The 72,089-nt window shown below is 33.3% G+C and overlaps 1 protein-coding gene and 1 long non-coding RNA gene across 3 annotated transcripts; one reads left to right on the top strand and one right to left on the bottom strand.

Moving 5' to 3' along the window:
- Nucleotides 1-12,789: 12,789 nt before the first annotated feature.
- LOC127713991 (uncharacterized) lies at nt 12,790-29,931 on the bottom strand. The gene is made up of 4 exons (XM_052219941.1): nt 29,916-29,931; nt 29,416-29,532; nt 14,854-14,958; nt 12,790-12,980 (listed from the first exon to the last, which is right to left on the bottom strand). The coding sequence occupies exons 1-4, from the start codon at nt 29,929-29,931 to the stop codon at nt 12,790-12,792; spliced, it is 429 nt and encodes a 142-aa protein (XP_052075901.1).
- Nucleotides 29,932-32,157: 2,226 nt separating this feature from the next.
- On the top strand, nt 32,158-39,234 carry LOC127715723 (uncharacterized). Of its 2 annotated transcripts, XR_007988571.1 has the most exons (4): nt 32,158-32,794; nt 34,587-34,723; nt 36,760-36,874; nt 38,667-39,234. It is a non-coding gene; the product is annotated as an uncharacterized LOC127715723 (long non-coding RNA). The 2 variants fall into 2 exon arrangements; XR_007988570.1 differs by lacking the exon at nt 38,667-39,234 and having other exon boundaries at nt 36,760-37,043.
- Nucleotides 39,235-72,089: the final 32,855 nt, after the last annotated feature.

Genomic DNA, 72,089 nt, shown 5'->3' with positions numbered 1-72,089 from the left:
ACAAGAGGTGGGATCAATTTCCCCTAAATATAGTTCACACCATGACCTTTTTCCGTACGTCCTGCAGGTTTTCCCTACAGACATGAATGTGTACTTTTAGTTTGAAACAATATTTTTGTGTATATTTTCGTCTAATTCGGACCAATTTCACACAATGACCGCTTTTTTATGTTTCCGGCATTTTTCCCTAATACACTCAGATGTAATTGTAGGTGTCTTGTTAGTTTTTCGTCTAAAATTAAGGTAGTAAAATTTCCCCTGAATATATTAAAATAAAATACAAAAAAATGTTTTTAAACCTAAAAGTACACATTTGAATATTTGAATCTCTAGGGGACCTCGTGTACATTTAAACATATTTTAGTAATTCCAGACGAAAAACACCTATACACAAAACATGTTGTTAAAATCTAAAAAGTACACATTTGAATCTAAAGCGAAAAATCAGGACATAAAATACCGATCATGGAGTAAAATATATTCAGGGGAAACTGGTCCTACCTCTTAATATTTAGTGTGTGGAACTTTTTCGCTCTCTACTCTATTTTTCCTAACCGAAAAATGGTTCGATATAAATAAATAAAAAGATGTGGTATGATTGCCAATGAGACAACTCTCCACAAGAGACCAAATGAGACAGAAATAAACAACTATAAACTATAGGCTAGGTCACTGTACGGCCTTCGACAATGAGTAAAACCCATACCACATAGTCAGCTATAAAAGGCCCCGTAATGACAAATGTAAAACAATTCAAACAAGAAAACTAACGGCCTGATTTATGTAAAAAAATAATGAACGTAATACAATACTAGTATGATATACAGCAACAAACGACAACCACTGAATATCAGGCTTCTGACTCTGGACATGCACATACATAATGTGGTGGGGTTAAACTACACGAAGGCACCCACACTCCCCTAACCTGTGACATTGATGTAACAGTATAACATAAGTACACACAATAAAATTCAGTTGTAAAGGGCTTAACTCATTAGATGGATACAAAGCAGAAATACATCTAAAAATAACAGAGTTGACGTGGCAAGGTACTTATACATCCCCACAACAACAAAACACCAAGTACAGATGTGAGAGTACTCGCAGTTACTGACAGCTAGTTCAAACCTAATAACAACTAATAAACAAAAATCCAGTTTTCTTCAACTTTCACAAAAATCTCTACTTATTATCTATTTGGGTGGAAATGCCAACCCACTGATAACCATTTTTATTTCACTGAAATATAACAAGTTAGTTATAACTTGTGTGGGACTTTTATATATAGACTCTTGCATTAGGGTATGGATGAGGGATCCTCAGTGTATGTACTCTGTAAACTTTTATGCCATTTTTCTCTATTCTTATTTATTGTTTGCCAATTATTCTCTATTCTTATATTTCAGTACCCCATTACTCTCTATTATTTTTGCTTGTTTTTCTCTAATTTTTTTTTCGGTCCTTTATTGCACTCTCTCTTCTGTAAACCACATCCAGATCTCGTTCAGAGGAAGCTGGCTTTGCCTCTTTGTAGTCAATTAGTAAATCATTCATTTACAAATTTACTGATTCAAGCCCTCAAAGCTTACTTAAGAATTTCATTTAATAGTTCGAATATTAATGGGTGCCATCGTCATACATTTTTTTTATTGTGGGTTAGATCTGTTGATCGTAGTTTGTGACAATGATTATTGAGATGATGGTACCCTCGGGGACTGATAATCCACCCGCAGCAGTATCGGCCATGCGCAATAAAATAATGAAAAAAACACTATACAAATTGTATGCGTTCTAAGCGCATTGAATTATACGTAGTTGTAACCATGGTAACTGGTGCTGTAGTAGTTAACGGTGCCATAATCGTTTGCATTATTGGTGCCATTATCATTGGCAAAAGTGCTATTAGAACTGAAAAGGGTTAAATCTAAAGTTACGTTTTAAATTATATTTGTTATACAAACAACATCGAGATAATACTACGGTGCTATAGAAATCAAACTTGAAGCAGAACAGAAAACCCAATTGCAAAATGTCGAAAACACAAACATTGATCGGGAACATTACCACTTAGTAAATATCAAACAAACCAAACAGCATCAACAATCGGAGTTAGCTCAGAAACTGTGAAAGAGTAAACGGAATCTACATACCCTTCCGAAGCACCTGAGATCATCCCCAGTTTTTGGTGGGGTTCGTGTTGCTCAGTCTTTAGTTTTCTATGTTATGTTTGTGTACTATAGTGTGTCTGTTGGTATATTTCTTTTTAAGCCATTGCGTTATCAGTTTATTTTTGAATTATGAGTTTGAATGTCCTTTGGTATTTTTTGCCTCTCTTCTACTACTTGAACCAAGAGTGCATTCTTTTTTTGCACACTAGTACAATTATTAAAGAAATTGAAAATCTAGTCCAAAAGTCAGCGTCTAATAAGAACAACCAACACACTATTTCAGTATAATTTCCAATTTATAAAACTAATCATGACGAAGTTACATTATTTGGACCCTACTACCAGGAGAATAGACCATTTTCATATAACCGACTTTTGACTCTGGAGTACATAATATTTACTTTGTGGTAGGACACTCTGGTAATCGGTCAAGTAAGAGAATCTAAAAGAGGTAAAATCTAGCTTACAATCGGTGCAATTTTGGGGATGAACTGTTTTCCAATGATTTTGTCATGTATAGAAAATATTACACAGTTAATTTTCCTCCAAATTGCACCAATCGTAAGCTTGTTTTTACTTATTTTAGTTGCTCTTACTTAACTGAGTACCATAATGTCCTACCACAGAGAAGGTGACCTGTCGAAAAATATATACCCCTGAGTCAAAAGTCGGTAATATGAAAATAGTCTATTAGCAAATCGATCCAGGTAAATATCAATTTGTTCTCTATCCCTATCAAATTATGAGGTTCTGTATCGGGGGTCCTTCATTTCTGTATTCTTTAATTTTTAAGGCCATTTTTTCTCTATTCTTTATAAATTTTGCCTGTTATTTTCTATTCTTTATATTTTAGCACCTCATCATTCTCTATTGTTTACTCTTTTGGTCCATTTTTCTCTATTCGTTATATGTTTTGCCTATTTTTCTCTATTCTGTAAGCTCCCATCAACACCCTCAATTATGTAATCATATAAAATCTCAAATAATTCCAGAACTCTGTACATGTACATGTGAATTCATTACTATTCGTGGGGTAGCAATTATCGTGGATTTCATGGTTACAGATTAAGCATGGATTTAACTGTTTAGCCAAGTGACAATTTTCTATTGAGTGCATGCAGATTTTTGCAAAACCGCGAAATTGAATATCAACGAAGACATGTTTTTCCTTCATCCACGAAAATTCTTATCTACGAAAATAAATAAATCTACATAATTATGTTTCATATAAGAAGTAATTGGAGATTTCCATGCAGCATAGAAATGATATATCTTATAATATTTTAGAAACTTACCAATCAGAAATAAGAAGTTTGGTTGCGCTGTTTCATTTTGAAGTAAGATAATTGTGGGACTTTCAGTTCTGGTTCGAACTCCCGGAACACGATACGGATAAAAGTATGGAATTGGTACAAGTCTAGTGGGAGTTCTGGGATTTAAGTCGATATTTTCTTTACTACGAGAGTAACCTTCTCCATCTGTCGTCATGACAACCACAACATAAAAGATCACTAAAGTAAACGCAACCTTAAATTGAAAAAAAACGAAAATATTTTAACAACAGAAAAATAACATTTGTTTAACTTTTGATTTTTTTTCTTCAACTTTTGGAAGCTTCCGAAACACAATTTTCATACTTATTGTGAACAAAATAGTTTAAGTTAAAAAAAATACTCTTTTTTTAGCGTTTTTTTATCTTTATCTTTTTATTTTTATCATGAGTATCTTCGTAAGATAAAGTTACCTAAACTGGCCATATATTTCGTAGACAAAATAGTAGATGTATTATAAATCAAGAGCAGTAATTTCTAGTAAACATGAGCAAGAAGATAATTAACTACAGTAACTAAATTATCATGTATTTTAATATGACGTCCTTGTTTTGCTTTGTAAACAAAGCCGTGTTCTAATTTGCTCAAAATATGTTTGACAAATGCGCACAAAGTAACTGCTAACATTCTCGTTACTTTCATCTTTGTCCTAATAAAATATATATATTTTAGCTGCTTACATTAAATTGTATTATATATTTGATTAAAACAACATATATTTACCCTGCTATTAGTTTTAAACGTATTAAATATAAAAATGCAATGCACATACTCGATGGGGAGGAAACGAGCACAGCCAAACTTTTCTAAGGTATTTTCGTACGCTTCGACCTATACAAATACCGTGTTTGTCCTTTTAGAATCGACATAATTCCTTTTATGTCTTGCAATTTATTTGACCGCACTAAAACTGAAGAAGTGCAACCATCGATGTAAAGGTTTAACACGATCCGATTCCATTTAAAACAAATTTACCTTTGGTACAAAAGTGACAATAAATTTCCGCGAATAACAAAAAGCATGCTTGGCAACAGATGAAAATGAATCGTTAATCTGCAAAAAATTCTCCTGCTGACGTAATCAACGATTCTAGTACAAAACAAGATTTCTACTCCTATCACATACTAGTAACATGTTCTCGTCCTGATATGAATTTTATATTTGTCACTGATCTTCAAACACACATCCATTGAACCCTTCGAATCTGTTGTATATCACTTGTATAGAATTAGCTTGATTAAAAGCACCTAGTTGCATTCCGTTGACGCTGATTTTGGTGAAATACCACGTGTAAATATCATGATTCATAGTTAAAGTTATCTCTATTGTATTACATTTCAGAAGTTGTAGAATTTTAATCTTTTAAACAACTGTACACTTAAAGGTCAGCAATCGGCCATCTTCGTGTGAATCCGCTACTCTCCTTCTATCCGTTAGATGGCTGAACGAAATAGACCGAGTATGTTTCATCTGAATAAATTTGGTGTCTTCATAAACAATTCAATGTGTCGCACACCAGATAAACCTTACCTTGGATTTAACTTCCATAATAAACATGGTGTCTTCATAAACAATTCAATGTGTCGCAAACCAGATAAACCTTACCTTAAATTCCATAATAAACATGGTGTCTTCATAAATTATTCAATTTGTCGCAAACCAGACAAACCTTACCTTGGATTTAAATTCCATTATTCTACAACCTTTGAACCTATTTAAGTTTTCCTTATATATTTGAATTAAGTCAGGGAATTGAATCCTGTTAATTAGATGGATGCCAAATTGAAAGTGACAAATGCATAATTCATGTAATCTTGCTAATATGCATCGTCTTAAACGGATATTAGTAACTGGTACATTTTCCTTTAAGCCATTTTGGTGTAATTCATTCATGTACCAAAGGTTACTTTTCAAAGCAAGTATCACCTCACTGTGCACTTCTACGGTTATATTCAAACAAGGATGAGGGTCCAAATGGGAATATCTTCAATATTTTTGGTATTTTTTATTATTTTTATTTTTAAGCAATTCTTTACCTTTTATTCTAAAATGTTTTGATTCTGAAATATTCTTTAATAAGATCGATTATTATTGTAAATACAGAAATGTTACGATTTTGTTATTCTGTTTATAAATCATTTCTGTAATCAATATTTGTATACAATATTCTTTACTTTAACATAATCTTTTTTATATATTTTAGCACTCCGTAATTCTCTACTCTTCTATGATCTCTTTCTGTCCATTTATCTCTATTCTTTATTTATGGTTATATGCCGATCTAGACCCTTAAACGTCAATTCAAGTACAAAACAACTAAAACAATCATTTGATGTGTAGTAATATTTCAACTTCGACAGAAGGTATAATATACGGACTGACTTTAAAAACGCAACACTAGATACTTTTTTTTAGTTTTCGTGTTCAAAACAGCAATACTTATGAAATAAATATACAAACTTAAATTTCATTCATTACGTCATTGTCATTATTGAAAGCCATACGATAACCAATTGTTTACACACACATCATTTGGACTTTGGTGAATAGTTGCTGCATTTGGCAATAGACTATCTTCATATTACCGACTTTTGACTCCGGATTATATTATTTTTCGACAGGTTACCCACTATGAGGTCAGACCTCCTGGTACTCGGTCAAGTAAGAGCAACCAAAAGAAGTAAAATCAAACATATAATCGGTGCAATTTTGGGGGAAAGTTTACTGTTTTCCGGTGATTTTGTAGCGTATAGAAAACATAAGACAGAAAATTCCCCCCTCCCCCCAAAAAAAATTTCTCGGTTATAAGCTTGATTTTACTACTTTAAGTTGCTCTTACTTGACCGAGTACCAGGATGTCCTATCACAGAGATGGTAACCTGTCGATAAAATATAAACTCCGGAGTCAAAATGAAAATGGTCTATTATAACACATATCCGGCCTTATGTTTGTACATGTATTAACCCCGCCAAGCCAGGAGCTTGTTTTCCAGTGATTGTTGTCAGAGTGTTGTTGTTAGCTATAATCATTACCGTTTAATATCATTAGCTTCAACTAGACTCGTTCGTTTATTCTACTCGTTTAAATTATTCCACATTTTGTCATGTTGACGGCCATTTTAAGCTTAATATGCTGACTGTTGAAAGACGTTCGGTGACCTATAGTTGCTTAAACCGACGTCATTTGGACTCTGGTAGATAGTTTTCTCAATCATAAAATATCTCCTTATTCTTATATGAAGATTTTTGAATTACTGCATTTTTGTGTAAGTTTTTACTAGGCGGTTTCTCTCCCTTCAAACATCCGGGTATCTGAGTAACCAGATAAAGGATGGGAAACGAGTCAAGTTTTCTTCAGTTTTCTTTTAACCTGTGTCGTCATTAAAGAACTATCGGAAAGCGGACATAAAACAAAGAAAAACCTATCATGACTTGCTGTGACGTCAAGCAAAAAGGAAATGATACTTCTTATCAGTTATTTTACCGTTTCTACACGGAACAAATGTTAAACGTTGGTATCCATTTAAAAGATGCAACAACATCTGATTGAAAAATTTAATAACACTTTTAGATATTTAGATGATATATTGGCTCTCAATAATGACGACTTCAGTACACTAAAGAGATTTATCCTGCTGAACTGACTTTAAATAAAGCTAATACTAACAATGAACACTTTCCTTTCCTGGATCTTGATATCTATATCTTTAACGGGAAGCTTAATACCAAAATTTATGATAAAAGAGATGATTTTTCATTTCCTTTTGTTGATTATCCATTTTTAGATGGTGACGTTCCTTTGTCACCATCGTATGGTGTTAATATATCTCAACTTGTTCGATTCGCTCGTGTATGTAACAACGTATTTGATTTCAACGAAAGAAATCTCTGTATTACTGAAAAATTATTACACCAGGGTTTTCGATATCACAAACTAGTCAAAACATTTACTAAATTTTATCATCGGTACAATGACATCATTCGTAAATATAAATCAACATGCAGACATCTTATACGTTCGGGTATTTCACATCCAATATTTTATGGTAATATTCTTTACAAAGCACAAAAATGTCGGCATTCACCTCAAAAGCTAACCAAACCTTTAAACAGACTTATTCGGAAAGGATATAGTTACGATACTGTTGTCAAGTCATTAAGGATTGCATATTTTGGTATTAATATTGATTCACTCATAGGGTCTTTGCATCGGAAATAAACACATTTATTCTAAAACCAGTTATTGGCATGATACGGGTTATGTTCTTCTCATATATTTTTTGAAGATATGATACTTAACCCCTTACGAGAGGGATTGTACTTGATTTTAATATGATGAAGACATGAACTTTCAATCAGTTTAATTGAGGTCTGGAGCTGGCATGTCAGTAACTGCTAGTAGTCCTTTGTTCATTTATGTATCATTGTCATTTTGCTTAGTTTCTTTTGTTACCTATTCTGACATCGGACTCGGACTTCTTTTGAACTGAGTTTTACTGTGTGTATTGCTATGTGTTTCTTTATTCTACATTGGCTAGAGGTATATGGGGAGGGTTGAGATATCACAAAACATGTTTAACCCCGCCGCATTTTTGCGCCTGTCCCAAGTCAGGATCCTCTGGCCTTTGTTAGTCTTGTATGTTTTTTTTAATTTTAGTTCATTTATATGTTTTGGAGTTTAGTGTGACGTCCATTTTCACTGAACTAGTACACAATTTTATTTAGGGGCCAGCTGAGGACCACCTCCAGGTGCGGGATTTTCTCGCTGCGTTGAAGACCCATTGGTGGCCTTCGGCTGTTGTCTGCTCTTTAGTCGGGTTGTTGCCTCTTTGACATATTCCCCATTTCCATTATCAATTTTACTTCCTCATTGGAATTATTTATTACAAGTTTCAATAGAAAACAACGTAAAAATGTTATAACACTTTAAAAGTTGTCACTTACCACCGCAGTTCCGCATATATGATCCCAATCTAATACTAGTAGTATGAAGAATTGGGCCGATATATAAAAAAAAGACATGCTAAAGATCTTTGAACTCCTTTTTTATTCATAGTGGTATTAAGGTGGTACCCAACACCTTGACTAATATTAATTTGGCTCGTATAATTTTCATAAAATTTTGACAAAATGTTTACTTTGACCCTTTGACAACAATATAAAAATTTCAAAAAATTTGAACCTACCACTTAATCAGAAAAATTTCATTAGTTATATAGCAGTTTGACAAACACTAATTTTGATCATTGAGAAGCTTAATATTTCCTTAACAATACAACATGATTAAAACGTTTAGCTGATTTTTACAGAGTTATCTCCCTGTAGTGTTAGGTACCACCTTAAGTTTTTGAGAACTGCTTTATACATGGAAGTTAGTGTAAACAATATTTTATTATGAATTATACAATTACAATATATATTTACATTCACAAAAGGATTCAGAAACAAGCAACAAGTGCTTATGTCAATCTGTCTCCTTGTTAAATTAGATACAATACACACAAATAAATCAAAAATACATGCTCTGTTACATAATAAAAATAATGATAATGTCAGTTGAGTTACGTAACATAATGAACTGAAAAAGAAAAGAAAAATGAAACTGTTAAGATGAAATGAAAAGGTATATTGTGTGAATTGTTAGTTTGTAAACCTTTTAGATTTAATAATGAACCTTTGTACCATGAGAAATAAACTAATGTTTTCTTCATTTGAAATCATATTTGAGCCGTTTAATAGTAATTCGGTGTCCATTGGTACTTTTAATTGTAGGCTTCCAAATGATATTATCAATTCTTGTCTTACGTCCGAATATAATGGGCAAAATAATAAAAAATGTGAATTAGTTTCCAAGTGGAAGTTCAACCTTTAATTTTGAGTGATACTGTCACAAAATCTTTGTTGTGCAACTTTGTCCTTTCATCTTATTTATTATAACCCAAATTGATCATGATCGAACTTCAAGCTCAAATGTGTTTGTGTGTAGAATAATCAGAATCCCATTTGCCAAAAGTCCGACGCTAAACGGCATAGCTTAGAAGCTTGACCAGCGGATAACATACAAACAGAACTTAAATACAACCATTGCATCTTCAAACATCTATTTTCCTGGTAATGGTCGTTGGTTCTGTTTGGCCACTCCGGCTTCCTAAACCAATAAAAAACTTACCACAGCGATATAGCTAATAGTGCTGAAAGAAGTGTTAAACACCAATATTTACTCAGAAATCTATATATTTTATATTGTGACATCTTGACTGAGTGTAGATTCTTATGGTGGGCGTTCCATACATTGCAGGAGACGCTTACTTCTCTACGCATCCGGAGTTCACACGATTCCTTCCGGTTTTTTTTTTTTTTGGTTTGTTACCTTGCTTGTCTTCTGAATCGATTGCCTACACGTATGTTAGATGCAAGAAAAAGAAAAAAAAATATTCCATTGAAACTCGTTCAAATATTTTAGCATTTTCTAGAAATATCATATTTTTTTTCTTTTTTTATAAGATTTATTCTGTCGGGACTTTTTACAGCACCTATATACGGTATTGGTTTGCACATTGTTGAAGTCTAAATGGTGATCTGATGTTGCTTACATCTACGTCATTTTGTATATGGCGGATAGTTGTAATATTGGCGACGATACGACATCTTGCATTCAATCAGTATCCATGGTTACGTAAAATGTGTCAAACAGCATATCATTTTGTTTTGAAAAAATTCGTAGATTTGTTATTGGAGATTTGATGATTTTCGGACAAATTTAAGATCGTTTTTCGCCGATTTGTATGTGCTTTCTATACAAATGTTCACCTTTTTTTGAAAGAATTCAGTCTGTAGTATTTTAGAAAATAAATGAGATACATTAATTATTCTTTCGATATTAACTTATCGTTCAACGAGCCAATGATGTCAAATTTTACAAAAATCTGTGGGCATAGCCCTGGTACTGTACCATGACCTAAACTAAAACCATGACACCGAATTTCTATTTTGAAAAAGTGGTGACGTTTTCAGATTTTTATAAGCAATTGTATGATTAAACCACTAGTGTGGTGCAACGCAATGAAAAGGAAGATTTTTTTTTGAGTGACTTGTAAGAAACGCTTCTCGATTTGACGATGTTACGCTAAAATGCGTACCGTTTATAATTACTTGCCATTTGTACATTTGTGAATTTCACGTAATCTTTCATATTCGGATATGTATACGGGATATATAATAAAGATGTTTGGGTGATTTATAAACTTGTTACTTATCTTATACAGTTAGATAAGATTATAAATTGATAGTATATAAATAAAGGAACTGAAAAAGCAGAAAAAAATGTAGGGTCCGTGTGATTGTTTTAGAGATATAAGCCATTGAAAATTTGGCGGGAAATAATTCTCTCTAGACTTTTCTTACAATTAACAGTGGCACCCTTTTTCTTTCAAAAACTATGAAAAAATAACAAGGATTTTATAGGATTTTCAAATATGGCTTTTTAAACTATTAGTAATAAAATTATAAAAAGAAAAGTAGGGGTTAGCGGGGAAGTTTTTTTAATGACACTACATGGATAAAAATAGAGGATTCCAAATATCTGGCAAAAATTCAAAAACAAGAGGAGCGAACATCCTTAATCTATATATACTAACAGTATAGTCTTTAATGTAAAAAGAGCGTATGAAAGTAACTATATATCATATAGAAATATCTGAAAACTTGAAAATACTGAACCTCAATATATTTGATCCAAAATTTCATTTGCGCTAGAAAAAAATAGTTCACCGTTTCAGAATCTAGAGGCCTTGTGATAAAATTTTTTTATTCTGGTATTCCCAAATTAGCATAATTTGGGGGAAAAAGGTTCGTTGCCGGAGTTTTGTAAATTTGGAAAACATTCGTACAATTTAACTGCTGTAACAATTAAAAAATTTCATCACCAAAGACGAAATAAAAAGATAAATAAACAAGTTGATTGTCTTCAAACTTTACATGTATGTATCCAAAATGTTAATGACAAAGTTAACAAGTATAATATGTACCTCAGTTGTCGAAGTGTTTCTTTCGTGATATACCATTAAAACTTAAGTTAAATACAAACTATCATGGTTAGTAAATTATTAATAATATATGTATCAATTTAGTGAATGTCTGTTTTTTACAGTTTAAGTATAAAGTTCATCGAATACATTTTTTATATTTTCCGATTATAAATAACTCCATTTTATGGCATATTATCCGGAATCAACCATGCACAAGATTGCATCAAATGATATGCGTAATCAGAGACATTACAATGTAATTATGTCACTGGCATAGTTTAAAACCTGTCAATTAGAACATTTATCAACGAAGATAAAACAAAAAATATCTCTACATTTTACAACTAAAAATGCATCAATTAACGAAACAAATAGATACAGTATAATGAAAATACACGAGGGTCTGAATGGGGTCCTTCATTTTTTTATTTCTTAAACCTTTTAAAGCGTTTTTCTCTATCCTTAATTTTGACCATTATTCTCTATTCTTTATTTTTTTGCCCTTCATTCTGCATTTTGCCCATCATTCCGTCTATTCTGTAAACCCCATTTAGACCCTCGTACATGTTTTAAAGCTTCTCTGGAAGACTACCATAGATCAAGTTTGCATATGATAATATTGATGGTTTCAACTGCATATCATTACGCTGCATATAAATAAAAAGAGGCGAGGGGTTTACGTCAATGAGACACAAACCAAACGACAAAAAAAAAAAGACCCAAACATATCATATCGTACTATGATCTATGATTGACAGTTGGGAACAGACCAATGGAAAGCGCTTACATGTTGTCTTGATTATGCTGACAACAATAATATACTATAATATGGTACTCAATGACATATATATACCGTCCCTTTGTATAGCACGTGAGTTGTAACTTCAGGTCAAATGTCAGGGTTATCCTTGAAGTTCTAGTACATTTTTTCAGTTCCAAAATTAATACTATTTATTGCCTATTATCCATGAATGATACACATTTATTAAGAAAATTCGAAAACTGAGTAACAGTCGATAATAAATCTCGTGAGAACTATAACAGGTTCAACGAGACTACATTGTTGAAAGAACAAAGACATTATTACTGCGTTGTATCTTTCTCAGCGACTACATCATTTCAAAGGTAACAGATAGTATATAAGTAATGCCTTTACGCGGAAAATGAAGGAATCCGAAAATCGTTAGATGAAAAATTGAAAATGACGGTTACGTTTGATCTTGTGACTGGAAGTTACTAGTATCCACACAGATTTCAAAGTTACTCATCCTCGCCACAGATACACATGGCAATACAAGTAGTTAGACACATAACTAACAACAGTCCGAGCCCGATATAAGAAATGGTTATTATCCAGAATGAAAAGTAATACAGCGTTGGATTGCAGTAATTATCCAAAGTGGAGTTACTGCTTTGCCAGTCATCGTAAGTTCTATACACCCATACACTACCTAAAAAACAAAAGTAACACACTTTTCATTCAATTGACGATAAGGTTACATGCGAACTCGATTTTAGGCCAAAAATAAAATTGAAATTGTCAAATGTTGCCTACCTACCCACTTAAAAAGCTGCCTATCTGAAAAATGGTATGACACAAATTGTTCACTACAGGGAGATAACTCTGTAAAAATCAGCCGAACGTTTTAATCACGTTCTACTGTTAAGGAAATGTTACGCTTCTCAATGATCAAAATTTGTTTCTGTCAAACTGCTATATAGCCAATGAAATTTTTCCGATAAAATGTGTGGTTCAAGTTTTTTGATTTTTTTATATTTTTGTCAAAGGGTCAAAGTTAATATTTTGTCAAAATTTTATGAAAATTAAACGAGTCAAACTTAAATGAGTCAAGGTGTTTGGTACCACCTTAAAACAAAATTCTAAGTTGTTTTCGTGCTCTAACATTGTTTTCTTGTTTCAAACATGTAACTTATGCTGTTGGCCAAAACAAATTAAATCCCTACCTACCTACCCAACCTTACAAGGCAACGTTAGGCAACATCAAACAAATAATTTGTTAAGGGTGGCCTTACATAATGCTTTCGCGAAGTTAGGCGAGCAAAACCCGAATTTAAAGAAGTCATGTTATATTTGTAAGTGCAACAGTCTCTGTAAACACTTTTTGGCTGTTTACCATCTGAGAGTGGCTCTTTTTACACTGCAGTAACAGTTTAAATTAGACTAATTTACTGGTAGAGGCCGGTAAACACAATAGCATGATCAAACATGCAGCTTTCTCGATCTTAATCAATTTCATATATGAAAAACTTTTAAAAAGGAAAGCATGACTGCACTTGATATTTGCACATAGTGGACTAGTCAATATAAACAAAGCGAGTCAGCTCTCTCCTCTTACCTGATAATATAGTTTTTTCAACATGTCACTCTTAACTGTAGCTCATGTACACAATAACTTTGCTGTCTCACAGCTGGAATCTTCTGGCCCTGTGTTCTGTTTTTTTGTTTATTGTTTGCTTTCGTTTTATTTATTTGCTTAGCTTTTGTCTTTATGACAGTTAAAGCAAAATTTGCTTTTCTTTTCTTTTTAGATTGCTTGCTTTGATTTATGCATGTTTGCTTAGCTATTAATTTATATTATGCATGTGTTTTTATTTGTATGTGTAGTTTGTCAAATGTGCTTATAATTTGTTATTTGTTTTTAAATATCAAGTCGGTTAAGAGCTCTACAGAGCTCATGTTTACCTTGTTGAATTGTACATATCATGCCCGACTATAAATAAAATTTACCTACTTACTTACTTACTTACTTAACCAAATTCGTACAGCAAGAATTACATCAATATGTATATAGAATACAAGTTGTGTTTATACTAACATCTTTTAATTGAGTTGCAAATAAGAATACAGAATACAACATACAAAGCAAAGCATATATAATATCCAACATAGAATTTGCGTGCAATATTTCAAACATTGCACTTGTGCAATCAAGTTTAAAAATGAAGATATGAACGTTAGTATTGCTAGTTGTCCTTGTCATTTGAAAAGTTTTAGTCTATTAATTATAGGTTTATTGTACAGAGAATGGTGAATATTATCTATCTTTGCTATAGACAATAATTTATATATCAGAACACTACTCATACATGAGAGTCTCTAAGGCGGGTCCTTCATTTCAGTATTCTTTATTTTCTTAGGTCATTTTTATGTATTTTTTGCACATTATTCTCTATTCTTTATATTTTAGCACCCCATTATTCTCTATTCTTTTTTTTTTTGTTGTCCTATTTTTCTCTATTCTTTCTTTATTTTGCCCTTATTCTCTATTCTATAAACCCCATCCAGACCCTTAAACATCATACCTGCAATGAACCAAGCTATCACAAAACAGTTGATAATTAGTTGTTCAGGTCCAACTCCTAGCTTTTTCTCTTTATCTCCTAGCTCCTTCTTTTTATTGAACAGTCCTCTGATCAGCATAATTATGTATGTTACAATGTAAAACGCTCCTGCTACAATCAGGTATATAGGGATCATTTTTTCTGCCGGACAGTCATGTAATTAGATTGCTCCTATAAAATGGTAAAATTAAAGAAGAATATATCAAACAATGCTAAATGGATTTATGCATGCTGATGCCTTATGGTAATAGAATTTATCTTTTGACATTATTGATTAGTTCAGACTGTCAACGTATATTTGTTCCTAATAATATTTGTTCCTTAGGGAAACAATATTATAATAATATTTGTTCTGCGGAAATTCTGTCATGGAATACTTTTTCCATCTGTATTATATTTGTTCCACTGATATTAGGAACTTATCCTATATGTTGATGAGTATAACAAATGTTCCTATTATGCTGAAGTTTGGTTTACACCGGATTGATTATTATCTAAATCAAAACAGGTTTTTAAATTCTGATTATATGATTATTATGTAAATTGAAAAGTGTTAATGAGTTAGATATATTCACCTGTACACAACACCTGAATGTATAAACATGGAGGCTGATGAGTACGAGAAAATATTTATGTTCATAAATGATGGTACTTATGTTAAAGGTAAGTAAATATGTTAACAAGTTCAGCTGTGAAATATAAATGTTAATTCTAATGAGACAAATATCATTTATATGTAAAATATGCATGCCAGTAATTGTGGATAATTTGAAATGATTATTTAATGTCTACAACATTAGGAACAATTATTTTTGGGTCGGAAAAGATATTATATAATACTTTTTCCAATCGGAATACATATTACATAATACTTTTTCCAATTGGAATGAATATTACATAATACTTTTTCCAATAAGAATAAATATTACATAATACTTTTTACAATCGGAATAGATATTACAATATATTTTTTCCATTCGGAATAGATATTACATGATATTTATTCCTTTTACAATATATATTACATAATACTTTTTCCTTTTGGAATAGATATTACATAATACTTTTACCATACCATAATAACACTTTGAAAAGGGTTTAACTTGCAAAAAAAAAAAGAATAGATGGTAAGGACCGTACATAATTAGTGACTTACCGAAACTAGGCACTATCACCCTTATTGATAGCAACGACAAATTGATTGGGAAATACCGACAAAATAATATCAAGAGGTACATCCCTCCTGAGCAAAATAGTACAATGAATGAGAAATCTGACAACGAAGAAGTACATGGAGATGACATTAATGACATAAATGATGAAAACAATAATATTGAAAATGATATGGGTGACTCTATAGTTATAACACAATCATCATATGATGAAAATAACATGATTAATGAGAATACATTTGATATAGGCATTGAAGATTTGTTTATGCCATCACCTTCACCCACAAAGGAAAAGGATACTGATGATAAACAAATAGATACTGATGAAATGAAAGAATCCGGCCGTGTATGCAGACCAAAGAGAAAAGTTATGAATAGGAGAAATAGTATTTATGAATATTTCCCTGGCTGTGCTTAAAAAATCAAAATAACTCCAATTTGTTTGCTTGTAAAATATGCATCAATTTCGGACAGATTTGTATATATATGTTATTAAAGCAATTTCCCCGTAATTTATGATTACTTTCATTTTAATGAATGATATGTCAAATGGTCAAAATGATAAAAGTAAAAATGTTATACCAGTCATACGATAAAATTTCCACCATAATATTTATTCCAAAGATAATTTATTATGTAATAAAACTTCCTATTGGAATTTATTTTATGTGATAAAAATTCCGAGGCATCGGTCCTTTTATTATGCTTATGGAATAAATATCACATAATATTAATTCCAATTGGAACTTTTGTTACATAATAAATTATCTTTGGAATAAATATTATGGCGGAACTTATATTCTGTGACAAGACGTCTCATCTTTAAAGTTAAACTGTATAGGAGATTGTGCACCGTTATGTTTGGTCATTAACTTCGGACACTGAGACTGTTCACCGTAACGTCCGGTTTTACGTCATTAACCTCGACACTAAGACAGCGCACACTAATGATGGTATGGAGGGAGGGTCCTTCATTTCTGTATTCTTTTTTTTTTTTTTTTGCCCATTATTCTCTATATTTTATGTTTTTTCTCCAATTTCTCTATTCTTTATGTGACAGAGTATATTTTTACATATTTCATTTATTAGTATTTTACATTTTATTACATGCCAGATATTATACTTTATTCATTCACTCTGATCATTTGATCTTTTGATTTATAGTTTATTATCTCTTCACACTTTAAATTGTATGAAAGTTCTAGTCAGTCATACTTCATTGAGCAAAGTTGTAATTGTATCTACCCGTCCAACTCATTAGTAAATTAATTGTCACACCTTGTTTACCTTTATGGTCAGTTCTTATTGGTCATTCTAGACACACCTCAGATTTTGGAAAAGAAGTAATGGTGGTTAATTCTTGAAAATTGGAGACATACATATTTAATATTTACTTCTTATTTAAACCGTATATAGTGATGAAACTTATTTAGAGACATTCTATTTAGTGCTCGTTAGTACTCACTGAAGTTTCCATACTTTGGAATCACTGTAGTTATTGGAAATTACATTCTTTATATCTGGTAAGTAGATTTTATGTTCTTTGTGGTGTATGAAAGGCGTATGCAGTGCATGCTATACAATTCTGCCCGTTTATAGGTAAGTATGCCCATAGACCTTAGATATGATAGTAGTAAGATAGTTTATGTATTAATCTGAGAATATATGATTTGAATCTGTAGTTTGGATGTAGAAAGGGAGATTTACGAATGATTTTGAAAGTGACCTTGACCTTTCAGTTATGGATCTATGACGTCACATTGACAATTGCGTTAATATTGCCATATATGGTAATTTTGTGTAATAGCTTGATTTTATTATATCAGTCTTTAATATGTTGTATTTTGTATAAGGGATCATTATTTTCCTAGATCCTAGTATTTACTATTGTGTATTATTTTCAGGACACATAGATTATGATGTTCCTATAACATACTGGTTGTACTGTAGATGTTAGATATATATAACCTGGTTCCACAGATTGGTAAGGGTCATATTATATTGTACCTATATGTCAGTTAACTTGAGTTCGATAATAGATATTAAACATTACACACAGTAGTGCATACGAACTTAATAGCTAGAATACTATAATGAACAGTTAATAACCTTCGTATGGTAAAGGTTTTATGAATGACACTCGTTTATGAAGTACGATACATTCGACTTGTTTATAATACGCTTGGTTGATTATAATGATATACTATTTGATAAGACTTATCAAAAGCATGTATTTGTATTTAGTAATATATAATTGCAAGTTTGTTGTCACTGCATTCTTGATACTCAGTATAGTTTATTGTATATGGAATAGAATATTTCATACGATCTTGTAACATTGTTAATTACACCAGTATACTATTTGTATGATTCTAGTATAAGACTTTAATAAGACTGTGATATTGATAAATGTGATAATTATATGCTATTGTTATTGCAGGGTTATTTTCCCTATGTTTACTTGTATAATAAAGTGATGTCAAAGAACCCTAGACTTGTCGTTTATGGAACCCCCGTAAAACAAGGCTATTATAATGGCTCCCAACGAGGAGGAGCACAAGCAACGAACAGCTTTCACTGTAGGACCACTTGGTTTCTTCGAATTCAACCGATTACCATTTGGGTTAGCGAATTCACCAGCTACATATCAGAGATTGATGGAAGAATACCTTGGTGACTTACATGCAAGAATTTGTTTCATCTATTTAGACGATCTAATCATCTTTTCAAAAACCTTAGACGAACATCTAGATCGCCTCGAGAGAGTTTTCCAGCGTCTCCGAGAAGTTGGCCTAAAGTTATCTCCGAAAAAGTGTTCTTTCTTCCAACGAAAGGTGAAATACATTGGTCACATCGTATCAGAGAAAGGAGTTGAGCCAGACCCAGATAAGATCGACAAAGTCACTAATTGGCCAAGACCAACAACACCCGAAGAAGTCCGCCAATTCCTAGGCTTCGTTGGCTACTACAGGAAGTTCATCAAAGACTTTTCAAAGATTGCACGCACTTTGACGGATTTGATGCCTACAACAGGAAAAAAGATTAAAGGAAAGAAACCGAAGAAAGACCACAAGCAACAACCATGGCAATGGAATAGAGAACAGGAGAAAGCCTTCCAACAGTTGAAAAGTCATCTTGCATCACCGCCAATACTAAGCTTTCCCGACTCCGAACATCCATTTGAGCTGCACACCGACGCTTGTATTAATGGACTTGGAGCTGTTCTTTATCAGACACAGGAAGGAAAACAGCGAGTGTTAGCTTATGCCAGCAGAGGCTTGTCAAAATCAGAGAGAAACTACCCAGTACACAAACAAGAATTCCTGGCGTTAAAATGGGCCGTCACAGAGAAATTTAAGGATTACCTATATGGCCAGAAGTTTACAGTTTATACAGATAATAACCCTCTGACGTACGCACTTACCACAGCGGAGTTAGATGCCACAGGACATCGTTGGCTTGCAGCATTAGCATCTTTCGATTTCAACATCGTTTATCGACCAGGCAAAAAACAACGCGGATGCTGATGGACTGTCACGTCTTCCTGGTATTCACACCAAACCAGATAACATCTCAGAGGAATCTGTCAAGGCTATATGCAGCTTATTACAACCTGTTGCATATGTAGAGTCTTTATCACACCAACTAGATGCTTTAGACAACGTACCTGATATGCTCAAAGAACATCAAATCAACATCAGAGATGAGCAGATGAACGACTCTACAATAAGATACTGGATAGTCAAAGTCAGTAAGAAGATGAAACCCAGAAAGCATGATGTACCGTCGTCATCATTCCACAACATGCTGTATAAAAATTTTGACAAGCTGAAGATCAAGCGTGGTATACTATACAGAACAACTACTGACAACGACACTACCAAAGATCAACTTGTACTGCCAGCGTCTCAGATCTCAACAGTACTCAGATCACTGCACAACAAAATGGGACACCAGGGAAGAGACAGGACAACATCATTAGTCAAAGAGCGCTTCTTCTGGTATGGTATGACTAGAGATATTGAGCAGTGGATCCAGAAATGTCCAAGATGTATATGGCGTAAGACTCCAACCAACGACAGAGCTCTATTGACCAGTATCAGAACTACTCAACCCATGGAGATAGTATGTATGGACTTTTTGAAGTTAGAAAGTTTCCAAGGGCGGATACCAGTACGTATTGGTGATTACAGATCATTTTACCCGATACGCACAGGCCATTCCAACGAAAAACATGACAGCCCGAACCACTGCTGAAGCTTTCTTCAAGAACTACGTGGTACATTATGGACTTCCAGAAAGAATACACAGCGACCAAGGTGCTAACTTTGAGAGCCGTCTAGTCAAAGAGTTTTGTGATATTACCGGCATCAGGAAGTCACGGACAACGCCATATCACCCACAAGGCAACGGACAATGCGAAAGATTCAACAGGACACTCATCAACATGCTTGGAACTCTCGAGAAAGATAAGAAAGCAGACTGGAAGTCTTACATTGGTCCTATTGTCCATGCCTACAACTCGACCAAGCATAACACTACAGGCTTCACACCGTTCCAGCTGATGTTTGGTCGACAGCCGAAGCTACCAGTAGATTTGACTTTCGGGATTGACAGTGATAGAGAACCGAAAAGTATGACGAAGTATGTTGAAGATCTGAGACAGAAATTAAAGAAATCTTACCAACTTGCATCATCAGCTGCAGAAAAATCACAGGGTAGACAGAAGCAAGCTTATGACATCAGAGTTAAAAGAGCCATTTTACATAAAGATGATCGAGTACTTGTGAAGATTCTTGCCTTCGATGGAACCCACAAGTTACAGGATAAATGGGAAGAAGATCCACATGTAATCCTCGATCAGCCCAATACAGAACTACCTGTCTATGTAGTTAGGAAAGAGAATGGTCATGGAAGAAAACGAACGCTTCACAGGAACCATCTACTACCCATTGGAAGCATCAACGAGGAACTTAAGGAAGAGAACACAACTCACCAAATGCCAGTTCCTTTGCCAAGAAGAAGTAAAAGAAAACCAGCATCACCAAAGAAGAAACCTGCTCCAGTAGAAGTTTCAACAGACTCCAACAGAGAGAGTGAGGATGAATCAATGGTATATGTCGTGGTTGAAGAGCCTCAGCAAGATGTTCAACAAGATATTCAGCCGGATGACTTTATCCAAGCAGATGATGAAACAGCATCGGTTGAGGAGGAGGCTACTGTTCCTGGTAACGCTGATGACGATCAGGACCGCACCGAGGAGCAATCTGAATTAGAGGAGGACGCTTCTTTGCCTGAGGAATCAGGAGGTTCAGAGCACGAAACATCACTAGAAGATCAAGTACATGATTTGGCAACAGATGCTTTACATGATGTAACAGATGATGATAGCACGGAATATGAGAACATTGATGATGAAGAAGAAAAAGATGATGACACACCAGAACCACAACAAAGACGATCTACCAGAACCAAGACATCAACAGCTACAACCAAGTACAAGGATTGTGTTGTACCACCAGTCTCCAAGAGTGCACAACCGGAATAGATGGTACGTGCTGACTACCTTAGGACTGCAGCATCCTCTGGAATGTTTATCAACATTGCTGATGACGTTTCCAGAGCGATTTTGAAGCTGATCACCAAGACAGACGATTAGATGATATATTGTATTTCAGTTTTGTCAAGTATTAGACGAGGACGTCTTTTCCTCACACAGGGGGAAGATCATTGTTGTATATTTTTGTTTATTGTCACCATGATTTCAGTTATGTCTTGGAAGACATTCTCGCAGCAGGGGAGAATGTGACAGAGTATATTTTTACATATTTCATTTATTAGTATTTTACATTTTATTACATGCCAGATATTATACTTTATTCATTCACTCTGATCATTTGATCTTTTGATTTATAGTTTATTATCTCTTCACACTTTAAATTGTATGAAAGTTCTAGTCAGTCATACTTCATTGAGCAAAGTTGTAATTGTATCTACCCGTCCAACTCATTAGTAAATTAATTGTCACACCTTGTTTACCTTTATGGTCAGTTCTTATTGGTCATTCTAGACACACCTCAGATTTTGGAAAAGAAGTAATGGTGGTTAATTCTTGAAAATTGGAGACATACATATTTAATATTTACTTCTTATTTAAACCGTATATAGTGATGAAACTTATTTAGAGGCATTCTATTTAGTGCTCGTTAGTACTCACTGAAGTTTCCATACTTTGGAATCACTGTAGTTATTGGAAATTACATTCTTTATATCTGGTAAGTAGATTTTATGTTCTTTGTGGTGTATGAAAGGCGTATGCAGTGCATGCTATACAATTCTGCCAGTTTATAGGTAAGTATGCCCATAGACCTTAGATATGATAGGAGTAAGATAGTTTATGAATTAATCTGAGAATATATGATTTGAATCTGTAGTTTGGATGTAGAAAGGGAGATTACGAATGATTTTGAAAGTGATCTTGACCTTTCAGTTATGGATCTATGACGTCACATTGACAATTGCGTAAATATGGCCATATATGGTAATTTTGTGTAATAGCTTGATTTTATTATATCAGTCTTTAATATGTTGTATTTAGTATAAGGGATCATTATTTTCCTAGATCCTAGTATTTACTATTGTGTATTATTTTCAGGACATATAGATTATGATGTTCCTATAACATACTGGTTGTACTGTAGATGTTAGATATATATAACCTGGTTCCACAGATTGGTAAGGGTCATATTATATTGTACCTATATGTCAGTTAACTTGAGTTCGATAATAGATATTAAACATTACACACAGTAGTGCATACGAACTTAATAGCTAGAATACTATAGTGAACAGTTAATAGCCTCCGTATGGTAAAGGTTTTATGAATGACACTCGTTTATGAAGTACGATACATTCGACTTGTTTATAATACGCTTGGTTGATTATAATGATATACTATTTGATAAGACTTATCAAAAGCATGTATTTGTATTTAGTAATATATAATTGCAAGTTTGTTGTCACTGCATTCTTGATACTCAGTATAGTTTATTGTATATGGAATAGAATATTTCATACGATCTTGTAACATTGTTAATTACACCAGTATACTATTTGTATGATTCTAGTATAAGACTTTAATAAGACTGTGATATTGATAAATGTGATAATTATATGCTATTGTTATTGCAGGGTTATTTTCCCTATGTTTACTTGTATAATAAAGTGATGTCAAAGAACCCTAGACTTGTCGTTTATGGAACCCCCGTAAAACAAGGCTATTTCCATTCTCAATTTTATTTTTTACAGAGTTTGTCTTTAGTGCCGTGTAGAGACAGTAGAGTGCCTCCCCGTGCTTCAGGTTTATGCTCTTATAATATACTAGATTATGGAGTGTGTGTCCGAGCGAGAACTTCTCTAGTTCATTACTTTAGGAATATTTATCAAAAAGTAGTATTTCAATATTCAGCCCCATTCTACTATTTAGTCAGACGTCAGTCGCTACCCTGATATACCCTTTCTTTTTCGGGTAATTAATACGGATAGCGTTTGACATCTTTAGCCGAACAGATTTGTCATTTTTACATAATTTAATTCATTGTATGCTGGTTCATATTCTGGACGCCAGTCTTTGCTCCTTTCTAATATAATTCACAAATAAAAAACAAATATGAAGCTTAGAAATGGAAAAATATTAAATACTAAACTCGTTCAAAGGGTATCTACACGTCTCAATCTTCAAAATCGCTTATCTAAAAATACTACCATCGCTAACATTTTTAACAATAAAAATCGTGGTTACCCTTCTATCGATAAGTGTCATGCCAAAAAATGACTTACATGTCCCCGTCTTTCCACCAACAACACGGTAAGGTCCACGTTTAATGGTCGCACATTTTCTTTAAATTTTGAAACTGATATAACTTGAAAAACAAACAGTATTATTTATTTACTCACATGAAACAAACCGGGATGCGGTATTCAGTACGTAGGTGAAACTGGACGATATTTATCTAAACGCACTCAAGAACATCTGTATCGTTTTAAAAGACCCAATAAACTCAAAAGTATCATTTATCAACACCTTAAGAAGCACAATCATCCTATTAAATATTTAGCAGTTCAACCTTTAGAAGTAGTAAATAAGCAGCCTGGTGAATCTCATTCAAAGTTTGTACGATCACGGAAAATAATTGAATTAAATTGGATTAAAAAATTACAGACAGTCTACCCTCTCGGTCTTAATGATAATATCATGGGAATTGGTAATATATCAAGAACCGATTCTGTTAACATTTTGGATATAGTTTCTAAAACTGTTCGTAAAAACCGTTCTCATGGTCGTAGAAAAAATCGCAATCAAAGAAAATTTCGGACCAATCATACCAATATTTCGGACCTAATTTCTATTTCAAAAAACAACGGCAGACATTATCTGTTAACAAAGCTCTGTTCATTACCGGTTAATAAGTTAAATAAAATTTTAGAGGATTGCAACACAATTTCATATAGCAGTCCTAAGTATGAAATCGTTCAAATTATAATGGCATATTGTTATTCTAAACTGTTTCCCAAAATTGATCGCCCTGAAGATCATAAAAAACAGTTTATTAAAATAAAGTATGTTAATAAAGGTTTTGATTTTGTAAATATTGCCGGTATTTTTAACGACCATTCTGTTAAAGAACAAATTCCGGGATATTTTGATAATACTGAGCTCCCTCTTATTTGTTATATTTACAAGAAATCTACCCAGAAATTTGTGTTTAATTATAGCCAATTGTGTAAAGATGTTAATATCAGTGAAAATACACCTACTTCATGTAATTGCAGTAATTCCGAATACATTTATGGACCCATTTCCCATGTTATAACAGGAGATCTTAACATTGTTCAAGACCGAGAGTTAAAATCATTCCTCAGTAAAGGACCTAAATATCGTCCCCCGTCAATTATTAATTGGAATGAGTGTCGTAATATCATCCACGACTCACTCCATACTTACTGTTTGAAATGGATAAAACGGGAAAAAGCTGACAAAAAATCTTTGGACTCTTTTTTTAATTCAGTAATGAACATAGTTGATATACGTATTCAACATTTTAAAGAACATTTTACTCTTAACAATAACCACAATAAACCTATTTCTCGTATCAAACATAAACTAAAAGAACTAGCCAAGGAATTTGTTTTTGTCCCGGCCGATAAAGCTGCTAATAATATTATTATTGTTTGACGTAAATTTTACATTGAGGTTCTTAAAAAAGAAATCACCAATTCACCAACATTCCAACTGACTCCATTTTCAGAAAACGACATCTGTAACAAACATAAACTTTTAGCTACCGCTTTACAAGCAGAACCAAGTACAATGAAAGTCCCAACTATGTATTGGCTTCCGAAGCTACACAAAACACCTTACAAATATAGATTTATTTCGTCTTCAAGCCATTGTTCCACTACTAAATTGTCTATTCTTCTTACCAGTACACTTGGTACAATCAAAAACCTGATAATAAATTATTCAAATAAGGCCTTCGAAAATAGTGGAATTAATTACTTTTGGAGTGTCAAGAACTCGTTGGAAGTACTTGATAAATTACATGCATATATTGGTGATTTTGAATCTGTTCAAAGTTTAGATTTTTCTACCCTATATACCACATTGCCTCACATTCTCATTAAGAAAAAATTCACACACCTAATTAAATGGGCATTTAAAAAGTCAGAATGTAAATATATATGTTCAAACTCTTTTAGGTCATTTTTTAGTAGCAATAAACAAAAAAACTATGCCAATTGGACATGCTTTGATACTATATATGCCCTTGAATTTTTACTAGATAACATTTTTGTTCGCTTTGGAGATTCCGTATATCGTCAGGTTATCAGAATTCCAATGGGGACTAACTGTGCACCACTTATTGCGGACCTTTTTTTGTATTGCTATGAGTTACAATTTATGACAAAAATCAGCAAAGACCCATCGAAACAACATCTGATACACAAATTTAATAATACTTTTAGATATTTGGATGATATTTTGGCTCTCAATAATGACGACTTCAGTATGTATACTAAAGAAATTTATCCTGTTGAACTTACTTTAAATAAAGCTTATACTAACAATGACCACTGCCCTTTCCTCGATCTTGATATCTATATCATTAATGGAAAGCTTAATACTAAAATATATGATAAAAGAGATGATTTTTCATTTCCTATCGTTAATTGTCCATTTTTAGATGGTGACGTTCCTTTACGGTGTTTATATATCTCAACTTGTACGATTCGCTCGTGTATGTAACAATGTTTTAGATTTTAACGAGAGAAATTTATGTATTACTGAAAAATTATTACACCAGGGTTTTCGATATCACAAACTAGTCAAAACATTTACTAAATTTTATCATCGGTATAAGGACATCATTCGTAAATATAGTTCAACATGCAGACTTCCTATACGTTCAGGTATTTCACATCCAATTTTTTATGGAAATATTCTTTATAAAGCACAAAAATGTCAGTATTCACCTCTGAAGCTAACAAAACCTTTAAATAGACTTATTAAGAAGGGATATAGTTACGATACATATTTTGGCGTTAATATTGATTCACTTATAGGGTCTTTGCATCGGCACTAAACACATTTATTCAAAAACCAGTTGTTGGCATGACACGGGTTATGTTCTTCTCATATATGTTATGATGGTATGATACTAAACCCCTAACGGGAAGGATTGTGCCTGATATTCATATGATGAAGACATAATCTTTCAATCAGTTTAATTGAAGTCTGGAGCTGGCATGTCAGTTAACTGCTAGTAGTCTGTTGTTATTTATGTATTATTGTCATTTTGTTTATTTTCTTTGGTTACATCTTCTGACATCAGACTCGGACTTCTCTTGAACTGAATTTTAATGTGCGTATTGTTATGCGTTTACTTTTCTACATTGGCTAGAGGTATAGGGGGAGGGTTGAGATCTCATAAACATGTTTAACCCCGCCGCATTTTTGCGCCTGTCCCAAGTCAGGAGCCTCTAGCCTTTGTTAGTCTTGTATTATTTTTAATTTTAGTTTCTTGTGTACAATTTGGAGTTTAGTTTGGCGTTCATTATCACTGAACTAGTATATATATTTGTTTAGGGGCCAGCTGAAGGACGCCTCCGGGTGCGGGAATTTCTCGCTGCATTGAAGACCTGTTGGTGACCTTCTGCTGTTGTCTGTTCTATGGTCGGGTTGTTGTCTCTTTGACACATTCCCCATTTCCGTTCTCAATTTTATTATATTTATATTTTTAGCTCATGATTCTGTAAATCCCATCCAAACCCTCATTAATGTTAGACCATGCGCCATATATAAGGATGATGAGACTACATGTACGCACAGTAGTTTTTGACCATGTGGAATTTAAATTCATTCAATAAAAAGTATTTAATCTTTCCTCTTTCAAAGGTATATGTTCATCCAACAGCGCTAACCATTAATATATAGTCAGGAGCCTGTAATTCAGTGATTATCGTTTGCTGCTGTATATCATATTTGTTTATCATTTATTGTTTTGTCATAAATCAGGTCTTCAGTTTTCTCGTTTGGATTATTCTACAAATGTCATTTCAGGGCATTTTCCTATGTGGAATGGGTTTAGCTCATTGTTTAAGGACTTACGGTGACCAAAATACAAAGTTTTGATACAGTATAATTGTTACTTTAATGATTTATGTTGGCATACAGTTAAATAAATGATTTGTATGCCATCGACATCACCGGAGGGGGCATTAAGTGTTACCCTTATCCGTCCGTACGTCCGTCCGTACGTCCGTCCGTACATACGTCCCGAAATTGGTTTCCGTTCTCTAACTTTAGTTTGCCTCAACCAAATGTTATGAAACTTATGCACAATGCTTATAACCACAAAACACAGATCAAGTTCGAATTTGGGAGGCGAAAATTTACCATTCTTGAGTTATACCCCTTTATAATGTTATTTGCAAGCGGGGGCATCATCTGTGTCCCATGAACACATTATCCATTTATTTTATTCAAAATCATCTGCGAAAATAATTTAACTCACAATCAACAGACCATTCTCCCAGATGAGCCACTTGGAAACCACGACAACAGACCACAGTGAATTTAGTGGGTTATTTTTGTAAAGCATTCGCGAATAATTTGACCTTGAAAAGTTTAAAAGCAGAAAGAGTAGCAGCTACTTACCTAAAGCAATCATAGTTATTGGAATTGACAAGAATAGCCCTAAACAAACAGTAACTGCAACTGAAAAAAAAAAAAACATAATTCGTCAACACTAACATATGCCTTGGTGACAGACGGTAGCATTAATGGGGGAAGAAACAAATATAGGCACTTGTTTTTTTAAAGTAATTCCTGTTTTTCTGTTGATATTTTCATAAAATTTACAATGAATTTGAAAAAAGGAAGGACAACCATATTCTCGCGGTAATAGTTTTACATACAATTGTGAGTAGAAATGTTAATTTCGTTTGTTTTTAATTAGCAATTAAATAATGGTTATTCTATTATTCCAACCTGAAGTTCAGACTCTATTTTAGAATTCCCATTCTTTAATAAATCAAGCATTCCACATGTGTGTTCATGTAATCTGATATTATATATAACCATTCCAATACACTTACCATTTTTGTGTATATGGGTAGGCGCATTCCAGTTAAGTGTATTGCGAAAAACTGATAAATGTGTTTTTTTTTCACCAGCTCTACAGTTAAACTGTATAAGATTGATTGATTGTTGGTTGCTTAATGTCCAGTGGCAAATATTTCATGCATATTCAGGACGAGAACAAATTAACAATAAATACAATAGGTAGGTTCTGTAATAGAGACGTCTGGGATTAAGGTCGGAGAAATTTAGATTGCCACGGGAAATGAGGGTATATTGGATAGGGTCAGAAATTTAGCCTTGCAACAGGTCACCTACGGACCCCTCAAAGAGTTGTTGCAAGGGTTCTTAACGTGCAAAGAGCGTGGCACTCTCTTTACACGAGGCATCGGATTTAACGTCCCCATTTTGACCGGACGCCCCACTTTAGCAAGGGTTTTTCTGCCGGTCGGAAGAAGATCAATGGTGACCATATTTCTATTCCCCAATCACCCTTGGGGGCTAAACTGTATAAGAGAAACAGATTTCTTTTCATACCAGCTCTATAATTAAACTGTATAGAAAGAAAAACCAGGTTTTTTTTTACCAACTCTATAGTTAAACTTGTATGAACGAAATAAGTCAACATTTTATCGATTAGCACCAATGTTCAACACACGAGTAGTAAAAATGCTTCATCTTAATTGATACATATTCAAAACATGTACTTACCAGAACCTATTAGAATTCCACAGCATGTCTTGACAAAATCGACATGTCCATCTGAGTCTTTCTTCGCTTGTTTTATCTGTTCAACAACAGAATCGTAAGATGGTGGAGGAGCTGCATCTGAAATACAGTAACAGAAGTTCTACCACTATGTACAAAAGTTGAAACGGCCAAAACAAATATAGTTCTGTTTTCTACCTCCCTGTATGTATCCTCCCTAAATTTTAATGAGTACCCTAACACATTGTATAGACATTTTTAATGAAGTACTGAATAACATATACTGCGATTGATCAGAGCAAGAACTGTTTCACCTACTAAAAGAACGGAGTACACCGCAGATTTTTCTAAATCTGCAAAGTAGTAGGGGCAATAAGGCCCTTATTTGGCCCAAACATTACTGCAAATTTAAAAGTTATCATACATATTCTATATTACTGAAAACCTGACTAAAGTACAAGGTATTCAGAAAAACAAAACAAATTTGACATTGAACAAGTTACCATGGCAACATAACATGACTTAATTTGCATATTTTGTAAAATTTCGTGATTTTTCTTGTTTTTCATCAAATTTTAAGTATATTTTAGATTGAAAAAGTATGTGCGCACCCAAGAAACAACTTTATATTTGGTGGGATTATGTCAATAGTTATAATAAAGCTTCTGTTAAATTATTTTGTTGTTTCTTGGCTGCGCACGATGTTTCCACAATGGAAATAAAGATAGAAAACTGCATAAATTCTGTATTTTTCATCGTTTTTGTGAAAACAGTACATATTATGACGTAATTGTGACGTCATCAGATAGAAATCTTTGTTTTTCATTTATATTTCTTGACCCTATGCATTTCTAAACATTATGTGCCAATTTGAAATAGTTATCAAACATTTTATTTTCTTGGGCCAAAACCAGGCCTAAATGCCCCTACTCCTTTCTCGGAAGTTTATTGTAGAGTGTTGTTTATCTAATTCAATATATATATTAGATAATACTAGTTCATTTAAGGGGGTACCCAACACTTTGACTAAAATAGATATGGCTCGTTTAATTTTCATAAAATTTAGACTGTTGTTGACAATAATATAAAAATTTCCAAAAAAATTTGAACCACACACTTTACAGTAATAATTTCATTGGATATATAGCAGTTTGACAAACACTAATTTTGATCATTGAGAAGCTTGATTTCTCTTTACTGATAGTATGTTATTAAAACATTCAGCTGATATTTATAGAGTTAACTCCCTTAGGTGTTCTTTTCCCCTTAAGAATCATGCAAAATTTTATTCACGAGTGGAAAGCGTAAAAATGAAATTGTTTGATATATTTTTTGTGATACATCTATTTGCTTCATTTCTAATGTTCCCATACCATGTTAAATTTTACAGGACTCATGTTGAGGGAGATAACTCAAATAATATCCTATAATATTTTTTTAGAAAAAACATGCCAAATATTTGACCTGGTTAGGCAATTAATGAAAAAAATATTACTGAATATTTTCATAAACATCCATATTCATAAAACAAAACTGAAACTCAATGACAAAAATAAACATTTATAACCTTTCGATGGTGTATCACATAATTTGGATTCTTATATTAGGGTTTACAAAATAGAGAATAATGGGCAAAAAGTGGAGAAATAAAGGGCAAAGAAAATAAAGAATAGAGAAATAATAGGTAAAATGAAAGAGAATAATGGGGTGTTAAAGGTCCGTGTATAATTGTGTCCATTCGTTTTTCATTTTGAAATATCAAAAACAAAAAACAAAAAACGACAGTGTTTTCATTTTTCGTTTTTGATTTCTCAAAAACCTAAATGAAAAACAAAAGTGTTTTCGTTTTTCGTTTTTGATTTCTCTAAAACGAAGACGGAAAAGGAAAGTGTTTTCATTTTTTGTTTTTGATTTCTCTAAATCAAAAATGAAAATCAAAAGTGTTTCCGTTTTTCGTTTTTGAATAATTCACTAAAGAAGAGTTTTGTATTTAATTTTAATTATTTCTCGTTTTATAATGTACAATGTTTTTATTTCTTGTTTCACAGTCATTGATTATAGGTTACAAGAGCGCAATTATTTGTTTACATTCAACCGGCAAAATTTTTACCCCAAGATGGTACTCAGAATAACAAACTTTGAGGCTCCTGATTGGATGATGCAGGTTGGAATTATTTTTTATTTGAAAGCTTATCCATTTAGGTTTGAAAATAGGTGAAAATTAAATTCATAATTCACAATGTGTAGAAGATATAATTTTTTTATTAACTGAGGAGCCATTCAAAATTAACCTTTCCAATTTAGTGCGGAATTTGGAAGCTTCCATAACAACTGCATTTTAGGGCACTTTTTGCCGCATGACCATGTACTTTTTTTTTGCTGTAATAAAAGGCTGACATCTATAGTCACAGGAACTGCTACCCATTTTTATCTAGTTTGTTTATTCTTCAAGAAATAAATTTTTGAATACCACTGGGGTCCTATGGAAAATGCATTACAAATAATTGCGCTCTTGTAACCTATACTGAAAATGGACTTTTACTTTCACTTTCAAAAACTAAGTATTTTTGGAACTTTTTAAAACACACGAGTGATTTGGATCAATACTCTGTCACAATGGATGCCTTTTGGGACAATATTGGACTCAAATTTTTTAAGAAAACTGAAGTTATGGGGAATGGGAAGGAATGTGTTGAATGGGTCGGAGCAAAAAAGGGAAAATCTTGTTATGGCATACAAGTTGTGAAATGGCCAGGGGGAGAGGAAAAAAGGGAGGCTGCACATAGACTGGCATACATGATTAAGCATAGATTGACAAGATATGATATGCCACAAATAGATGAGAACAACAATAAAGTAGAATGTAGCCATATTTGTCACCAAACTCTCTGTGTCAATCCTGAACACATAACTATTGAACCTCATGCTATAAATCAAGACCGCCTACATTGTAAAAATCAGGGCCATTGCTCTAAAAGTCACAAGCCATATTGTTTAATATGTAATTTAATAAATAAATATTTATTTTCTAACAGATCTTATTCTCTTTCGGTCATTTCTGCTGTATGAATGGTCACTATGTTTCTGCGGAGTAGATTTCAGTCCTTGATCACATTTTAGCAACATATTTTTTTCATATTCTATTATTTCACTTAGTTTTTCATACAGTTTGTACAGTTTAGCCCTTTTATCACTTCTAAATTGCTTGTATTGCATAGTCTTTTTGTGCTGTTTTTGTAAAATGTCAACTTTTTGTATTTCTTTTAGAGCCTTGTATGCAGAGCCTCCCACTGGGACTTCACAATGAAGAGCAGTACAAAGTTCTAGAACTGATTCTCCTGGACCAAAATTAACACTGTGAGCAGCTGAATGAGCACGACCGGTAACATTTCTTTTAAAAGTAACATTTGACGGTAAAGAACGCCTCAGGCTACGGTTAAATCCCTCAACAAAATTAGTGTTCATATTAAGTCTGGTCTTCTCAAGTATATTTGGGCCAAGACGCAGGTTGACTGTCTTTCTTATAAAGTCTATATTTTGTTGTGAGTGTGCAATTTTGAATGTTTTTGGTAGTAGTGACCTTCCTATAAGCCATACTTTCTGTAATCCATTACATAAAAATGAATGTTTTTTACACGAGGAATGATTTCCAGTGTAACAGTTGACGATTGCGTCAACGACATGCGATATTTTATATTTGATTTTTTGAAAGTTTCCACTGTAAATTTTCCTTGCCTGAGCCAGCTCGGCATTACACCTTTCTGTCAAATCCACTGAAAAACAATTCAGTAGTTTTTGTCTCTTCACTTGTGTTCTTGCTGGCATGATCTGTAACAGGTTCTTATCATTCTTCGTACGCTTACGGATATTCTCAGACACATGCCGTGTATCAAGGAAATGTTCAGGCTGAGTACTTGTGGTGCCTTCTTCATACAAGTCTTGTGCAGCCCTGTATGCAGAGCTGTCAGGATCAGTAACCAGGTGCTCAACCTCAATGTTGTCTGCCTTAAGATCAAGGATACACTCTTTGGCCCATGTATATTCATCCCCAATACTTTTGACCATTGGAATGTTGGCACTACATTCATCTGTACACTGTGCATGTAAACGGCCTGAGTCAGGATCCACCTCAAGGCTTGAATGTATTGAACAAAGCTTATTTTTTATATTTATGCTTAGTATATTATGGTCTGTTGTTATATTTTCAGCTGTGGTATAGACAGTTTGTGTTGCAGGCTGAAATGGAGTGCGTCCAACACCGGAATACAGCGGATTGTTATACATTCCGTCCATCTGCACACTGATTGTGTTTGGATCTTCCTTCCCTCTGAGGCGATTGATTTCAATAATTTCATTTTTTCTTTTTCTCAGGTCCATTTTATTCACATCTACAATGTTTTTAAGTACTTTATTTGCTCTTCTTTGTAGACTGGATGCTGCTGGTGCCTGCATTTTACCACTTAGAATGATTTTGCGCATACTGGAGGAAGCTATTGGGGTCTGACTCAGGCCAACATGTACAGCTGTATCTAGTTTTGATGGTTTTCTTCCTGGCTTTCCTGTTTCTAATTCTTCGTATAAGCTAAACTTATCCGATATATAACTGCAACTTGTACAAATCAAAGTCTGGCGAGAAGAGAATCCTCTTTTCTCCTCTTTCTCTAAATCGCATGATAGTTTACCCTCACAGGCAGGACTTTTTTGCTGGTGCTCCCTAAAGGCCTTGTTCCACATTTCTGCCATCTTGTAAATGCACACCGTACGATAAGAATTGAAGTCAGGCCTGGAAAAACACAAAAAATTGCACATTTACACCTGTATCAAGAATATTTTCAACAAATAATTTTTCTGAATTAGAGTTACCTGCCCCTTGCTTGGGTATGAAATTTTTTAAACTGACTGTTGGACATTTTGACATAGTTTTATAGGGCTAATTATCTCTTTTTCATTTAAACAAAACATAAAATTACTTAATTAAAGAAGGAAAAGACAGAGTAAATTCCAGGTTAATATATTTTTAGTGTAAGAAATGTGAAATTTTGTGAATTTTCAGTATATTTTAGCAGTTTTAGACCTATTTTGTACTGTGATATTTCTTAATTGTTCATCTGTAACTGTTTTCTCTATTTAAAAGTTAGATTATATATCTTTGCCTTACCTTTTGTCATTTACAGCAGGATTCCTGTTTTTTTTGGGAACAGAGACCTCATCAGACTTTGGTCGCAGTAGTTTGGCCGCACGAGCAGACCGCCTGGCTTTTTCCTCTGGATCAGTGTATGGATCATTAACTACTAAATTGTACTTTTTCATGGTAAGTCTTGTATATTTAGGTGTGTCATAGTCACTTTTCACTGGCAGTAGTTTAGTCCTTTTTTTGTTATGAGGTATACTTCCAGCCTTAAATTTAAAGATATTTCCTTTTTTGAACCCAGACATATTGGAATTGTACAGTTTTCACTTTAATTTTTTAGTGTTTGTAAAGTTTTTATATACCCTTGTAAAGTAGGACACTATTTTATCTTTTTGCAATACAAGTTGAATGGAAAGTTCATTCAGTAATTAAAAATATTTGAGATTGAGCACATGCCTCCCTCAGAATTTGACAAATTCTCTAAACAGGCCATATGATAAACTTTGGATTTTTTTATAGCCACTATGAAGACAACCACTTTTAATTGCTATCATTCCTGTATCTCTTATCTTCAGTAATAAAAATATAAATGATAACGATCCAGAGTGCATCTTCAGTACACTTTATTTTCAAAAATATATGACAAAAAGTCCAAAATTTGGCTAATTTTGACAACTTTAAGAAAAGTAAGGGTAGAATCCACCCTGAATGAACATTTGAATCAACTTGTACATGCATAAAGAGAAATGTTAATTTTATAAATAAAAACACTTAACAAATGAACTTTTAATGTTATTTAATGGTAATTTTTTTATTTTCATGACAGCATTCTTGAAATCTGTAGATGAAATTCCTCTTTGGCCGCAAGGCACGGGTTGTTCCTTCATATGGTAGTTTTTCTTAAGTAACTCAACCAATTTCTTCCAAACTTGGTATTTCTTCCTAATATAAGTTCTGTGTTTAACAGATACATTTTTGTCCTGATTCGAGTCAATTTTATTCTTTCTATAGGTTACAAGAGCGCAATTATTTGTTTACATTCAACCGGCAAAATTTTTACCCAAGATGGTACTCAGAATAAAAAACTTTGAGGCTCCTGATTGGATGATGCAGGTTGGAATTATTTTTTATTTGAAAGCTTATCCATTTAGGTTTGAAAATAGGTGAAAATTAAATTCATAATTCACAATGTGTAGAAGATATAATTTTTTTATTAACTGAGGAGCCATTCAAAATTAACCTTTCCAATTTAGTGCGGAATTTGGAAGCTTCCATAACAACTGCATTTTAGGGCACTTTTTGCCGCATGACCATGTACTTTTTTTTTGCTGTATTAAAAGGCTGACATCTATAGTCACAGGAACTGCTACCCATTTTTATCTAGTTTGTTTATTCTTCAAGAAATAAATTTTTGAATACCACTGGGGTCCTATGGAAAATGCATTACAAATAATTGCGCTCTTGTAACCTATACTGAAAATGGACTTTTACTTTCACTTTCAAAAACTAAGTATTTTTGGAACTTTTTAAAACACACGAGTGATTTGGATCAATACTCTGTCACAATGGATGCCTTTTGGGACAATATTGGACTCAAATTTTTTAAGAAAACTGAAGTTATGGGGAATGGGAAGGAATGTGTTGAATGGGTCGGAGCAAAAAAGGGAAAATCTTGTTATGGCATACAGGTTGTGAAATGGCCAGGGGGAGAGGAAAAAAGGGAGGCTGCACATAGACTGGCATACATGATTAAGCATAGATTGACAAGATATGATATGCCACAAATAGATGAGAACAACAATAAAGTAGAATGAAGCCATATTTGTCACCAAACTCTCTGTGTCAATCCTGAACACATAACTATTGAACCTCATGCTATAAATCAAGACCGCCTACATTGTAAAAATCAGGGCCATTGCTCTAAAAGTCACAAGCCATATTGTTTAATATGTAATTTAATAAATAAATATTTATTTTCTAACAGATCTTATTCTCTTTTGGTCATTTCTGCTGTATGAATGGTCACTATGTTTCTGCGGAGTAGATTTCAGTCCTTGATCACATTTTAGCAACATATTTTTTTCATATTCTATTATTTCACTTAGTTTTTCATACAGTTTGTACAGTTTAGCCCTTTTATCACTTCTAAATTGCTTGTATTGCATAGTCTTTTTGTGCTGTTTTTGTAAAATGTCAACTTTTTGTATTTCTTTTAGAGCCTTGTATGCAGAGCCTCCCACTGGGACTTCACAATGAAGAGCAGTACAAAGTTCTAGAACTGATTCTCCTGGACCAAAATTAACACTGTGAGCAGCTGAATGAGCACGACCGGTAACATTTCTTTTAAAAGTAACATTTGACGGTAAAGAACGCCTCAGGCTACGGTTAAATCCCTCAACAAAATTAGTGTTCATATTAAGTCTGGTCTTCTCAAGTATATTTGGGCCAAGACGCAGGTTGACTGTCTTTCTTATAAAGTCTATATTTTGTTGTGAGTGTGCAATTTTGAATGTTTTTGGTAGTAGTGACCTTCCTATAAGCCATACTTTCTGTAATCCATTACATAAAAATGAATGTTTTTTACACGAGGAATAATTTCCAGTGTAACAGTTGACGATTGCGTCAACGACATGCGATATTTTATATTTGATTTTTTGAAAGTTTCCACTGTAAATTTTCCTTGCCTGAGCCAGCTCGGCATTACACCTTTCTGTCAAATCCACTGAAAAACAATTCAGTAGTTTTTGTCTCTTCACTTGTGTTCTTGCTGGCATGATCTGTAACAGGTTCTTATCATTCTTCGTACGCTTACGGATATTCTCAGACACATGCCGTGTATCAAGGAAATGTTCAGGCTGAGTACTTGTGGTGCCTTCTTCATACAAGTCTTGTGCAGCCCTGTATGCAGAGCTGTCAGGATCAGTAACCAGGTGCTCAACCTCAATGTTGTCTGCCTTAAGATCAAGGATACACTCTTTGGCCCATGTATATTCATCCCCAATACTTTTGACCATTGGAATGTTGGCACTACATTCATCTGTACACTGTGCATGTAAACGGCCTGAGTCAGGATCCACCTCAAGGCTTGAATGTATTGAACAAAGCTTATTTTTTATATTTATGCTTAGTATATTATGGTCTGTTGTTATATTTTCAGCTGTGGTATAGACAGTTTGTGTTGCAGGCTGAAATGGAGTGCGTCCAACACCGGAATACAGCGGATTGTTATACATTCCGTCCATCTGCACACTGATTGTGTTTGGATCTTCCTTCCCTCTGAGGCGATTGATTTCAATAATTTCATTTTTTCTTTTTCTCAGGTCCATTTTATTCACATCTACAATGTTTTTAAGTACTTTATTTGCTCTTCTTTGTAGACTGGATGCTGCTGGTGCCTGCATTTTACCACTTAGAATGATTTTGCGCATACTGGAGGAAGCTATTGGGGTCTGACTCAGGCCAACATGTACAGCTGTATCTAGTTTTGATGGTTTTCTTCCTGGCTTTCCTGTTTCTAATTCTTCGTATAAGCTAAACTTATCCGATATATAACTGCAACTTGTACAAATCAAAGTCTGGCGAGAAGAGAATCCTCTTTTCTCCTCTTTCTCTAAATCGCATGATAGTTTACCCTCACAGGCAGGACTTTTTTGCTGGTGCTCCCTAAAGGCCTTGTTCCACATTTCTGCCATCTTGTAAATGCACACCGTACGATAAGAATTGAAGTCAGGCCTGGAAAAACACAAAAAATTGCACATTTACACCTGTATCAAGAATATTTTCAACAAATAATTTTTCTGAATTAGAGTTACCTGCCCCTTGCTTGGGTATGAAATTTTTTAAACTGACTGTTGGACATTTTGACATAGTTTTATAGGGCTAATTATCTCTTTTTCATTTAAACAAAACATAAAATTACTTAATTAAAGAAGGAAAAGACAGAGTAAATTCCAGGTTAATATATTTTTAGTGTAAGAAATGTGAAATTTTGTGAATTTTCAGTATATTTTAGCAGTTTTAGACCTATTTTGTACTGTGATATTTCTTAATTGTTCATCTGTAACTGTTTTCTCTATTTAAAAGTTAGATTATATATCTTTGCCTTACCTTTTGTCATTTACAGCAGGATTCCTGTTTTTTTTGGGAACAGAGACCTCATCAGACTTTGGTCGCAGTAGTTTGGCCGCACGAGCAGACCGCCTGGCTTTTTCCTCTGGATCAGTGTATGGATCATTTACTACTAAATTGTACTTTTTCATGGTAAGTCTTGTATATTTAGGTGTGTCATAGTCACTTTTCACTGGCAATAGTTTAGTCCTTTTTTTGTTATGAGGTATACTTCCAGCCTTAAATTTAAAGATATTTCCTTTTTTGAACCCAGACATATTGGAATTGTACAGTTTTCACTTTAATTTTTTAGTGTTTGTAAAGTTTTTATATACCCTTGTAAAGTAGGACACTATTTTATCTTTTTGCAATACAAGTTGAATGGAAAGTTCATTCAGTAATTAAAAATATTTGAGATTGAGCACATGCCTCCCTCAGAATTTGACAAATTCTCTAAACAGGCCATATGATAAACTTTGGATTTTTTTATAGCCACTATGAAGACAACCACTTTTAATTGCTATCATTCCTGTATCTCTTATCTTCAGTAATAAAAATATAAATGATAACGATCCAGAGTGCATCTTCAGTACACTTTATTTTCAAAAATATATGACAAAAAGTCCAAAATTTGGCTAATTTTGACAACTTTAAGAAAAGTAAGGGTAGAATCCACCCTGAATGAACATTTGAATCAACTTGTACATGCATAAAGAGAAATGTTAATTTTATAAATAAAAACACTAAACAAATGAACTTTTAATGTTATTTAATGGTAATTTTTTTATTTTCATGACAGCATTCTTGAAATCTGTAGATGAAATTCCTCTTTGGCCGCAAGGCACGGGTTGTTCCTTCATATGGTAGTTTTTCTTAAGTAACTCAACCAATTTCTTCCAAACTTGGTATTTCTTCCTAATATAAGTTCTGTGTTTAACAGATACATTTTTGTCCTGATTCGAGTCAATTTTATTCTTTCTATAGGTTACAAGAGCGCAATTATTTGTTTACATTCAACCGGCAAAATTTTTACCCAAGATGGTACTCAGAATAAAAAACTTTGAGGCTCCTGATTGGATGATGCAGGTTGGAATTATTTTTTATTTGAAAGCTTATCCATTTAGGTTTGAAAATAGGTGAAAATTAAATTCATAATTCACAATGTGTAGAAGATATAATTTTTTTATTAACTGAGGAGCCATTCAAAATTAACCTTTCCAATTTAGTGCGGAATTTGGAAGCTTCCATAACAACTGCATTTTAGGGCACTTTTTGCCGCATGACCATGTACTTTTTTTTTGCTGTAATAAAAGGCTGACATCTATAGTCACAGGAACTGCTACCCATTTTTATCTAGTTTGTTTATTCTTCAAGAAATAAATTTTTGAATACCACTGGGGTCCTATGGAAAATGCATTACAAATAATTGCGCTCTTGTAACCAGTAAATATTGCCAATGTAAACACCCCGGTGTTCTTTCAACATAATGTAGACAAAATAGACCGCCTGACTTCTGAATTGATCTACGGTGATAAATGAATCAAAGACTTTCAAATTATCTTGTTTATATCTTTGATGAAAAATAAATTATTATATTTAAATATTAAACGAATCACAAATCTAAATTTTACAATATAATATTATATAAAGATGGTACAAATAAATAGGTTGATTACAACATCACTCTAACAAGGGAGGTTACTACTTTTAAAACTGATAAGAAAACTAACCCGGTCGTTAAGAAGTATACATTCACAGCGGTTATCAAATAGAAGATAATGTCGACGGATGCAAAACACTCAATCTGAAATATAAGTGTGCGTGATCTTTACTTTTAAGTTTAGAAAGGCCGATCTAAGATGATTAGAATTGATGTAGAACTGGTCCATCTGCCAGTATTATACGAACATTCAGGACGATAATGTGCTTTCTTTGATCAATTGATTAAAAAACAAATTTCCGCAATTTTACAATTCAAACCGGGATTAGCATTTAATCTTTTTGCCATTCGGAGCCTATTCGGTATTAGTTTTGCTTATTTGCATTGTGAAGCCTTAATGGTGACCTTAACTAGAGGACCTGGATGGGGGTTTACGGAATAGAGAATAGTGAGCAAAAATATAAATGATAGAGACAATGGCCCAAGAAATAAATAAAATAGAATAATGGTGTTAAAATAAAAAGAGAAGAGATTTATGATTGGCAAAAAGTATTAGGAATAATGAGAAAAATGGCCTAAAATATCAAAGAATACAGAAATGAAGAACCCCGCATCCAGACCATCATACTAGTTGCCTTAACCAACGTTATTTTGTCTCTGGTAGATTGTTTTGGTTATCATACGTTTTTTCTTCATTTCTATGTCTATCAATTAAGGCGTGAGCTTTCATAATATGCCAGCATGTTACATATTTACATTATAAAAAAAGACTAAGCCAAACATCACCCTGGATTTTTTCTCGAGTAGACCTCAGCTACCCACCCTACCCCACCATTACCGAACAGTTAATAAACAAATGTCTACGGCAATACTTTTTTCCCCACTATGTGCAAAGGGAATTCGAAGCTCGGTAGCTGAGGTCTACTGGAATGAATCCAGCTTGTTGTTTAGGCTTAGTTTTTTTTAAGTAGGTCCAAAGTTGGGGTCGGACACCCAACCCCACCCTTACCGAAAATTTTATAAAAAAAATTCTACGGCAATACTTTTGTTCGCACTAGGTGCAAAAGGAAGCTGGGTAGCTGGGGTCTAAATTAGAAAAAATCCAGGGTGTTGTTCGGCTTAGTTTTTTCCTTCTAAAGTAGGTCCAAAGTTGAGGTCGGATACCCTAACCAACCCTTATCGAGCAGTTAATAAAAAAAATTCAGCGACAATACTTTTGTCCGCACTAGATGCAAACGTAAACTAGAGATCTAGGGCCTACTTGATCAAAATAACAAGTTTGGGTATACCACGGATCATTTTTTTAAGCTGATAAATAATTTCCTTGCCCACCATACTTTGAATACAAAAATTAAACCTTTCGTCCAATCATAAGTAAGCGTAATCCACTGGTTCAGAAGTAGAATGTTTTGTCAAAACAGTTTTGTGTGGCAAAAAAAAGTTAAAGCACGAGTGCAACTTTCTTTTATTCTCGTCTAATGCAGAACAATTATTACATTTCATGAACTATTTGATAGGATGCCGAGAATACGGAAAGCTATTTCACACAATAGTGCAATTTAGCTATTATTTAAATAATTTCATATTTACGATTCCATATACACTCGAAAGTGTTGACTATTTAAAATGTAAAGAGTGCAGCACGCTGTGTGATATATTGAAAGCGATTTCTATTGCCTTTATATAATTAATGAACAAGAAATGAAATTTAAAAATTCATTGAATAGTGTCTTTGACTGCTTAATTATGTATTAAAAACTGACGATATAGTGGTTATATATTAATAAAAACATTTGAAGTACGTTTGAATCTTATGCAACATTTGGGTTTATATAAATATCTGAAAACTGACTGTTAGCTAAGTGGCTGCTATCGAGTGGCATATTATTGGGTTCCAATAAACGTTTAGAAAATTATGTCAATGTGCTTTCCCATGGCCTTTTTGACAGAACAATTACCGGAAATCTATGGTAGTTTGCAAAATAAATTTCAAAATCGAAATCTAACTGAACAAAGAAGTTACCCACATTAAAAAAGGTTGAGGCATTGAAGGCCAAATAAGTTTTCATATTTCACATTCTTGCGGATCTAGTTATAATCAGACGGTCATTGCTGAGTTCCAAGAAGTTTACAAATTAATTTAATACGAAGTCAAAAATTAATGTAAAGTTTCATTGGTGAAATTAATTATGACGGCAATACAAATAATCATTATTATAACAACAACAAACAAAGGATTCTCAAATTATCATGATTTTTGTTTGAAGTAACATGAGAAAATCCCTTTACAATCAATCAATCAATCAATCAATCAATCAATTAAGAAATCAATTAATCAAGCAATAAAATTGAGAATGGAAATAAAGAATGTGTCAAAGAGACAACAACCCAACCAAAGAGCAGAAAACAGCCGAAGGCAACCGATGGGTCTTCAACACAACGAGAAAATCTCGCATCCAGAGGCGGGCTTCAGCTGGCCCTTAAATAAAAATGTATACTAGTTCAGTGATAATGGACATCATACTAAAATAAAATTAAAAAAAAAAAACATACAAGACTAACAAAGGCCAGAGTCTCCAGATTTTGGACAGGCGCAAAAACGCGGCTGGGTTAAACATGTTTTGTGAGATCTAAACCCTCCCATTATACCACTATAGCTAGCCAATATAGAATAAACAAACAATACGCACAGTAAAACTCAGTTTCAAAGAAGTCCGAGTCTGATGTCAGAATAAGTAACAAAAGCAACTAAGCAAAATGACAATGATTCTTAAATTAACAAAGAACTATTAGCAGTAAATGACATGCCAGCTCAAGACCTCAATTAAACCGATCGAAAGATTATAAAGATATAAGAAGATATGGTATTAGTTCCGATGAGACAATTGTCCATCCAAGTCACAATTTGTAAAAGTAAACCATTATAGGTCAAAGTACGGTCTTGAACACGGTGCATTGGCTCATACCGAACAGCAAGCTATGAAGGGCCCCAAAATGACTAGTGTAAAACCATTTAAACGGGAAAACCAACGGTTTAATCTATATAAAAAACGAGAAACGAGAAACAAATACGAATCACATCAACAAACGACAACTACTGAACATCAGATGTCTTCATCACATGAATATCAAGCACTTTCCCTACCGTGAGGGGTTTAGTATCATACCATCATAAAATATATGAGAAGAAAATGACCCGTATCATGCTAACAACTGGTTTTAGAATTAATGTGTTTATTTCCGATACAAAGACCCTATAAGTGAATCAATATTAATACCAAAATATGCCATCTTTAATGAGCCTCTTCGTGGGGTTTTGATTATGTGATTACTTGGCTGTTTTTTAGTGATTATTTGATTACTATACCAAATATTTCATGATTATTTGATTATCTAGGACTGTATTTTTGATAAATTGATTACCAAGTTTAAAAAAAAAATGTGTGTATAGCAAAAATATGAATTTTGGCTTGAAAGACGTCAATTTGTTTTCGCCTCGCATCGCTCGGAAAAATTGTCAAGAATTAAATCCTAAGATTGAACGTGTTCGTCCAACAATCTTTTTAAAATGCATATATATCTATATTAACGTGCTCATACATGTAAGTATAACAAAATCAGAGATATATCTTTTAATAAGATTGGTTCGTCTAATTTACTAATGTTATATTTTCATCTGAAGTAAATTTACTAACTTCTTTAATAAAGGATTTGAACAAGAATGTGTCCATAGTACATGAATGACCGTGAAATTGGAGTCAGAATTCAAATTTTGCATTAAGATTAGAAAGATCATATCATATGGAATATGTATACTGAGTTTTAAGTTAATTGGACTTCAAGTTCATCAAAAACTACATTGACCAAAAACTTTAACTTGAAGTGGGAAAGACGGATGAACGGTAGAACAAACGGACGCACAGACTGAAAAACATAATGCCCATAAATGGGACATAAAAAATGTGCAGAAATTGAATGAAGGTCTGGTAAATCTCAATGAGACTATAACATGCATATCCAAATAAAGTTCCCAGAAGTCACAAACAACTTCCCTCACTTGAAGATCTATTTCCACTACTTCTGCAATATTGTATTTATCAATAATAATAAAAATAGAAATTGAATGCATGTAAATAAAAAATGATCAGGGTAAACTTATCAATCCTTTAGATAAACTTATTTTAAAAGGTTACCAATTATTGAACACTGTAAATAGATCTTTGAATATTGTTTTTATTGTTATAAATATTAATTTTATTATCAGTTGACTCATTGGCAATCATACCACATCTCCTTATTAAAAAGTTGAGGGTGGGGGAACTTTTGTATTTCTTAGGAAAGTTCCATTTGTAACAAGGAAGCAAAAGAAGTTAAGTATTCATATGCTGGCAAATTATGAAAGCTCACGTGTTAATTGATAGGCATAGAAATAATGAAAAAACGTACGATAACCGATAACAATCTACCAGAGACAAAATAACGTTGGTTTAAGCAACTAGTATGATGGTTATGAAGCGGGGATTTTTGTTTCTGTATTCCTTAATATATTAGGTCATTTTTCTCTGTATTCTCGTTAAAGTTGTAGGCCATTTTCTCTATTCTTTATACTTTTTGCCAATTATTCTCTTTATATTTTAACACCTCATTATTCTATTTTATTTATTTTTTGGTCCATAGTCTCTATTATTTATATTTCCCCCCGCTGTTCTCTATTCCTTAAAACCCTATCCACACCTTCTAGTATAGGTCACCATATAGCCTTCACAAATAAGCAAAACTCATACCGAATAGGCTCCGAATGGCATAATAATTGAATGATAACCCCGGTTTGAAATGTGAACTTGCAGAAATTTATTTTTTAATCAAATAATGTTAATAGGCAAAACACATTATCGTCCTGAATGTTTGTGTAATACTGGCAGATGGACTCTGGTCATCAATTCTTACTACATTGAGGTAAATGAGGCAAATGCCTCATGTTGGAAATTTAGAAACTGAAACAAAAGCTTGTCTTCATATCAAATTGTTTAACGGCAAGTGTCTTGCAAGTAGCAAGTTCTGTTCCTCCTATGACGTCGCCCCTGATTTTCCCGGATATATGTTTCTCATTTCTTTTTAGTTTTCAGTGTTGATTGTCTATTGGTTTCGTTATGCTCTCTAATATCAGTTCCTGAGATTGTCTTTTGTTCATTGATTGATTGCCCTTCTATATGACTATTCTCCTAGTGCTGAATTTCATTTGTTAATTTGTTAATTATATAATTAGTAAATTTCGAGTTTTATTATTATAAGAACCTTTTATTTAAATTTAAAAACTACTTTAAATTGTAGAAATGTTCGAAAGTAGCTTTCGCCTTTTTGTTCTGCGGCGACGTTTAAGGAACACCAATCAAGCAATCGATCTTCATGACTATGGCTTCAGTTGTCTAATATTCCATGTTTTAAAAGTTCATTTTCTGCTTTGCGTAGACTTAATAAGACTTGGAATAGATCTACCAAGACTAATGAACGGTCATGTGTGGTTTGGCAATTGTACATGCCCACTGATGTCCAGATATTGTTCGAAAAATGTTTTGAGAAGGTACGATGCTAAAGGATATAAGAAAAAATAGTCTTTTTTTCATGGAAAATTATACTTTTACAGTATATCACAGAACACAAAACTGGCTCTCTTTGCTGTAAATACAAATAAAAAGCGGACTTGGGTTAAATTAAAGCTAGATATCCCAATCTCCCGGCAGCAAATCTTTTAAAATAACCATATGACCTTTAACATTGAAGGGCTAAACTTGCATTGAGCCGTGTTCAAACTCTAAATAGAAAATAAAGAGATGATGAGTAAATGTGCATGGGACAAAATCGCACACAATACATAGAAAAAATACAAATTATCAATGAACAGGGCTTTTATTCCTGTTCTTCATCTTGCAAGTAGCTGGAGGGTCTTCAACGAGGAAACGAACCATTCATACCCTAAAAACAACAGCCACACACTTGACTATGTCGATTACAATGTTTTGCTTTATCCTACATATGTCTTTTTATGTTGTCCCTAAATACTAAAAGTCTTACACTAAATCTTTACATTTTGCTCTGAGACCAGATTATTGTCAAACAAAAAATAAAACAAAACTTTCGTTTTAGAAGGGATCCAAAAGAAACGTTCAGAATGCACGATTTTGCGTCATCTTCCAGATGTTCTGGGGGCCTAGACCCCTCGCCAAAAATATATTTTGCTTCACTTGTAATAGAGGCTAGTTACGACCCTGTCTTATCATCTTAGATCAACCTATATAAACTTAAAAGTAAAGATGACGCACCCTTATTTTTCAGATTGAAAAAGTCTTTTGCATCCGTCGACATTTTCTTCGATTTGAATACTATTGATCTGATAACCGCTGTGAATGTATACTTTAACGACCGGGCTAGTTTTCTTATCAGTTTTAAAAGTAGTAACCTCCCTGGTTAGTGTGATGTTGTAATCAATCTATTTATTGGTACCATCTTTATATAATATTATATTGTACAATTTAAATTTTGGATTCGTTTAAGGTGGTACCCAACACCTTGACTAATATTAATTTGGCTCGTTTAATTTTCATAAAATTTTGACAAAATGTTTACTTTGACCCTTTGACAAAAATATAAAAATTTCAAAAAATTTTAACCAACCACTTTATCAGAAAAATTTCATTGGTTATATAGCAGTTTGACAAACACTAATTTTGGTCATTGAGAAGCTTAATATTTCCTTAACAATACAACGTAATTAAAACGTTTAGCTGATTTTTACAGAGTTATCTCCCTGTAGTGTTAGGTACCACCGTAATATTTAAATATAATAATTTATATTTTATCAAAGATATTAACAAGGTAATCTAAAAGTCTTTGACTCATTTATCATCGTAGATCAATTCAGAAGTCAGGCGGTCTATTTTGTCTACATTATGTTGAAAGAACACCGGTGTTTACTATCAATGACTGTGAAACAAAAAAGGAAAACATTGTACATTATAAAACGAGAAATAATCAAAATTTATTACAAAACTCTTCTTAAGTGAATTCAAAAACGAAAAACGGAAACACTTCTCAAAGATTTTAATTTTGGTTTTAAAGAAATCAAAAACAAAAAATGAAAACACTTTCGTTTTCCGTTTTGGTTTTAGAGAAATCAAAAACGAAAAAAGAAAACACTTTTGTTTTTCATTTTGGTTTTTGAGAAATCAAAAACGAAAAATGAAAACACTCTCGTTTTTTGTTTTTTGTTTTTGATATTTCAAAATAAAAAACGAATGGACGCAAATATACACTGACCGTTAAAACATAAAGAATAGAAAATAATGATCAACATAGATAAAGAATAGAGAAAAATGGTCGAAACAATTAAAAGGATAAAGAAATGAAGGACCCCCATCCAGACCCTCTAATATGGACCACTGCTTAAACCAATGTACCTTTTGTCCTGATATATGAGGGGGGAGCGTCTCCAGCTTCTGCTGCTTCCATTTCTACACCTTCTGTTGCTATTGTCTGAAATAACAATAATTTGAATTTTTATAATACAAGCATCAAATATTCGTGAATTATGGCCAATAAACTCATCATAGATACCAACCAGGAGTGTTGCAATCATAATTGATGTTATAGATTACTTTGATAATATGGAAGTGTGTTAATACACAGGTATTTGTAATTAAAAAAAGAGGATTTGATTATGAAAGATTTTTATGTTACCGGGGTAACATGTACACGGGTGTCATTCGGTATATCGAGAAAAATGATCGTGAAAGAATAACTAACGGCATTGCGATCGGATCGTGAAAGATCTGGTATCGGATCGTGAATGCAAATAGTGTAATTCTACTTCAAAATTTGTGAATAATCTGCTGTATTTTCAAAAGGTAGAACAAATCAGAAAAAAAAATTATGTCTGTCAAAATGATTCAACTTTCTTAATAATACTGTGCACTATGTTAAAGAAAAAATGCAGTACTTTAAGAAAACACAAAAGGCGACACACAATCCTATGAGAATCATTAAGAAAAAAATCACGTTTTGTATTTAAAATGGTCACATTCCAATATATCATGATATATTTGAAACTTAATCTTTGTTGTGTCAGGTAGTCCAGTAAAATAAAAGTATGTTATTACTTGAAAAAGTTCATATTATTTTTGAAAAAGTATAATTTTGTTGATTTTTAATCAAAATTGATCGTGAAAGTTCATTCAACGCATTATTTTGATCGTGAAAGAAAAGGCGTAACCAGTTGAATCAAACAAAGACGCCATCAAAAAAGTTTTTGTAGTTGATAATACAGTCAGAAGAGTAAAGCATAATTAAGGAGCCCCTTAAGTGTCAAGTAATAATTTTTTTTTTTTCGTTTGCCAGAGATTTAATCTGCTGCGCACTGGTTTGAATTATCTTGCACACGACTTTGAAACTCGTTGGCACGACGTTCAAACGTATGCGCATGACTTTCAAACTGGTGCGAATGACTTTCGAACTGGCGCACACGATTTTCAAACTGGCGCGCACGACTTTCAAAATAGTGATCCTGACTTTCAAGAACTGCTGGACACGACTTTGAAACTTGTGCGCACGACTTTCAAGAACTAGTGCGCATGACTTTCAAACTGGTGCTAACGACTTTAAAGAACTGTTGTGCACGACTTTCAAACTGGTGCTCACGACTTTCAAGAACTGGTGCGCACAAGTTTCAAACTGGTGCTCACGACTTTCAAACTGATACGCAAGAGTTTCAAAGTCGTGCGCATTAGTTATTGAAAGTCATGCGCACTATTTTGAAAGATGTGCACACCATTTTGAAAGTCATGCGCACCAGTTTGAAAGTCATGCGCACAAGTTTCAAAGTCGTGCGCAAAAGTTCTTGAAAGTCATGCGTTCTATTTTGAAAGTCATGCGCGCAAGTTTGAATAATCTTGCACACAACTTTGAAACTCGTTCGCACAACTTTTCAGCCCGTGCGCACGACTTTCAAACGTATGCGCACGACTTTAAAAATGGTGCGCATGACTTTCAAACTGGCGCACACAATTTACAAACTGGCGCTCACGACTTTCAAAATAGTGTGCATGATTTTCAAGAACTGCTGCGCACGACTTTGAAACTTGTGCGCACGACTTTCAAGAACTGGTGCGAACCACTTTCAAGAACTAGTGCGCACGACTTTCAAACTGGTGCTCATGACTAACAAAAACTGGTGCGCACGAGTTTCAAACTAATACACATGAGTTTCGAACTGATGCTCACGAATTTCAAACTAGTGCGCACGAGTTTCAAAGTCGTGCGCATCAGTTATTGAAAGTCATGCGCACTATTTTGAAAGATGTGCACACCATTTTGAAAGTCATGCGCACCAGTTTGAAAGTCATGCGCACAAGTTTCAAAGTCGTGCGCACCAGTTCTTGATAGTCATGCATACTATTTTGAAAGTCGTGCGCGCCAGTTTGAAAATCGTGTGCGCCAGTTTGAAAGTCATGTGCACCAGTTTTAAACTCATGCGCACCAGTTTTAAACTCATGCGCATACGTTTGAAAGTCGTGCGCACGGGCTGAAAAGTCGTGCGAACGAGTTTCAAAGTCGTATTCAAGATTATTCAAACTAGTGCGCAACAGTTTAAATCTCTCAAGAACTGGTTAGCTCGACTTTCAAACTGGTGCTCGCGACTTTCAAGAACTGGTGCGCACGACTTTCAAACTGGTGCTCACGACTTTCAAACTGGTGCGCACGACTTTCAAACTGGTGCGCACGAGTTTCAAAGTCTTGTGAATCAGTTATTGAAAGTCATGCGCACTATTTAGAAAGCCATGTGCACCATTTTGAAAGTCATGCACACCAGTTTGAAAGTTATGCGCACAAGATTCAAAGTCGTGCGCACCAGTTCTTGAAAGTCATGCGCACTATTTTGAAAGTCATGCGCGCCAGTTTGAAAATCGTGTGCCCCAGTTTGAAAGTCATGCGCACCAGTTTGAAAGTCATGTGCATACATTTGAAAGTCGTGCGAACGAGTTTCAAAGTCGTGTGCAAGATTATTCAAACTAGTACGCAACAGATGAAATCTCTGGCAAACGAAAAAAAAATATTTACTTGACACTTAAGGGGTTCCGTAATTATGCTTTACTCTTCTGACTGTATTATCAACTACAAAAAAAAAAATTGTTGGCGTCTTTGTTTGATTTTACTGTAAGTGTATTTTAATGTTACATACTGTTGTGTTGTATGTCAGTGATATTTGTTTACACAATTTTGGCTGCTGGATCCCAGATATTGCCACGTTAACCAATCATGCCTGTTTTGGTTGCTTACCCAACTTTGCAATATTATGTAACGTTAAACAACTGTCAAACAAGTGGTCGTATTAGCTAGCTAGAAACCAGATTAAACCCATCATTTTCTTAGGAAAATGCCTGTGTCAAGTCAGGAATGTGGCAGTTGTTTTCCTTCGTTTTTTTAAACAAAGTTTTTTTCCAAGTTTTACAAAAATCACCGAGGATCTTCGTTTTATAGATATGACTCTGCATAAAAATTAATTGAAATCAGATAAGAGAATCTTAACTTTTCAAACGACATAAAACTTATGCAGGACTGACAGACGGACTTAGATTGTGAAAAGAAACTAGTTGGTGTGGTATTATCAAATAATCAGATCCAATGACATTGTCCATCTAGACTTCTTACACTTGACCCCGATTGGCTCAAAGTCCATTCAACTAAACTAGGCTAGAGCAAAGGACGAACTCCTCAGAAAATCGCTATTTAATATAGTTATTAATTATGTTTATGTACAACAATTATTTGTTTACATGGAATTGTTGCCAAATTCGTTAAATTAATGATTGTAGTATTATCATGATTATTAATAGCTTTAAATTTAAATGTCCGATTGTTATTTTCAATATTAGCTTTTATTTGAGGGTTTGGAGGGTCTTAATCAATGTCGGTATTCTGTAATTTTTTAATGACACATCTCAATTCTTTATTTTAATTGTCCATTATTCTCTGGGTTTTTTTTTTGGTTTTTTTGTTTTCACTTTTCCCCTATTTTTCCTATTCTTTTTTTAACCTATTATTCTCGATTACACTATGAAACCCCTATGCAAACCCTCTAAAAAGTGAGTCTATATGCGAAATTCGTTTTCGATACTACTAATGTTGTGTTCGCTTCAATTCACCCTAAACTAAAGAATGTCAAAATGTAACCGATCTGTTATGACCGTCTGATGTTTTTTAAAACCGGCTTCGGCGTCTATATCACAATTTCACAGTAAAAACTATTAATAGCACATACATGTATAGTATTACATGAATAAATTTAATAAGTCTACAGTGTGCGGTTGTACCATTATAACTTTACAATTACAAATTATCAGTAATATATATGCACATATACAATTTCAGCTATTAAAAGGAAAACTAAACCATGCCTTATGCTAGGTCACACAAAATGCTTTTTTTATTACAAATACCTGTGTATTTACGCACCACTATCATGACTATACTAGCATAGTAATCTATAACATCACTATAATACTAATCTAACATCCTTTGTTTCGTTTTTCTTGATTTTTTTATACCATTTTTATCTATATTGTATCTACTGTAAATTCAGATTCAGACATCAGTTCATCACACCCTTTTTTTTTCCTTATATATTACAGATGCAACAGGTAGCATAGATCTTCGGTAAGGAATGCAAATTCCGTTGTGTTTCAACGGCAATCGTAACCACACCACAGGCACACATCAGCTGCACAGGATAGCAAATAAGAACTAATTGTTTTTAATGGCAATCAGGGACATATAGACCCTATTGTATCTGCGTATGTGGTCAGTAATAGTAGTAATAGGTTGTTATTCAGGGCGATACATTTTGATGTATTTATATTTCCACCATGATTCAATAAACGTAAGATGAATATTTATAGATTATCGTTGGTTATCTCAACGAGATTGATTTTCTCGCTTGAGCCGGTACGGCGAAAGTGAGAAAAGCAATCGAGTTGAGATGACCAATGATAATCTGTTTATCGCTATTTTACCTATGAAGACGTTGTTAATTTCCTTGACAACGGCACGTGTTCCCTTAGTTTCTAGCGATCATTTTCATATCACTCGACTCCGTTTTCATATCACTCGACTCCGGTGAGAACGGAAATTATCAGTCAGCAAGATCAAAGGAAAAATTCGTAAAATAGCGATAAATTGTATTTGTCATGTCGAGTCTTAAATTAGCGTTGCATTAGACCGAATTGCTGAGACGGAATTCAAACAGAAAAGGTGAGTCTTGTTACTAACTTGTAAATGGTATACGAATGAATAAGTGCATTTCAGTCCAGCTGGACATCATTCCAATCCCTTTGCTCCCAGACTGACTGCTTACAGGTGGAAATTATGCAAAGAAGCTATTTAATATGAATATGTCAGTGTCGTCTCTGTTGTTTCCAAATACGTAGCACTTCGATACATACATTTACGTTGGTTAAAATTCTATTTTTTTCTATAGCGAATAGTTTTAAAGGAAGGGAACTTTTTACAACATTTGTAGAGGTATCTTGCGCTAAAATGGGTTATACCTTATCGCTAAAACGTCCGATTTTCTTTTCGCTATTTTCGCTAAAATGTCCTATACATGCGCCAAAATGTCCTCCGCCGAGCCGAGAGGTCTAAGTAGTTCATCTACAGGATTTAGTTGCCGGTCAACACCGAGGTTCAGTTCAAACCCCTCAAGTGATATGTGACAGTTGTGTTTAAATCCGATCTTACTTGACTAGGATTGTCAGTTTTCCTGACAAAAGTAAGCGTTTCTCTCTGGGCACTTCGGCTTCGTGTACCAATAAAAACTGATCGCTACGATGTAGCAATTAGTGCTAAAAGTGGCGTTAAACATCAACAATCAATCAATCAATCTTACAACATTTGTATTAATCATAAGTTCAAGTAGGAATGGATGTCATTTGCTTTGAAATATAATTTGTCCAAAGAATGATTATTATATTGTTGTTATCAAGATTTTTCGGGATGCGATTTAAAAGTTTTTATAAATGAAAAGCCCAAAGGGGAAGTAGCTGCATAATAAAAATAAAGCTTTGCACTTAACGAGTTTGAATATCTGGTCTCTTGGGTGCAGCTTTTTTCCCCTGGTCATAAAAAAAGTACCACTGCAAGACACAGACGTTTTTTCCAATATTTTAGACTGATATTATTTCATCATTTAGAAACTAATTTCAAAAGGAAAAAAAAATGATAATGCATGTGATGGCTGGCTGTAACTACTTGGTATCTGCAATTTTCCAGTCTGCCAGGATAGCACCATTTGTAGTGACGTTGCGCACGATTTGCGTACTACTTAATTCGTTTCACGACGTTCCTCAAAATAAGGCGATTTCGACGATTTCAAAGAAAGTTTCAGGCGTTCAAGCATATTAATGATGATGTCAATTTACTGTTGTGAATTTGGTAACCGATTTCGGTTTGTCTGAAAAAATACATAAATTTACAAATAAAACTCAAAGTGGTCGTATAGATATTTTTTTAATGAAATTCATTTACAAGAGTTGTCAGTCTTTCCAGGCCATAATTGATAATTTTCCTTTCGGCAGCAGTTCGCATTAATGAATCCGATACAATAATGTCCAAATTTACACAGATTTATTTTTAATATAAATTAGATTTTGAATTCATATTCTCCTATTTTTTGCATATTTATTCCTTTTGTTGCATTTCTTCCCGTTTCCGTTTCCTTTCTTTATTTTATCATTTCCCGATGCTTTCTTTGTCGCAAAATATTTAGGAAGTTAAACATTCGGGACTCATGTTTTAAATTTTCTCATTTCCGTATTTTTGTGGCGTATCCTTTGTTTGTTATAATTGCCAGCAATGGGTTTTCTCTATTTTATTTTATTAACAAAAAAATATACATGTTACTTTTGACGATTTAAAACTTGCAGATAGACAATGTTCCTAATATAAAACAAATATGCTATAAAAAAAAAACAACCTAAGATCCCGATATTTTTTATATCGATCTCATTTGGTCAACATTTGAATTTAAACTTAAACTATTCCTTTCTCATACATTGGTTGTATTGTAATTTATACATGTATTTTTATTTTCATTCGAATTAAACTGGAAACAAATAATTACGATATAAAATTAAAAACCAGAGCATGACATCAATTACGTTTTGTGAACGTTGGGACAAAACGGCTATACTTTTTGAAACGATCTAAAAACCTTGTTGCCTAACGAAAAAATATTAAACACTATATTGTTTAAGAAGAAAAACAGAAAAACTTTTACCGCCAAGTTTTATTTTTTATGATCTAACTATGCTTATTTGATAGACAGCTGGTTAAAACCTCAATTTTAAAGAAAATACAGCGTTTTTTTCGTTGGGACAAGATGGCTATACTTTTTGAAGTCAATGCAATAGAAACTATACGCATGGTTTCCGGAAAAAAAAATATCATGAACCGGGAGAAAAGTAAAAAAACTTTCAAAATATAATAAATATTTTTTCTCTCAGCTTTTTCAATTTCACGATATAAATGCGCAAACCCGAAATATACTTACTTTGCATACGGTTGGACATTCAAAAGTTCATAACAACTTGGGATTCTCGTGGCAACCCTCAAAACATTTCTTGCAACGCCTTCGAGTCGAACTGACACACCATCGACATATTCTGGGTTTCTAACATCAGTGTTCAGTAAACGGATTGAATCCTGCACAATTCCATTACACGTAGTCAAAAAATGAATATAAGAATTATGGTCTGTGCGACGTCCTCTGTTAGCCATTGTTAGTAAGCATAAAAAAGGACCGCATGCGATAACTGTCCAGCCAAGTAGTTAAGAAAGAGTGATTTTCATTGGAGAACAAAACTAAGCTTAATTCATTTAAGCATAAGCTAAACTCATTTTAGCATAAGCTGAATTCATTTTAGCATAAGCTAAAATCATTTTAGCATAAGCTAAAATCATTTTAGCATAAGCTAAAATCATTTTAGCATAAGCTAAAATCATTTTAGCATAAGCTAAAATCATTTTAGCATAAGCTAAATTCATTTTAGCATAAGCTAAATTCATTGATCGTATATGCGAAGTTTAATATTTATGACCTTGATTCCGCGCCAACAGTTCTGTATAAGCTGAACATTATTGCATATGCTAAATTGATTTTAGCTTATGCTAAAATGAATTCAGCTTATGCTAAAATGAATTTAGCTTATGCTAAAATTAATTTAGCTTATGCTAAAATCATTTCAGCATAAGCTTAAATGGATTTAGCATATGCTAAAAGCGATAATTATGACCCTAATTCCGCGCCATATTTTTCAGACCGTTTACAAAAATAACATTTTCCGGATTACGGTTTCAGTGATATTGATTTTGCTTTAACACGCGAATAATTATAACAATAGCAATATTATTGTGAAGTTTTACGATGATCAGAGAAAAAATACCGTAGGAGAGAAACGGAACTCTGATCTTTTGCACACAAAATGAAACGTTGGACATTACGTTTTTGCGTAAAAATGGGATAATTAAGTGTTATAATTCCTGGTATTTTAAATTTCGGTTCCTTTTTTTCTTTAATTTCAAGTCTAATGGAATGAATTCAATCAGAAATCACTATATTTTTATCGAACTGACCAGTCTACGTATTTATTTTTATGCTAATCTATAGCAAAATGGAATTGGTACCAACATCGTACGCAACGTCAGTCCGATGTTAAGGGCATACGATACAGTTTTGATCCCATATTGAAATTTTGATAAAAATTTGCATGTAGGCTATTTTTTACCTGATTAAATCAAATATGTAATAAAAATATCCCTTCATGTGCTACTTTTTGAGTAAATTGAGGTTCAAATTTCAGATATTTTCTCAAAATACGGATTTATGGACTTATTTTTCCTTTCGATAGAAATACATAACTTTTTTGTTTTAAAAGATAAACACGAGCTGTTTTTTGTTAAATAATTTGTAATTAATGTGTTATATAAATATTGTATAAATTTGTACATTTTATTTTTACAAATAACTCAAATTTCTCAAATGTTCATGAATGTAGAAAAAAAACGTCAATTTTTGCTGTATATTAATCAAATTTAAAAAAATTGCACTATTTACGTTTTCATGAAAATTGGTACACATAATCTTCTTACGTAATCAAACCAAATGTCATTTTAAAAAAGAGGGGTCCATGAACTCGTTTTCAAGTTAAATCAGTTTGAATGATAAAAATCAGCCGAAAACTGCATATTTTCCCGATAAGTCAACGTTTGACGTCGCGAAAATAACAATTTACGTTAGCAACGTCATTACCTCCCCTGTAACTGTATCGTATGCTCTTAAACAGTACCGATTTTTATTCACCAGATGATCATTTTTTACAAATACTTTCTCTTCAGTGATGCTCGAGGTAAAAAAATGTACAACAAATATAGATGATATCATTACCATGAGTGTGGTTTGCACAATTACAAAATATATGAAACAGTCAATCAATGTTATACCGTTTCATCAGGAAATGTTCACGTGTGTATAATTCCGCTATGTGCGCGGTAGAAATTTCACGTGAGGTAGAAAGAGCCTTGTGATTGCGTGGCGTCCGTTTGGTTTCTGGCAGGATGCATAAATAAGCAGCCACGTCCATTTGGAATTGAGTAGATTATTTGACCGAAAAACGCAAGTACAACAGATTATTATGACTGGCAAAGACACGAACAACAGATTATTTGATTGACAAACGCACAAACAACTGACTATTTGACTGGCAAAACGCAGGGACAACAGATTATTTGACAGGTAAAACGCACGACCAACATATTGTAATTGTTAACTGAGGACAAAATTGGTATTAAAATATTGATGTCAGTATTCCGGCGTTTATCAAGGTAAAAAATAAGGTACACTGCATTTTTACAACAGACTCACTCATTGTAATGTTAAGATATTTAAAAAAAATATATAAAAGTGGGTGTTTTGTTCGATATTAAATTACCAATTTGTATAGTACCAGTGAAGGAAAAATAAGTGTATGAAAACCAACACCAAAGATAAACTGTGGTATATAGACATGGTTACCGCTTGACTTCTCCTTTCCGGCAGTCAAACTAAAGTTGATGTCTATTTTGAGCTGTAGGATGTACAAATACCATGTCACGTACGATTGAAATGGCAACGTTAAATTTAAAGCTTCTGGTATAGTTTGATTGAAATGTTCCCTGCAAGTTAAAGAACTATTGCAATAACCATCTTTGGGTTCCATTGATGACATGTTGCTAGGCAAAGTTTTGCCCCTGTCCGACATTGTCTCCTTATCCTGTGCCAGTCCACTTTTCCGCCCTTCTTTACCATCGATCGACCGTGCAGAACCAACAATTGTATATTTCTTTTCTCGTTTTGAACTATTTTCAACTGATTGTTAAAAAAGACGCAACCAATCAATAAATTCAAAATATCCCAAATGACGTAATTGTATGGTGTACATAAACTCAGTATGACACTTCATGTCTATTGTTGCAGAGCTTGAAACTAAATAGACAGATACGTGTCAGTTGTTGAAGACCGTATGTTGATCTCTTCTGTGTCTAAAGGTTTCGTTAAGGTGCCAAGTCTTTGCGTACGCACTTCTTTTGTTCTTGTTTTCATATCAAATTATTTAAGGAAGTTTTTTATGACTCGCATTCAATAGTAGGGATATAATGTTTTCCGGTTTTTCTAGATCTGGTCGTCCATTCATTAATCCGTTAGTTACTTTTTTGGTCCGTCATTTTGTTCGTCTCCGTTCCGGTTAAAGTTTTGGTTTGAGGTTGCGTACCACAAAGTCTTGGTCACATCAATTTGGTTGAAACTTAATACATACATGTATGTTGATTGTTCGTTGTGATGTGATCTTTTTCGATGAAATAGTTAAATCTAATTCATAATACCCTAAATGCAAATTTTACTGTACATTAAAATAAAATGTATGGTCAATCAAAACAGCAATAAAACACCACTGTTCGTCCCACAAAAGAAAAAGGGCGAATAGAAATCAATAAACTTTTGTCGTCAAATAGTTGCCCCTAGACGTTATAACCAAACAATAATCAATAAATCAATTAGTCAAACTAATTAGCAGTGTTTAAAGTGGCACATTTAAAGTAAGTTAATTTAACCTGATTTGGCATCGAATTTCATCTATACATTGTAAATGCGACAATGCTCTTACAAAATTTGAAGGAAAAAAAGTCAGAAACTTGCATTTGTGTCATTAATGTGTATATATTAAATCAAACTTACCCATTTGCTGATGTACTTTAAGAGAATATGCCTGACCTGCTTTGGGATTAATTCCTTAAATAAGGTCAGCAATGGTCGTTATTAATTGCCGATGAGAAATCCTCCCGGCTACATATACAGGTAGAAAGGTTATTTTTTGTAGGTTGGATGGATATCGAAAATACTTGCGCATACAATTAAAGTGTACTATTTCGCCTTTTAAAAAGTGACGGTTCATATGACAATGCAACATTTTAATATCTATGTTGCTCAACTGCCTAGTTCGTGAATGTTTGTTGATAAGCGTACATGGATGAAGTTTTTTGTTTTAATTATTGATTAGTTTAACCTACATCTTCAAATCTTTGTCAACAAACATGAACAAAAGTGTATCAATAAGGGACGACATCAAAAGTTCAATGTAGAATACAAAACTTAATTCACATAGTGTTTTTACTGACACCACCCCCCCCCCCCCCCCCCCCCCCCTCCCTTGACTTAATTTGGTAAAAATTGATTGACCAATATGGATATATGTAAAATCGATTTTCGATAAACAAAACTGGCAGCAATTTTTCTTCTTGATTTATAAAAATGTGACACGTGAATAATTTACTTGTGAAAATGACTTGTATACAGTTGTGAAATGATCACCCCAACCTTCACCGAATCTTCTCAACCAATTATAGTAAAACGGTACAAAGAAGAAATGTGTGCATTTTTATTTGTCTTATATACACGTATATAGTTATTGGTCAGCGAGATAATTAGTAAATCGCCTAGAAACGATAGATATATCACAGGGAGACATGTAAAGAAATTGACAATGAACAACTTCATTTTGACCCCCCTTTTTTATGTATGTCTATACTTATTCTGTCAATAAAGGGGGGAGGGTTCGAAAGGTAGTCCTTCTAAATGTTACATGTAGGAACAAACCAATCTGCAAATACAGTTACATTAAATTCTTCATGTTTCCTGAAATCAGCCATTTTTCTGTTTTGTTTGTATATAATCATATTACATGTATGTTTCATAAAAATCCGTACTCTTGATTGACTGACAAACCTCGCGAAACATTCCAAAATTATATTTATTTTTAAACGAAATTCAACGTTCATGACTGCACATGCTTCAGGCGACAACGTCCCACAATGCACAGGCAACTAACAAAATGCTTGATTATTTCGTTATTTCATAGTGGTAACATATTTATATACAGTATATATACATTGTCGGAATATATCAAATGTATGTGTACAAGCTATAAGAAACAGAACGTTGCGTAACGGATACAAATACATTTTACATTTCCGACATTGTAATATATTGTTTTTATCCTGCAATTTACACCCGCCACTTTAAGGTTTAGTCGTTAAAATCCAAATAGTTGTTTCTGATTATTCAAAGGAATCGACATAGTTTAAACGCGGACCGCGAAGAGAACAACACAATGATCTGCTACACAAAAAGAAATATTCGCAATACCCTTTGCTCAACTTGGAAGCGGAGTAACAGGAGATTTTATATGTACAAGTGCAAATAGAGGAAACAAATTTGTGTGTACCTGTATTTGTACAATTTAATTGGTTGATTGCAGGATACATAGACAATAACTGTTTAGTGTCTTTAAATATCAGCTGTATTTGTACGAGGCTAAGAAACATGTGTAATGCGAGCTTCAGCGAGCTATTACTCCTGTTTCGAGCCGAGTACAAATACAAAAAACAGCTGATATTTAAAGACACTAAACAGTTACTAGTATTGTCTTTATCCTGCAATTAATTTTGTACATTTTTTTCTATCCCAATCGCTGAATTTGTTTTTGAAAGAAATCGACATGACTTAAACGCGGACCGCAATGAGGACCCCAAATTGAACTGTGACGTAAACAGTAATTTGACATAACCGTTCGCTCGCAACAGAAGCAAGATACCAGGAGACTATATACGTCTAGTATACGTATATCGCTTCGTGTTATTTGTACACCTGTATTAGTATAGTAGAAAGGTCGATTGCAGGATAAATGTAATTAAATGATTTGAATACTCCTTTTTGGAAATTTTATATAGGGTTGTAAAAACGTTGATCGTGCGCACATTTTGAGTATGCAGCACATAATGCGAAAATATGCTGCAGTCAACACTTTTACACACAAATAAAATTACAAAAAAAGAACCGTTCAACTCTTAATTGTTATCTTGCTTTTGTGTTTAGCGAAAATTTACAAAAATTAGAATTTCCGAAATACTAAGGATTTTCTACCACCGAGAACAGTTAACCTTAGCAGTTTTTGACAAAACCTGATGGATTGTTTGGTCCTCAATGCTCCTCAACTTTACACTTAATTTGGCCATTTCATTTTATGATTTGAGCGTCACTGAAGAATCTTTTGTAGACGCGTATTTGCCATTGGAAGTTAAGCGACCAACAATCAATCAATAGAAGAAACGCGCGTTATGCGTCAACAAAGTATAATCGTGGTATATTTAATGATTTTGTATAGTGTTTGTCACAGTTCCTTGAATGCTTTCATCTTTGATCTACTGACAAAATACAGGTAAAAAAGTATGTTGGCATTCAAGGAATAGTGTCTTACTGTATTACAATTAAATGTAGTCAACACAACCAGTCATTATAATTAGTGCAGGTAATATATATTAAAATTCAAAGTAATATTACCATTCTTCTGGATGCAATGAATAATTTTTTTTTCTGTTTCTTTGAAATGAGCTAGGATATTTTTTTATAGATTGATGAAAATATTCGGTCAGAATGGTGACATTAAAAACGATGCCTCTTGTAGAGAGAAAATTCAACGCTCCATGTACGTTTAAAACCCTTTCAACAACTCTTTGAGGGACCCGTTTGTGGCCTTTGTAGGTCAAAATGTCAATCCTTATCCATTTTACCCTCAGTTTTCAGTGGCATTCCAAATTTCCCTCCCTTCATCCCACTCGACCCCCATTACAAGACTTATCTAATAAAATTGAGAATGAAAATGGGAAATGTGTCAAAGAGACAACAGCCCGACCAAAGAGCAGAAAACAGCCCAAGGCCAACAATGGGTCTTCAACACAACGAGAAAATCCCGCACCCGGAGGCGGGCTTCAGCTGGCTCCTAAACAAAAACGTGTACTAGTTCAGTGAAAATGGACGTCACACATAACTCCGAAACATATAAATGAACTAAAATTTAAAAAACATACAAGACTAACAAAGGCCAGAGGCTCCTGTCTTGGGACAGGCGCAAAAAATGCGACGGGGTTAAACATGTTTTGTGAGATCTTAAACCTCCCCCTATACTTCTAGCCATTAATGTAGAATAAACAAACACACAGCAATACGCACAGTAAAACTCAGTTTAAAAGAAGTCCGAGTCCGATGTCAGAATAGGTAACAGAAGAAACTAAGCAACATGACAATGATACATAAATTAACAAAGGACTACTAGCAGTTACTGACATGCCAGCTCCAGACCTCAATTAAACTGATTGAAAGATTATGTCAAATGTATGTATTGTTTGTTTGTTTTCATCCTGAACATGCATGCAATATTTGCCACTGGACATTAAGCTACCAACAATCAATCATTAACTTGATAAATATCTTAGTCTTTAACAAATTATAGTGCTTAGAATACAATAATTTATGGACTGAATTGGAGTAGTTTTGCATATAGAAGATTGGATATTTATAATGTGGTGCTATATCCAGGTCAGACGAAAAAAAAAAAGGAATATCAGAAAACTACAAGAACTTGTAGCAATGACAACTCGTTTTATGATATTGAAAATATGATTATAATTGTTGATTTTGAGATTCTTTGAAACTTTTCTGTTGGAATGCATTTTAAGATGTATTTGCTGATGGTACGTACATTCAAAGAGTGTCACTTGCTTTCAGTTTAATTCTTAGTAATTTTCTCCAAAAACAATATTCAATTTTAAACTGTAAAATTAAATTAAAATTTTATCAGTACGAATAACGTAATCTTATACAAGATTTTTAAAGCAAATTATACTAGGTATTCTAACACCTAGGGCGCAAACGTACAAGTATTCCTTTTTTTAAATAACAGTTCTCTTTGGTAATTAACACCCCAAAAAAATTTAAAAATTCAACTTATTTCATTTATTTGTTTCAATTCTATTTATTTTTGTTCAATTTAAGTTTTCATATCATTTTCCTTATAATTCTATTCCAATTCAATCTAATTTTTAATCATTTGTAAAAAGGGATATTTTTAGATGCAAACATTGTTTTTTGCTTCAAATTACCTTTTCCCTAATAATTAAATGTTGTTCTGAAACAACACCCGTTGACATTCGAGAAATAGATATTTTATTAAATGTAGGCAATGCATGAAGACACCATTTTGGGTCCTCTTCGTGGTCCCCATTTTAAGCAGAGTCAATTTGTATAAAAATCAAAGACCCCGTTGGGGAAATACAAAATATAAACGTTGAAGTGTCCTGGCTAAATTATAGGATAAAGACAGCAAATGTACATTATTTTAAAAACATAAAATATATATTTGTACTCGCTACGAAATAAGAAAAAAAGTGACGAACCTTGACCTCGCAAAGTAAGAAATTCGACGGCCGGAAAAAAATAAATTGCTGCACATTTTTTGGAGTTATTCCATTCGGATTGCTCCATTAGTTATTGACGCGTTCGTTTCTTAGCATGCAATTGCAAATGCATTGAAAGCTAATATCAAGACATTGGTAAGAGGGTTTCCTTGTTATACATTCCAAGTAATTATTAAGTTTATTAAAAAAAGTTGATGACCACAAAAATTTGGGTGTTACATTTTCGAATAACTGCAAGTGGTCAGTACATGTAGATAATATTTGCTGTAGTGCCACTAAACAGATTTTTGTTCTAAGGAAATTTAAATATATTCTTAACAGAAACAATCTTAATAAGATATATCTCGCATACATACTTCCACTTTTAGATATAAAAAAGAAGATGTGGTATGATTGCCAATGAGACAACTCTCCACAAGAGACCAAATGACACAGAAATTAACAACTATAGGTCACCGTACGGCCTTCAACAATGAGCAAAGCCCATACCGCACAGTCAGCTAGAAAAGGCTCCGAAATGAATATGCATGCGGGCTATAGGATGGGTGCTGTGTTAGAGATTGCGGACAAATTGAGCGCTTGCAGCTTGAGGCAGCCAGAACTATAACTGGACTTCCGCAATTTGCAAGCAAAGAATCCCTACTTTTTGAAACTGGATGAGAAACTTTGAGTTCTAGAAGAAATAGACGTAAATTATGTTTATTTCATAAAATACATAATAATAATGTTCCAGAATATCTTATGGATTGTATCTCAGATAATGCAGATAATATAATTATTATAATACTAATCAAAGTACTGAAGTACTGAACATCGGATGATCGCAGGTTCTTGTGGATGATCAAAAGCACATGTCACAGAAACAGATCACATCTCTATACCTGAAACTGAGGTTAATTTACAGAGATTTATTTATCTGATACAAGTTCGTGCTTGGATGATGAATAAATGACAGGAAATTTAAGCTCACAGTAATAACTATTATATTGTAGTGATACAAATCAGTATACCTTAGACTATTATACTAATATAATAATAGTTCCAGAGAATACACTGGTTTGTTGTTATATATTATATTAATATTACGGTTGCATGTATATATAAATTTCATCTTTTTGTATATCATTCTATTCTACTATTATTATAGTGCAGTGCAAGTGCATGGTGGACACTCTTCTCTAAAAAAAATCAAAGCCTTAAAGGCTGTAAAAGCAATTGCTGCCATGTTAATGTTTTGTGGACTTTTATTTTTCATCCATATATATAAGAATTAAACCTGACAGGACAGGAGTGTTGACTAGTGAGAAGCCACTTGAAGACGGTTTTAACTTTATATCAATAAAAGACTTTAGCAGGAAATCATTTTAAATATGTTTCATATTTCACAAGGAGACAACAAGTTTACCAGGCTAAAGTTGGGGTTAATTATACATGTGCTGAAACATATAACTAAAAAAAAAATCATTATGGATTATCCCCTGGTAGTGTTTGTAACTGGGCAATAATTTCCTTCATTGATTTAATTTTAACAATTTTCATTATTAATTTAAATTAACCATTCAGTTAAAACATTTCAACTTTCCAGACGCAAATGTTGAAAAACGGGACAGAAATAAAATATCTTACAAGACATAAACATGTAAAAAATAAATAAATATTTCAGCTTACTAAAAATATTTCATAATGTTACTTTGACATCATTTCTTAAAACTAAGTCCCGAACATAATTGCTCAGTTAATATGTGTCATCCTCATGCGATACGAGATAACTATAATTCTGATGCAATCCCGAAAAGGGGGGGTCATCACAAACAAACATGACATTAAATTGTCATTATACGAACTAGAACAAACAGCTCTATGTTGCTTCGATATTTATCAATTTTCAGGAAACATGTAAAAATAAATTGCAGGTCCATTTCATTATAGTGCCTAACAAGATTGTGTGAGGTATCTTCGAAAATGGCGTATTTAATGGAATAGAACGTTGATACAGTAAACTTTCTCTTTTTTCTCCGCAATAGGCTATAAAAATAATTTATCTAAGGTGTATGTGGAAAATTATGTGAAAAGATAAAAAGTGGCAATTGTTACCTTTCATACCTTAAGTTTCATTCATCTGATTCTGACCAATGCTTATATATATACTAAATATCTATTTATATGCCGCTATTATTGTTGTTGTTACCAATTATGTAAATCAATTGTATCCGATTGTATGCCCTTTATGGGCCCTGTAATTTGGGAAATAAAAAAAAATTCTATTCATTGATAAAACGTAATATGGACTGGTCCAGTGTCCAGTTTGCAGGTCATTTAATTTACTGTACACATTCATGCACGCTCTGATTTAATCAATATACTCGTACGAAAAAGCATGAACAGTTTGAAGGTAATCTAATACTTAATCCAATCAAATTGCATAAGATTCAATAACAATGTCCAGTCCACATCATAATGAGTAATAGGGGTAAACTGGGTAGGGAGAAAATGACAGATATTTCAAGTTGATATTTATGCAATAACGAATTAAAATTTGTCAACCAAAAGTTTTGCTACAATTTCAAAAACATGTCGTTCTGTATGGGTATAGTTTTCGGATCTTTCATTAGCGTATTTAAGGCTATAAAAAGTTTGGGCTTCAAAAGTTCACACAATTATTGACTTTATACAGAAAATTCGTCCTTGTAAAACATTTAATAGTTCACAAATGATACGCGATTTTAAAGTAACAATTATTTCTTAAAACACTGCAAAAAAATTCATTTATATTGATAAAGTGGTATCGTCATAAAGTGCGTTGAAATGAACAGTGGTATAGCAAACATCGAATTTCCTCACAAACAAATGGAAGTTTTTAACGACCTTGACTGGCTATACAGCCCTTGCACGGTCGGCCCTGGCTTGCGCCTTTTTGGGCATTAAATAATTTAATTTTTACCATATAGTAATTGATATAATTTAGAATGACAAAAAAATTATTAAAAAATAATATAGAGTAAAAATTTGAATAACTAAATGAATAAATAAATTGATGAATAAGTTAATAAATAAAGAAAAGAAAAGAATATAAAAATGAATAAAATAGAATAACATAAAAATAAAATTTTTATATAAAACATAAAATAAAAAAAAAAAAAAAAAATATATACGTAAAAATAAATAATTAATAAACACGGAGCCACCAGAAGTAGGAACAGGAGGAAGCTAGGCCAAGCAAACAGCAGTGAACGGCAGCAACGTTGTCCTGGTACACCAGCAGCCAAGTAAAGAGCGGGAAATTTTGATATGCCAAATTGTGTATGTGAATTTATTTGCCAAATATTTTGTATAAACCGAAATATGCCTAAATTTGTGTATGCGAGTTTTGCAAAAATATTTAGTAAGATGTTTTGTATGTACTAAAAAAAAGAAAAGAAAAAGAGAATTAAGTAAAATAAAAATAAAATAAATAAAAAACCAAAGGGTGTATGTATAATTTTGACTGCTTTGTGCTAGTGCTACTTATATTGAGACTTTATAGTGCTAGTACACTGGAACGCTGCCCGCAGGAAGACAGCGCCCCAGGCTAATTAAAACTGGGTTAGCGCAAACCAGATCTTGCGAAGTACCATTTTTTAAGTCTTAGATTTGACTTGCGGCTTAATGATATGGAAAATTTATATAAGGACCTAAAGTAGACACAAAAATAATTTGGATGCCGCGAATTTTGAAAAAAAAAGCCAAAGGTTATCGTGAGTTACTGTTTTGTTAGCATAATTTCAATAGTTTAATTAACTTAGCACTACATATATTTTAACTAATTTTAAATACGTTTAATTATTTCAAACATTTGTTTAGATTATAAATTTATTTCGATTTTAATTCGTCTTGAAGAGCTTGAAGACTCCATTTCTGAGTCACTGACCCGGATAACTCTTGCAGTGTAGTTGGTCTTCTTAACGATGTTTTTTTTTTAAGCCGTCTTGAAGAGCCTGCTGTACTGCCGGTTACGGCCTGACTCCATTTCTGAGTCACTGACCCGGATAACTGTTGCAGTGTAGTTGGTCTTCTTTACCGATGTTTTGTTAAGCCGTCTTGAAGAGCCTGTTGTACTGCCGGTTACGGCCTGACTCCATTTCTGAGTCACTGACCCGGATAACTCTTGCAGTGTAATTGGTCTTCTTAACGATCTTTTCTTTAGTACATGTACGTCCTGTTATTGTTGTAAAAATTGTTTTATTACTGCCGGTTACGGCCCGACTCCATTTTGAGTCACTGACCCGGATAACTCTTGCAGTGTATTTTATTTATTTTATTTATATTACTTTTATTTTTTTTTTAATACTTATATAAATTTATGGTAATCAATTTCTGTTAAATATTGAACCAAGCACGACCAGACATATTGTTGTTTATCTTTAGGAGGATCTAGCAATATCTTGGTATTAACATTTTGTATTTGAACCTTATCCAAGTTTGATTGTAAATTTTGTCTGGCTTGTGAGTGATTAATACAGTTAACTAGTTCCCTCACAAAATGTTATCACACACTATAGTAAGGGGAGTTAGTTAAGTTTGTCTATTTTTAGATTACAGGTAATCATTTGACACTACGTATACAACCTGTGTGACCTGGGTTGCGTTCAATATCGTAGAGGCTACATAGGGCTACGTAGATTTATGACTATTGAACGTGTAGCTAGCCTAACTGCTACATAGATATTGATAGCAGCTATAGGCTAACTACTTGTTCAATAGTCATAAATCTACGTAGCACTACGTAGCCGCTACGATATTGAACGCAACCCAGTGTAGTGATTTTTATTTTACGATAAATTCATGAATGAACGATCATTTTATGAATGAACATGAGCACCTGACCTCTTTCTTTAACACCAATTAAACATATAAAACCGTATTTAATAAGGAGATAATTCAGTCAAATTTTCAGTACTAAATCAACAACTGAAATGATTCCATTTTTTGATGAAACACCGTACGAACGGAGAACGGAATCGCAGGTATAAAAATGCACTTTTTTCCCTTGTAATGACTGCGGATCTATAATTTTTATAGATCGGTTGAAATCCCAAAACTAATTTGCATAATGGAAATTTAGGCGATAGCAATACAGCGGAATGACCTCAAGGTCATCCTCTGTAAAAACCGTTCTCACTATAGAGTACCGAGATGTAGATTGGACATTTTTTCTAAATCATTTTTCTCTTCCTCAATTCGTGCATGGAATTTATTGCCGTTAGATATTAGATCCATTCAATCATCTCCACATATCAAAAATACAATCCGGAAAAATGATATTTCATTTTTGATACCTAAATATTACCTTATTGGAAATAGGATGGACAATATATTGCAAAAAAATTACGACACAGATGTAGTCCTTTAAAAGCTGATTTATACAGAGTTAATTTAGTAAATGACCCAAGTTGTGAATGTGGGTGTCCATTAGAAGACTCGATTCATTTGTTCTTAGAATGTCCACTCTACATAAATATTAGAAATCAGCTCTTTGAAAATATTCAACACTTAGTTGCAATATCCATAGAACATATTTTATTTGGAACAGACGAAATTAGTGTTGAACAAAACACAATCCTTTTCAGAAATATACATAGTTACATACGCCATATATTGTCCATTGCCCTTAGATTTTATGCCAGCGGGTCCTTTCTGCAGGTACCTAAGGACTAGGAGAAATCACAATTTATATAATTTGTTTTATGCTATTATAACTACAGACAGAATTGTTAGTAAAAGATATGTATTAAGGGTAGCAAGGAACGTTAAATATTTGCGTAAATTGTGGAATTGCTTCTGTTTTCCTTTTTTTATACACTTTGGTAACACATTAATTTTGCAAACGTTGAATCAACTTCAAAGCTCTTATATACATGGTTTATTTAAGATGTAAAGCATCCTTTGTCTAAAGGAATATTGCCCCAAGAAGGTCTTGTTCATCACTAGCATTCAAAAGACGAATTTTGATAAGAAATCGATAAAACGACGATCATACATGTACCTCATCACTAAAATAAATGAATTCAAAATCGGATAAGTCATGTTTTAAAAATCCGTTAACCAGAAATTATTAGAATGTTTGTCTTAAAGGTGGTACATAACACTACAGGGAGATAACTCTGTAAAAATCAGCTCAACGTTTTAATCACGTTCTATTGTTAAGGTCATATTAAGTTTCTCAATGATCAAAATTAGTGTTTGTCAAACTGCTGTATATCCAATGAAATTTTTTCCGATAAAGTGTGTGGTTCAAGTTTTTTGAAATTTTTATATTTTTGTCAAAGGGTCAAAGTAAATATTTTATCAAAATTTTATGAAAATTAAACGAGCCAAATTAATTTTAGTCAAGGTGCTTGGTACCACCTTCATATATATTTTCTAATTCGTAAATTTATTCCCTGATAAATGTCTCCCGAGAAGCATCTGAAAACTTTAATGTTTTTGATTTTCTCTGATAAATACAGGAGTAGACGAAAATAATGCATTAACTATTCTTTTATTCAATATAAATGCAATTCAATTCAGACGTTTTTTTTTGCCATAACTGTAAACATGTGTTATTTTCAATATATCCTTTCATTTTATTCTCTTTTTTTATGGCTCAGTAAAAAAAATTGAGAAAAAGACGAGAATAACTAGTATCCATTGATATCAAGATTATGAACTACGATTAAATGAACATATTATAAAGGGAGGTAACTTCAATGATTTTATAAATAAATATGCACACCCTAATACATTTAACTGTACTTCTTAATTTATTTCCTGAAACAGTTTGTTTACATATTCACCAATGCAAGACAGAGTGTTTGTTATATCTCTAAAGTTAAGGCATATACTTGAAGTTGTTGAAATGCTAAGTAAATCAGTGACGGATCTAGGGAGGGGGGTTGTTCCGGGGTTGGACCCTCCTTTTATATGGGGCCATATGGTTGGACCCCCCACCCCACCCCCACATCATCCCAACAGCTTTCATATGACTTAGATGTGTTGGAACCCCCTTTTTAAAAATGGCTGGATCCGCGCCTGGCAAATTATAGGTACAAGATAGTAAGACTGTTTTACAATGGTCCAATCGTGAAACAAAGCCAGTGCGAGTTTTCCGTTTTAAATATATGTGTTACATGTATCAATGCGTAGCTCCAGAAGTTCATTTCCTAGTGGTATTTTTAAATCAATTTTTTTAATCTAATTTTATTCTGTTTATATTTTTTTCGTTAAAATATTGAGTAGTTGAACAGAAGTATTGGAATCTGTAGAATTTCACCAGTTGTAATATTTATTACACGTGATCAAAAGAATTTTTCCCTACCAATAAGGGGGTAGGAATGCCCTTTACCATCAGGCGTCAAACGGTCATTTTCGGCCACCGTTAGCGTCAAATTTGTAAAAATTTTACCGTGATTCGTCAAAATATCCTTAACGTCAGAGGTCTCAAATAGTTATCGTTACCGTTATTTTTGGAAAATTATATATCTATATAATTCTAAATAACACTGATTTACATCAATACTGGGGCATAATATAATGTTATTGTAATGTCATGAATAAATATAATTAGAGGCTCTAAAAAGTTTTCAGGGTAAGAAACAAACACATTCAGTCAATTTTTCTCTTTACTGTGGTTTTCAAGATATAAGTCACAACTTGCAGTATACCTCGTATGTTTTATTTTTAACCGTGGCAGCCATCTTGTGTTAAAGGCGAGATCATCGAAAAACTGGTAAATTCAACTTAGTTATAATGTCGATGAGATGTCACATAATCCGTGCTCAGCAATATAGCAATCTAAAGAAAAAAGAAAAAAAGTGGGAGGGTTGAGTGCTTACAAACAGTTTTTAACCCATCCAGATGTTTTATATGCCTGTTTAAAGTCAAGAGCGACTGTAATTCAAAGGTTGTCGTTAGCTGTTATCTGCTTTTTTTGTTTTTGTTTTGTTTAAATGTTCTGTCATCATTTAGGCCGTTGGTTTTCTCGTTTGAATTTTTTTCACATTTTTCCCGTCAGGACTTAATAGCTGACTATACAGAATTGGTTTTGCTCATTATTGAAAGCCATACGATAACCAATTGTTTGCACCCACATCATTTGGACTTTGGTGAATAGTTGCTGCATTTGGCATTTATACCACATCTCCGGCCTTATCTTTGTACATGTATTAACCCGCCAAGCCAGGAGCTTGTTTTCCAGTGTTTGTTGTCAGAATGTTGTTGTTAGCTATAATCATTACCGTTTAATATCATTAGCCTCAACTAGACTCGTCCGTTTATTCTACTCGTTTGAATTATTCCACATTTTGTCATGTTGGCGGCCATTTTAAGCTGAATATACGGTATGGAATATGCTGACTGTTGAAAGACGTTCGGTGACCTACAGTTGCTTATACCGACGTCATTTGGACTCTGGTAGATAGTATTCTCAATCATATAATATTTGTTTATTCTTATATAAAGATTTTTGAATTACTGTATTTTTGCGTAAGTTTTTACTAGGGGAGTTCTCTCCTCTCAAACATCCGGGTATCTGAGTAAATAGATAAAGGACAGGAAACCAGTCTAGTTTACTTCAGTTTTCTTTTTACCTGTGTCGTCATTAAAGAACAATCGGGAAGCGGACATAAAACAAAGAAAACTATGACTTTCTGTGACGTCAAGTAAAAAGGAAATAATAGTTCTTATCAGTTATTTTACCGTTTCTACACACGGAACAAATGTTTAACTTTGGTATCAGTTTAAAACATGCACTTCCTTATTGCAATTATTTATTATAAGTCTCAATAAAAAACAACATATAAATGTTATAACACTTTAAAAGTTGTCACTTACCACCGTATTTCCGTATATATGATTCAAATCTAATAGCATGAA

This window comes from Mytilus californianus, unplaced genomic scaffold (genome assembly GCF_021869535.1).
Source record: "Mytilus californianus isolate M0D057914Y unplaced genomic scaffold, xbMytCali1.0.p SCAF_9, whole genome shotgun sequence".
Lineage (NCBI taxonomy): Eukaryota > Metazoa > Mollusca > Bivalvia > Mytilida > Mytilidae > Mytilus > Mytilus californianus.
Note: the sequence above shows the minus strand (reverse complement) of the source record. Positions and strands in the feature narration are given on the sequence as shown.

What these genes read in the sequence shown, in the direction of transcription:
- LOC127713991 (XM_052219941.1), bottom strand. An exon ending in TGGAATTCTAATAGGTTCTG is followed by an intron (nt 14,959 to 29,415) that starts GTAAGTACATGT and finishes TGCTGATCAGAG; the next exon opens with GACTGTTCAATAAAAAGAAG. An exon ending in GATAGCTTGGTTCATTGCAG is followed by an intron (nt 12,981 to 14,853) that starts GTATGATGTTTA and finishes TTTGTTTTTTAG; the next exon opens with GTAGTGTATGGGTGTATAGA.